This window comes from Manduca sexta, chromosome 18 (genome assembly GCF_014839805.1).
Source record: "Manduca sexta isolate Smith_Timp_Sample1 chromosome 18, JHU_Msex_v1.0, whole genome shotgun sequence".
Lineage (NCBI taxonomy): Eukaryota > Metazoa > Arthropoda > Insecta > Lepidoptera > Sphingidae > Manduca > Manduca sexta.
Window position 1 is genome coordinate 40720 of NC_051132.1, and position 58867 is coordinate 99586.

The window sequence follows — 58867 nt, forward strand, 5'->3', positions numbered from 1 at the left end:
TAAATAGACTAAATAATTGTAATAATTCATGAAATAAAAATCCAAAATTTGTCACAATTTTAAACATTTCTTAAAATTACTTTCATTCAAAAATGGAAAGATAATGAAGTCAAAACTAAAAAAGGAATATAGGTAAGTGCCTAAATTGAAATAATCAACAAACAAATAGAAATTGTTCTTCATTTTATTGCTCTTTCTTTCTCTTTCTAATATATCTTTTGGTTACTGGAAAACCCATTTGTGCCATCATTATAACCCATTCAACTATAAGAGATTCCTCTTTCGGGGTCAGTACAGTTGGAGCTCCTATATGATCTTGCTTTTTGTATTTTCATGCATTGTGTCATATAGCGTTTGTCTAGAAATTGTAAATATTTTGGAAGCTTTGTAAAAAGATATAGTATCATTAATTTCTTTTAAAGCCTTTTGAAGAGTTTCGGGCGTATATTTATTTTATTTATTTATCTATTTATTTATTTCATTTATTTATTTTTTACATCAGACTGTTATTATAATTATTATATTATATTTTCTAGTAATTTCGTAAAATTATTAACTCTGTAAATGATACGCAAAAATAACCAGAAACACCTCCCCTCCCCCATTATCATTATATGTGAAATAAAAAACTCAGAAACTAATGTTTTTCCTTCTCCCCAAATTATACAAATATACTACTCCTGGGTATACTTCAGAATAAAGGACATGAGTGAAAAACTCGTGCACTTTTATTACGGGCGTAAAAAATTGATTTAATTAAATATTTTTAATAAAATTTCTTAATAGTATATAAAGTCACATGACAATTATATGCATACCATCGATATAAATACGTATTTTTTATGATTTTATAAAATAACATTAATTTAAAGTTGATGGCGTACTACGCCAATTCGTTAATTTGACATAAAGAGTAATAATTTCAGACTTAATTATAAAGCAGTAAAACAAAAACAAAAACATATACCGTAATTACCTCACAATAATCTGCCTTCATCATTAAATTTATAAAGAAACTTAACACCAGTTAGAAATAAAAAACAAAACTATTTCGGACTGATTTGCCGGTATTGCGGCATACGTATAATATTGTTCACCGCCTTAATTCTTTTGCATTATGATGATAGTCACAAAATATGACAATTTCGCTAAAAAAATATGCTTTATAATATCTCTCGAATTAGCTATAAAACATTCTGTTGATATCTACCATTCAATCATTTCATAAATTTATATTAAATTAATTTGGGGGTATCATGTGAAATTCTTAAGAAAAATTACATTGTCCTTACGCTCACCGACAATAGAGTCGTACGAAACTAGTGTATTTGCGATTGACGCTTTCAGAGGCTCGATACGGCGTTTAGAATTATTATTTAAATTTGAAAATTGTGTTATTTAGGTTGTATTTAAACTATACTTTATGTGGTTACTATAAAAATCATGATTTTAATGGCTGTTTTCTTATTTTGCGACAAAAATTAAAATGACCCGGCATAATGTACTATACCGGCATAGTGTACGTTTACCTTACCCTCTGGCTTAAACATAACGTATGTACGTGTATACTTACAGTATCACTCATGTTACTTGAAATTCTGATGATTTCGTCTTCTATCTTTTTATATCCTAATAATTGGTACATGAAATCACTGTATAATAATGGATTGTTAAATCTATCAACAAAGTTTTTTAAAATTGTGTCTGTAGCGTTCATGTATTGTTTTATAAAATTTTTATCATCCAGTTCGTCAACTCCAAACACTGTCTCTGAAATGTTATACTTTATACTGTTTGAATTTTGCATTTCTAGTAGGTACCGCAGTCTTCTGCGGCATGTCACACTCGAGGTCGAGACCAAGTATCTACTAATGATAAATTATAGTAATAATAATAATCTGCCCTGTCCTGCTGCCAGGCACAGGACTCCTCTACTATAGAGATGGATTAGGCCTTAGTCCTTCATGCGAATTACTAGACGTATGCTGGTTTCCTCACGGTGTTTTCCTTCACCGTTATAGCAAGCGATAATGTACAAAGAATACACACGTAATTTAAGAAAAGTCAGAGGTGTGTGCTCTAGGAATTTGAACCTGTGGACATTCGTCTCGGTAGTCTGTTCCACACCCAACTCGGCTATCACTGCCGCTATGTTACTATTAGTTTATACTTACTAGAAAGTATTTTAAAAATAACATCTTTAATATATGGTAAAATGTTAAAGGTGGGTTCAGTCTGAGTTGATACTATTTCTACCAATTCTCTTGCTTTAGTATTAAACACTCCAAGGTATCCATGCAATATTGGCAAACTGAATGCTGGTGCAATCATTCTACGTTGATTTTTCCAAATTTCACCTGTAACAAGAGTTAAATGTCCATGAATGTGACCTACTGAGAAAGAATAGCAATGATAATGAATATTACAGCTGGAAGTGACACATCCTAAAGTGCATTCTTATGACGCTGCAAACAAGTAGTGTGTGTATTATGCTAAAATAAATTATTGTAATATAGGTAAAAAATAAGAAACCAAATGACTTATTTTGTTTTTTTAATAAGTATTTTTTTCTTTATCAATACTTTTAAATGTTTCAATTTGAGATTTTTATAATTCATAAGTAAGCATACCTGTAGACATAATCAAAGAGTTTCCCAGCCATCGCTTCCCCCATTTGTAACCAAAATGTTTTTGAAGGCAACTGTTCGCCGCGGTCAATGCGTCTTGAGGATTGGTTATTACTGAAAATATATTTTTTTATTAAAACGGCGCGCTAATTGTATTTTTAATAGCTATTTATTTGACATTTGTGTTAAACATAAAAAAAATCGTCAATATTTTTCTACAATATTAGTTTTATGTTATCTTTACTTTATATGTTAACATTTTTTTTATAATGTGGATTTTGTTGAATTCATTTCATAATGAAAATGTCCTTATCATGGTCAATTGCGTGCATCTCCACAAATAAAAAACTATTTTGGTAGTTTAAAATTTACAAAAAGAGCTAAAATAGATACGATCGCTGTTTTTATCTTTCAGAATCGGATAAATGAGGTCATGAATAACATGACCTCATTTATCCGATTCTGAGCATCGATGAGTTTATCATTATATTTGTGCTGCGTATTTTCGGATCCTATGGAACTGCTACTATGTAATATAATTCCGCAGAATTAGAACATAAATCACTAAAAGAAAACAATTTACGGATTTCATCACGGTTATGTATATTATTATTTTCTCCCGATGTTTCGAAGATTTTGCAGCTTTCTTGGTCACGGGGCGGACCGAGGTGTTCGTCACCTCGCAAGTAAAAGTTACCATATCTACCTTACATTTCACAAAATATACAATAAAATAACATATAGTTTTTAACCCTTGACGGTCCGATCTACGCAGAATGAGCTCGCAGTGTCTTTGAAGTATGGCAGCCGGTCTTTAATTATATATAAAACTGGATCCCAGGCTTGTGCAAGCTTCCAATCACTTTCTCCATTGAAATAAATCGTTAGACTGCTCTGTCATGATAAATATATGCACGAGGTGAGGCAAGGGTGCCATCCTCTATACTGTCGTGCTTGCGTCACCTTGCCTTGTCTCCTCGAGAGTGTGGATCCCAGGAGTAAAAAATTAAGCCAGAACACTCGCCTTTTTGTCTAGTGAAAATGCATATGATCTGTGCATCGAAAAGTTCTAGGTCGGTAGTCTCAACACAAGTTAACGACCGATGACGTATCGTTGTAACTATACTGTTATAAACAGTCAAAACTTATACTCAATTCACAGTTAAATTACATCAGTACAATTTTACGATCGTTAACTTAAGTTGATAGTGTCCCAAGGAATTCGATTCCTAGACTGGGCTAACGTGTGGGGATTGTAATCTAAAATTGCCCAGGCCTATACCCTCCAAAAAGAACTGATGTGCGAGAATTCATAAAACCTTGGACACATGAAGAAAAAGAGTTTTTCTTCATAGATACATGAAGAAAACGGACTTTTATGTTGCGACAGTTTATCGCAAGATATGAAGTGCATCAACTTACTATAATATCTGTGAAATCCCAATGCCCCGCAAATAACTCCGCCTTTCTTTATACAGTCTCTGGATATATTTATCACGTGGCGAAATAATGCTAAAAAAATAAAAATATATTATTCCTAGGGCCTAGCGAATGAGATTGTTACTCTTAATATTCTTATCCGATACGCATAGTTATTTCAGTCAGGAAAAGAAGAATAAAAAGCCATTAAAATTTAAATATGTTATGCAAGCAAACTAAATAGGGGCGTTGTGCCGGTTAGCGTCAACTTAGTTGAGTTGTTAACAGTTAACAAAAATTTTCTCAACATTCTTTGCCACTTAGGTATAGAAAAACTTAGAAGCACAGCCGTTCTAAGTTTCAGTTAGTCACAAGTGACGATAAAATTGCTGTCTTATCTGAAAATTAAAAGGCAACTATCTAACGATAGATATGATTGGTGAGAAAACTAAACTTATGCAAAGTTTTTACCATTACGTCCTTCAAGCAAAAGAAGTGAATTCCCTATGACGGGAAATATTCCGCGAAGGTATGGCGGCCTGTCAGGCGAACTAGAATTCCGAAGATACCACGTCCAGACCGCGTACAACACACACAGGCACGACAACACCGACAACATTGTGTTGCTTAGTTACATGCTTTACGGAAAACGAATGGATGACCTTTATAGTTTTTATACTTACATATATTGGAAAACAATACTTCATGTTGCAATATAATTAATAGAATCGGTAATTTGCAAAAAGTCTCGGCATATCTTATTCTTTATTAATTATGAAACATTTCTTTACATTTTAAAATGACCAGTTATGAACATCCAATTTTAGACAGTATTGTCCATTAAAGGTTATTTAATTTATTAATTTGAAGTAAAGTACATAAAAGATTATTTTATGTACTTTACATAATTATAAAAACTATCAGATACACGAAACTCTAATATTGGACAAATTATCCATTACTGGCAGAAGACATAATATTTAAATATTCTGTCATCTTTAAAATTAGCTAATACGCTATGTTGAATAATGTTTCTTCGATATTAAAGATACAGGAAATAAATCAACAAACGTCCATTACAGTGTTACAAAATCTTTAAAAATTACGTTATTATAAGTCAACAGCGTTACGCTTATATATTTGTTTCATACTCATTCTCTCGAGGCGATAAAATCTTATTTCAATATCCTTATAGTATAAAAAATATATATTTATGAAAGAATTATCCTGCTATTTTAGCAAACTCTTTTAAAAGTGTCTGTCATTGGTGTTATATCCAAGACTGGTGCCGTAACCTTGTTTTGATTGGTTCATTCTAACCAATAATCTGAAGTTAGGTAGGTATTAGATTCGTTTATTAAATCCGGCTAAATATTTGTAGGAACATAGTGCTTTACCAATAAACAAGCTCTGTTGTGTACAACTAACCTAATCCCTTTACATTGGTAGAGTAAGTCCCTTAGCAAAGGGACGTGCAATAATACGGCCCCTATACTTTTTATTAACACATGCTCACTACTTTTATCCTCGTAAGGAAAGGCAACAGGCGCTACTAGTACACTCAATTCTTGCCGTGTAGGTAAGTATATTCCGGTAGTAATATTCCACAGCGTACAGAACATAATTAGTTTTTGTTTTTACTATGTACGTCGCAAAGTTATTTGTCATTTGAATTAGCTTTTGCTCGCGGCGCTGCGCGCGTGAAATAGTTTTCCGGCATAAAAGTCCCGCTGTATATTTTCCCGGGACAAAATGAACCCAACGTCCTTCTCAGGGTCTCAAATTATCTCCATGCTTAATTTCATCAAAGTCCATTGGATTGTTTCTGAGTTTATCCCGTTCAGGCAGCCAGACAGATGGGGAAATTTGTTTTAAAAGTTTTTAAGAGGAACAATTCCGTCATACACGACTGTTGCGTAACTTTAAACGTTTACGCAGCGTCCGCAACGAAAACTTTCAAAAGAAGTAATTCCTCGTTTAACCAACATTTCTCATTAATGCTCTAATCTTATTAGACATGGCGTAATTATGTAGCCTGCCTCTATAAATGAGCTAACCAACACTAAAAGAATTTTTCAATTCGAATCTGTAGTTCTTGAGATTAGCGCGTTCAAAAACAAACAAACAAACTCTTCAGCTTTTGTATAAAAGTATAGACCGATTATTTATGATTGAATTATTTAAATTTATGACAATAAATTTATTTAATTGACATCATTATTTTACAGTTCCTGTTAGCTACTCACAAATAAATAATAAATTATAGCTAACATTGAATTGCCACATAGGTAAGTTAAGGATTAAAAGTTGGCATCAACGCACGGCCCAAACGGCTCAATGTATAGGGTTCAAATTTGGTACGTGTATTCCTCAAATGCCGTAAGAATTCGTTATTGTCGTTAACCGGGTGGCAGTTCGAAATTTAAAGCTCTATTTTCTTAATTTTAAATACTGTAAATGTAACTGTCTTTGTCAGCCATATGCTATGCTGTATACTAAGTGTACACCCAGACTCAGGAGAAACCCACTCAGCTGTTACGTAGGATGAAGGATTTGGGCCGAACAACACAGGTGTCAGACCAGACATTGAATAATCTGTGAATGTCCAGGATACTTTCCGCAGTTAGAGCAGTTATCTCAGCGCCCGCCCTATGGAATGGGGGCGTTTGCAGAATTCCGCCACGGTATCCCGCGCCTGTCGTAAGAGGCGACTAATAGGGGCACGATGGGGGTCGTCGGCGGGCAGCAGGGGGCTGTCCGCCCTAGTGCGTTTTGTGCTTCTTTGCACACCTCGGTTGACCTCCGGGATGGATGGCAGTGTGCAGTACGCCTCATGCTGCCGTTGACGCCAAGAGGGTTCTTCGGTGCGCGGGGGTTTCTGAACCCCTTAAGAAATCCTTGTGTGAAACCAGCCATAAAATTCGATCAGAAATGAGGGATTAATTCAAATTTCAAATATTTCTACGTGCAGGAGTAGGCGTGTAGTGGGGATATCGCTCTATCTCTTTCTTTCTACCCCATCGTTATGCCCACTGAAGTCACATGCAAGTATTTTGTCTCTTATGTTTTTTGATACTCACCCCTGATACTATTGTAAATTTCAATGGCTTATAACTTGTTGATTTTTCATCACATTTCAATGATTTCTTTTGTTTTAGAATTTATACGACGTACATATTTTACAAAAGTTATAAAAAAAAATAAGTCAAATACCTTATTATGTTCATATACAAAAAATAATTGATTAGAAACAAAATATTTACTTTTTAAATCTAGTTCTAAAAATTGTATTTGTAGTCTTAACCGTCGTACCATTACTACACAGTAAATGGGTGAATATTTGAACATAGACATATTCGGTGTTCATAAATTAAATTCAAATATTGCTCCCAATCGCGATCTTTATCGATTTTATGTAAAGTTTATCGTACTTATATACTATATAAATGGCTCAGTCTGTAATATTGTATTCTGTAATATTCAGGTCGAAATTTGGATTTGAAAAATGTTCTCGAATGGCAATGAGAAATGACACATATGGTAATTAGTATTTGAAAAATGGTAATTAATATTTGCTAAATGGCAATTATAGTAGGTAATAAGTAAATAAATAAATACCCATAAAATCATATAATAATTATATTTATGATTATATATATACTGTTGTTACTGTATTGTTACTGAATAAACTTATTATTATTAAAAAAAATATATATAAGTCTCTAATATACAAAGATTGAAAACAAACTTATCTACTCATTGCCACCATTATAATATATAATAATTGTAACGCAACATGATTAACCGATTTTGCTCTTAATAATCAACAAAGTTTGGTCAGCAAAATAAATACATCTAACAAAATAACAGTATTGTTTAATTATTACAATAATATTATATTTTAAAGTCAACAGAAATGAGAAAATCCCTTATAAAAATGTGTTAAACATTATCTTGACTTAATTCTTCAAGGAAATAATGCTAAAATCATAGGTACAATATGTCGAATGTCAACGGACCACCTGATATTCAGAGGGACTAGTTGCTTTGGATGTTTGGAAATGAATTGACATACTAAATGTCGGAAAATTACAATGTGATAGCAAAAATGAATCCACTAATACTATGAATAAAGAAACTATTATTGATGAGTTGGGTTAGTGAAACACTTGTGCTAGACGATCTGTCAGAAGACCCCGGATGTCCTGTTGTTCAAAAATATTATGAATCTGATTCTAATTCAAGTTTAAATATCTTTTAATTTCCTATGTTATAATTTATCAATTTATCTCATAACCTTAATTAAGAAATACATTTACATGCGACTAGTTCAAAATATTATTTTTAGTTGATTTTATTTTTCATATAACAATTCCGATAGATCTAAAATCTTTTCAACATTTCTTTCTTTGCAGTCTTCTAGCTCTTGGTGTTAATTCTTAAGCTGATAATATTTCTTTCTGCGCTCTTCGTTTTTTATCGTTGTTTTTCTTTCTGTTTTTCCTGGGCGTATAATTTTGGATCAGCATTAATTTTTGCGTATCTACTTCTAAGCACAATTCTCAAGGCTTTTGCTTATACTTCTTCATTAGATTTTTTTATTCCAAGGCATCTTTTAACTCAAAAACATTGAGATGGTAAGCGATACGATCACCCATAAACAGTAGCAAGTCTACCTGGAATTTAAATTACAACGTACTGTGTGGTACTTCACTGCGGTTGTCATCCTGAGAAATCATAAGGCGTTAAGTCTCAAGATGCCCTGTAATTACATTGTTTACAATTTTCTTCGAACCGACACACAACAGTGCATGCACACTGTTTCCTGGCAGCAGAAATAGACACTCAAGAGAGCTACCTTCATTTTATCTAAAACTTCTATTGACTGGTGGTAGGTCTCTCATATGTGAGAGTCCGCCTAGTTAGGTACCACTGCAATGTCTATTTCTGCCGCGAAGCAGCAGTGTGTAGTCACTGTTGTGTTTGGGTTTGTAGGACATTGTAGCTAGTGTAACTGCTGGACATACTAAGACTTAACATCTCTTGTCTCAGGATAGCGAGCGCAGTGGAATACCAAACTATACTTTGTAATTGAAGGTGTTGGATGGTGTTTCTGCTGTTTATAGGCTGTCGTATCGCTTACCATCAAGCGAATGGAGGGCTCGTTTCTGCATTCAAAGCTAATAAAATAAAAAAAAAACGATTAGTGAACTCTCCTAATATAAGAATTTATTACACCATTAATTGCATAACTCTTTATACTATTATTTACTTTTTAGGCATCAAATAACGTTTATTGTCTTAAGTTTATATAAACAAAGTATAAAATACGATAATAATACTTTTTTGTTTACTTCAACTTTACGCAATACTAATTACAATTTTACCAAAATTCAAACAGTAAACACGGTACTTATAACGACGCGCGACGGTAAGTAGTTTTTGCTACATTTTATTTTATAAAACATTCTTTATACTACTTTATAATTTATGAAACCATAAAACAGGACAGTTTTTTTATGACGACAATTATAGTTAATCCAAATTGTAAATAAGCGACACAGACTTACCACAGCAAGCTCAAACGGAAATGAGAAAAAATTGTGACAAACGCTTTTTTTCGACGATAAATACGAGCTGCAGCTGCCATATAATCAATACTTGATGTGTAATCTGCTTGAATCGCGAGAGGAAACTCAGCTCTAGCCGCAGAATAAACCAAACAGGCACCGACACGTTCCGTTTAAGTTTTAACACTATGCCTATTTCAACAAATGGCAGGTAGAACAATGTGTTGGGACAAATTTCGAAGTGGTTAAAAATAATATTAAAGTGATCTTTATAGTTTGTAATTTTGGTAGCTTGTAGAGTATGTATTCTATTATCTGAATAGTTAAAAAAAATACGATCTTCAATAGGTTTTTACTACTTTTCACACATAGGTTGCTAAAATTTGGAAATTGTGACAGGGATGGTAATTAGATTTAAGGCATGTTTTTGAGCATAGCTTTTCTATTTATTACAATACGGATATGTTTTCCACATGCACATATAGCCCAGGAACCAAGCTTTAGGAAAAATAAAAAAAAACATTAAATAATATTTGTCTAGGTAGTTATTTACTTAGAGCCGCGTAATATGCACATGTTCAAATATTCACCCAAATATTGATTTACCGTGTAGTAAAAATAAAAATATTTTTTTAAGAAATGTTAATTTCATAAACTGACAACCCAAAGGAAATAGCTAACTCACATTAATTCATTTTAATAAATATTTTAACGGGTCTAATTTGCAGAAAGTGACTAAAAATATCCTTCTTATTGCTGACGATATGAAAATATAAACAAAAATTTTAAATGTAAATGACTGTCTGCTAATATAATTAGACTTTGAACTCTATTGTAAGGCAAATAAATTTGAACTAAATGCTATACTATAACATACACTTTGAATAATGATTTCTTATGTTTACGCGAATGTTAGATATTGAAATTAAACTAATTTTCGGATTCTATCGCGGTTTTTTGTATTTTATTTTTCTCCCGACGTTTCGAAGACTTTGCAGCCTTCATGGTCACAGGGGGGGGGGGGATTGAGGTGTTGTTCATCCGTAAAGTCAAAGTTACAATATCTACCTACATTTTACAATTATACAACTTTTTTAAAATTTTTGCTGTTGGTGGTCCGATCTACGCAGAATGAGCTCACAGTGTCTGGAAGTCTGGCAGCCGGTCTTTTGGGCTCCGATTTAATTAAATGTAGAACTGTATCCCAGGCTTGTGCAAGCTTCCAGCCATCTTCCCTATTGAAATTAGGATTTTTTTAAATTTCAATATCCTCGCGAATTATCCTGGGCAGGAATCGGCGTTCTTTGGCGAGGATTTGTGGCTTATCACCAAGCCTTTACAAACGTTTGGATGCTATTTACATGAGTTTGCGAGTGTGTTAGTGTGTTAGTGTGTTCCGGACAGGCAAACTGGGCCCTTATTCTGTATGATAGTGTAAACGCGTAACGCGGCCGTGTCATGTTATCTTCGAGAAATGTGCGTGGAATGGTATTCTGTAAGCCCAATTTCTATAGTCCTAAACATGATGCGTTGTATTACGTGCTTGTTACGCACTGTCAAAATAACGTGCGGGATAGAGAATAAGGCCCCAGCGCGGTTCTCATTAATAATCTGTATACAAATACAATTTTGTTTTTTTTAACCTTCAGTACAAAATTCTTACGAAATACGAATAGTTTTGTTAATGAGTGTACAATTACCAATAAGTTAACATATTGACCTCGACGAATGGTATGAGTAACATTATTTTAAAAGACTTGCGTTATATTTGGTACCAGATAATGTTAAAAGAAATGTGGTACAGAGGCCTCGAAAATTATTTACCATATATAGAATTACACGCACTCACATACTTTTTTTTAATAGCATTTTAACTAGTGTGTGAATCATACATATAATAAGTTTTATTGAAAAAGTACATAATGTGTTTTACAGTTAAAAAAAAAACAGTGGTATAACAAAACAAATTTCTAAAAACAAAAATAAAGTATTTACCAGAGGTACCCAAACTAGGCCGTGCCTGTACCTTGGGATACCATTAAAAATTTAATATCGTATCATTTGTAATTGCTTGGTGAGCATTCATCAAAATTAATTATTATAATTAATTTTGATGAATGAACATAGATGGTCTTATGAAGAGGAATACAAACGAGTATTGAATACCTCTTAGAAAAATAAATCTAATTATTGATGGAACAACTGATTAAATAGATTTAGTCTAATTGTTTAAAGATAAAATGACTTTTCAGTAATTTTTATCGAAGTATAAAAAGAAGTAGTTAATTAACTGGCATACGGTGCTGGCGGTATAGAGATGGCCCGGCGCGCGTTAGGAATAGCTAGTGTTTTATGGACTTTTATAGCGGCAAAATGTTTTCGCGGGGGCGAAGTCGCGAGCAACAGCCGAAAGCATCAATCCTCTTTTTCAGGGTTTATATATTTTCTGCTTTTTTATTTAGATACTTATGAAAAGAATTTTTTTTCACTGACCCGTTTTATTTTTAAGGACGAAAACCTATTAACAATTACCAAATTATTTATGATCATTAGGAACTGTTTTAAAATCACAACTCTATTTCTAAAGATAAGGTAGGTATCTACTATCTATACCCCATCTACCCTATATTTATAGACTAAGCTACATGAAACTTGAAAAATCTTGTGAAATCTATCAACTAAGCTGCTTAAAATTGTGTCTGTGGCTTTCATGTATTGTTTTATTAATTCTTTATCATCCAGTTCGTCAATTCCGAACACTGTCTCTGAAATTTTATACATTATGTTGTAGGCATTTTGCATTTCTAATACACTTAAGTGCTTACTAAGGATCAAATACAATTAATAGTAATATATAAAGCTGAAGAGTTTGTCTCCGGAGCCACTATGTTGGATAGCCCGTTTATCGAGGAAGGCTATAGGCTATATAACATCATGCTATGGCCATTAGGACCCGGGCATCAATAAAAAAGGTTGCTAAGACGGGGAAACTTTATTTCTTTTGAGAACTTCCGTTGCATGCGTGGCGTAAACGTTTGTTTCGTTTTATATAACGGAATTTTTAAAATATATTTTTTAACAAAATCCCCCGCCGCTTCTGTATACCTGTCTAAACGCGGTAAACTCAAAAATTACAGAACGAATTTCGATGAAATTTGGTATGGCGATAGCTAGGAGTCCCTGGGAAGTGAATAGGCTACTTTCTATTCCAGTTCTACTTTCTATTCATTCAACTTTCACGCGGGTGAAGCCGCGAGCAGAAGTTAGCAACAAAATATTATAAAATTAAAAATAATATGCAATACAATATGCGACATAGTTATTATTAATTTATACTTACTAGAAATTATTTTAAAAATAACATCTTTAATGTACGGTAGAATGCTTAGCGTGGTATCAGTTCGAGTGTACAATATTTGTACCAATTCTCTTGCTTCAGTGTTAAACACTCCAAGGTATCCGTGCAGTATTGGCAAACTGAATGCTGGTGCAATCATTCTGCGTTGACTTTTCTAAGTTGCACCTGAAACACGAATGTGATATATTGAGAAAACTTCAATTAAAAAAATATCTAAATCTATGTATAATGCAATTTAAAATATTAAAAAATAGGCAAAAGGATGAAACCAATTCACTTATATTGTTTTTTTAATATATTTTTTCTTTAGCAATACTCTTACGTCTTTCTATAAGTAAGCATACCTGTAGACATTATTAAAGAGTTTCCCAGCCATCGCTTCCCCCATTCGTAACCGAAATGTTTTTGAAGGCAACTGTTCGCCGCGGTCAATGCGTCTTGAGGATTGGTTATTACTGTAAAATATTTTAAAAAATATATTAAGTAGCTTCCCTCAGCGAAACGGCGCGTTAACATTAATTTTGGAAGCTATCTATTCGAGATGTTTGATACATTTAAAAAAAAATGGACATAAGATTCCTACAACACTTTTAACAAGTTGACTTTAGATGTAAAATTTTTTTTTACAATGTAGATATTGTTTAATTTATTTCATAATGAAAATGTCTTTATAAAACTCATTCCGTGCAATTCCTCTTGAAGTACACATTATATTTGCACCGACACTAAGAGATAATGCGGCGAGCCGTAAAAGTATGGAACTAAAGCTCCAGACCGTATGCTCTGGGGAGGGCTGTAATTTCTTACTCCAGGTCCACACTCGTGAGTGCGGGTCGTGAAGCAGTGTTGCATAAATTAGCATTCAATTTAAACATGGAAAATCTCGCTTAGCACTATACAAATTAAATATAGTTGCGAAATTTCGTGAAAGGAGAATTAATTCATGCACGCTTTCATTGTACGCTTTGCAATAATAGCGCACGTGTCGCGGCAACAGAATTTGCCTGAGATTATACCCGTCAAAAAGATTTGATGTTGAGCGACCGTTCATAAAATACAATGAATAGAGATGGATGAAGAAAAAGACTAAACGTGTTAGCAGTTTACAGCATGATATGAAGTGCATCAACTTACTATAATATCTGTGAAAGCCCAATGATCCGCAAATAATTCCGCCCTTCTTTATACAGTCTCTGGATATATCACGTGGCGAAATAATGCTAAAAAATAAACTTAATTATTTTCAGTGCCTAGCGAATGAGATCATGCCTTTTATTCTTATCCGATACGCAAATTTATTTCAGTCAGGAAAAGAATTTTAATCGTTCTCTATTCTAGATAACGATTAAGTTTTAAATACGTTATGAAAACAACTGAAAAGGGTCATTGTGCCGGTTAGAAAACACTTAAACCTTTGAGTTGTTAACTTTAGTCGCATGTAAATATAATATACTTATCAAGTCGATGGCAAGTTTATTTTTTGGGAGGGGGAATGCGTTATCATTACCACCATTCGATTCAGAAGCCCCCGCGCAACCGAATGGCGCTCTCAGCGTTAACGATAGCATGTGTCCTAGATTCCACGCGCTCGTCCATCCCGGGGGTCACCACAATGAAAAGGCACGTACACTATTATTGGTGGACAGCTCCTTGTCGAAATAGCCCCTATTAGTCGCCTCTTACGACAGGCCGGGGGATAACGTAGTGGAATTCTCTAAACGCCCCCAGTCCACAGGGCGGGAGACGTTGGTCAGTCGCCCACCCGGCGACTCCTTCGTCTCCTCTGGCGATGGGAAAGATCCTCACGCTTATATATATGCTATATGTACGGCCACTTTTCGATTACTCTCTATTATATTCCGTGTTATAATTTCTATAAGAAAATATCTACGTACATTAATATTATAAAAATAGTAATAAATCGGATGTCACAGGATAATGTGCCCTATACGTTCCGAAGGCAGTACAGTCGATCATACGGCTTAATTATGTCGACCAGGGAGTGCTAATTGCGTCCATCGATGCTCTATCTTGACGCCAGTGCATTACAAGCAGATGCAGTGGAGTTCTTTTGCCACGATGGTGTAGAAAACTTAAAGATATGAAGCTTGAGTGGACTAAACTTATGCAATGTGTTTACCATTATGTCCTTCGAGCAAAATTAATGCATTCCCTATGACGGGAAATATACCGCGAAGGTATGGCGGCCTGTCAGGCGAACTAGACTTCCGAAGATACCACGTCCAGACCGCGTACAACACACATAGACACAACACCGACAACATTGTGTTGCTTCGTTACATGCTTTACGGAAAACTAATGATAGGCATTTATACTTACATAATATATTGAAAAACAATACATAATACTTACATTATGTTACAACATAACTAATCAAATCGGAAATTTGCGAAAAGTCGAGGCATATCTTATTCTTTAGTAAGTAATTACAAAACATTTCTTCACCTTTTTGTAAAGCAATATATTTTTGGCGGTGAAGAGGCGGATGCGGTAGGTAATTATAACTATCGGTTTCAATTAACGAATCTTAACCGCCATCTGAATCTTAAGATTGAAAGCAAAAAATTACAATCAGAATAAACTTTTTTGCTGCTGCAAACGGTTTAAGGTAAAGGCACCAATCATGGTTAGTTTAAGAAAGCTCTATTAATTTTTTGTATGGAATAATCGCGTAGGGGTGCAATATTATTTGAGATATTAAAAATACACAATACACTTCACTTTTTAAAATTACCAGTTATTAACACCCAATTTAAAACCCTATTGTCCATTAATGGTTATTAAAATTATTAATTTGAAGTGAATTAGATAACAGTTTCTTTAAAACTTAAATCAACAAACGTTCATTACAATGTTACAAAATCTTATTATGATTGGTTCATTCTAACCAATAATCTAAAGTTAGGTATTAGATTCGTTTATTAAATCCGGCCAAACATTGGGCTTTACCAATAAGCGAGCTCTGTTGTGTACAACTAACCTAACCCCTTTACATTGGTAGAGTAAGTCCTTTAGGAGAGGGTGGTGCAATAATACGGCCGCTATACTTTTTATAGTAACACATGCTCACTACTTTTATCCCCGTAGGTAAAGGCAACAGGCGCTACTAGTGCACTCAGTTCTTGCCCTGTAGGTATATTCCGCTAGTATAGCACACAGCATACAGAACATAATTTGTTTTTGTTTTTACTATGTACGTCGCTAAGCCATGTATTATTTGAATTAGCTTTTGCTCGCGGCGTCGCGCGCATGATTTAGCTGCCGGGATCGCGTTCAGCAGGCAAACGGATGGGGAACTTTGTTTTAAAATATATGTTTTAAAAGTTTTTAAGAGGAACAATTTCGTCATACGTGATTGTTGCGTAACTTTAAACGTTTACGCAGCGTCCGCAACGAAAACTTTCAAAAGAAATAATTCCTCGTGTAACCGACATTTCTCATTAATGCTCTGATCTTATTAGACATGGCGTGATTATGTAGCCTTCCTCTATATATGGGCTACCCAACACTAAAAGAATTTTTCTATTCGAATCAGTAGTTCTTGAGATTAGCGCGTTCAAAAAAGCAAACAAACAAACTCTCCAGCTTGTGTATAAAAGTATACAAGTATATACTGATTATTTATGATTTAAGTATTTAAATTTATGACAATAAATTTATTTAATTTACTCCATTATCTTATAGTTCAGGTTAGCTATTCATAAATAAATAATAAATTATAGCTAACATTTGAATTGCCACCTAGGTAAGTTAAGGATTAAAATTTGGCATCGACGCACGGCCCAAACCGCTGAATTTATAGGATTCAAATTTGGTACGTGTATTCCTCAAAAGACGTAGGAATTCGTTACTATCGATAAAGGGGTGGCAGTTCGAAATTCCAAGCTCTATTTTAATTTTAAATACTGAAAATGTAAGTGTATTTGTAAGCAAGCTGCAAACCTAGAATGGGCTTAAATTCTAGTTACTAACTTAAAAGATGAGGATCTTGTTATACAAAGTTCGTGAAATATTTGAGCCTTTTAGGCTGGGTAATCATTTATAAAATCGAGAAATGCCTGTGTAGGGTGCCTAAAATGTCTAAATTTTCAGAAAAAAACTTGTCTATAATAAAAAAAAATATAGGTAATAAGTGTGGTACACTAGGGCCAATTGCACACGGTTCCGACTCTCTGGGACCACATCTCCGACTTCTGGGTGGCATCCACACACCGATTCATGGAGGCATCTAGACCCTGACTCACGGGGGCAAGTACGCCCCGATTCACTGGGGGCATCTACACCCCAACGCACTGGGGCATCTACTCTCTGGCTCTGACATGCTTATACGCTTAACATCGAAGGACTCGACTGGAAGCCTGATGAAGTTTGACCTTCGGTCTCCGGGGAAGAGTGATGTGGTGGTACAATTAGTATACACCGCCATCTCGTCAACACCAATGGAACTGTGAGACAATCGATATGGTATTATAGTAATAACGCATAGTTCTCGTAATAACGCACAGCAATCACGCTAGATGGCGAGAGACGATACTGACTTACGATAGCAAAAGCTACTTAATTCCCTTTCATGTAAAATAATTTGTATAACTATATTTTAAGCATGTATACAAATATTTTAAGCAAAACCTACACGGTTAAGCATTGTTTCGTTATTGTACTATAGTTTTCCACTAACCTACCATTATTTGTATTTGTTTCTGTTTACTACATAATCATTTAGGTATCCTTATGCGCACAATCACTTGTTGCACGGTTCCCATTACAATGCAAAGAAAATTATGTTCATATACAAAAAATAATTATTTGAATTAATTGAATAATTAATTTACCAAATTAATTTCTAAATCTAATTCTAATAATTAGATTCTAATAGATGAATAATAATAAGATTTGATATAATAAGATTCTATTTCTAATAAGTAGTTTTAAACGTCGTAAAATATTACAACATTTACGGAGTACTAAAAACATTAATTTTGGATCAATTTTGCGCATTTTTTTAGGAAATGCTGATTTCAAAAATTGGAAACCCAAAAGAAATGGCTAACTTTAATTAATTTTTTTAAAGATAATTTCCACAGCCTTATTTTACAGGAAGTGACCATTGATCTCCTTCTCTATGCTGACGACATGAAAATATATTCAAAAATTTAAAATGTAAATAAATGTCGGCGACTATAATTAGACTTAGATACCTTTCTAACTAAATGCTACCTACTTTATAACAATTACTCGGAAATTAATTTGCGTTACTTGTAGGTATTTGATGAAAAAAAAATCACTTCAACTGGTTTAATCGATTCGTGATTTTGGTTTTACACATGACTCCAAGTTAATTTATAAGAAACACGTAGATCATATCTTTGACCTCGGAGCACATTTTGAATAAAAATATGTCAAGTCAAACGTAATAGATGACACTAAATCGATGTGCACGTCTGCCATGTTTATCTGCACAGTTTGTCTGCCCGGAATAGTTTGTAGTTCTGATTCTAATTGGAGTGGAATAAGGGTAGGTAGAAGGTGAAAGACTAAGCATTTCAGATTAATGTTATCAGTCGATTTAAGCGGTAGAAGACGATACATATAAAAAAAAATCCAAAAACTTTTTTATTTTATTAATAAATTTAATAAAAATTCAAACACTCGAATCGAGAACCTTCCCTTTTTTGTGAGTCGGTTCACAATAATTTCTATAATGCTTGCGTAACGACATTATTTCTTCGCTCCAAGACCACATTGCAGTCTGACATTGGAACCGCTAAGAAATCCATTCGAAATTGCAACTTGTGGATGTTTGCTCTGATTCGGTAATGCCGTATTACGTGAGCAACCAGCGTCTTCAAAGAAATTAGAGCAAAATGTTGTCCTGAAATACAAACAATTTATATTTTCTTAAATTTATGTATCTGTCCCTATTACTTTTATATTTGTGTCGATCTTCATAATCTATCTATTGACACATTCAAATGTCTTGGTGGCGAAGTTGTTTGATGGGACGACTGGCGTCTTGGGTTCGTCATTGACTAATGGAAGTAGACCATTACATGAGATCTAATATAGTTGTCGAAATAGGGGTATGATAACACGTCGCTCTACCCTGGATATTATGTTGACACTCATTCACCTGGACATATTCGTTTTCCGATGCTGAAGGATCCGAAGGCGTTACTTTGCTCTGGCTTAAGGTCCAGCCATCGATCCGGTCGGAAATGTTCCACGTCTGGTCCCCACACAGCGTCTCGATTCATACCATACGTGCTGAGAATTAATTGTGTGTTAGCTGGGATTTTGTAATTCTCTGTAAAATAAAACAATGATTTTACAAACGTACAAAATATATCTATATTTTCTATATCATTTGAATTACGGATTTCATCAGTTTTAATTTCCGATTCTATTGAACTGTTTTGTGATAACAATACATACGTCTTGTTCCATATAATGAAACACCTAGTAGGACCTAACCGATGAATGAAAAACCTATTAGATACTTACTTAGTAGAACTTCTTTATCACAGTATCTCAATATAAAAGGAGCGGGTGGATACATTCTCAGAGTCTCTTTTATAACAGCTTCTGTATATAGCAACTGTGACAAGTCCTCCTTCTCAACATCTCTGTCCGTATCTCCAAAGACGGTTTGTATTCTGTCAATGTACAATTTAATTGCGATTTAAATATAGCTTTTAGTACACGACTCTATACGCTCTCACACCACTACAACTGCTGTATACCAGGTTCGGCAGTTACACACTTGATGACACCTAGTTGTGATGCTTGGCGAGTCTTTCGGTCTACTAACCTTGTCTTAGTCACCAAGAAAACAAATTAAATAACAAGGTAGCGAGTTCAAAACATTCAGTCTGTTTCACTTTATGGCAAAGCGGGTAAATCAAAAACTAAGGCGGTTTTTTTTTATATCCAGAATCTGATCAATAAACTTACTCTTTATACACTCGTTCCTGCACTTCTGGATAAGTTCCTAAACACATAAGTGTGTAAGTTAAAACGAGGGAGCACGTGTCGTATGCCGCTACTATGAACGTGTCTACCTCTTCTTTAATCTCCTTATATGTCAACATATTGTTCTCTGAAAGTTCTAGAAACGATTCTAGAAGTGATTTATATTTTGCGTCTGAAAAGAACAATATGAAATAAGTAATTAAATATGATGATATGTGTATTGTCTTTGTATCTAATATGTTATTTACTAAAGCTACACGAACAATTTGAATGATATCTAACGATATTGTCTGCTCTTGCGCTCTATATGCAGCACTTTGTAACTCTAAATTATAGACGGCTTTGTACGATTTTTACTTATTTTACTATTGTGCGCATTAGTAGCACTTACAATCTAGAAAGCGGCAATAGCTGAAGCACCTCAGTAGTCATTGTAACAATTTTAATTTCATGAAGTAAATGTTTCTATTGTAAAATTATAAAGACAACAACTCAAGACATGATAATGTCCATCAGGTTTGTTTCATTATAATAATTATTGAATAGAATACTTACCTTTGTAATTCGTAATGTCATGAATCGTAGACTTAGAGGTCTTCAAAGCAGCGCGTTTCTTATTAATAATCTGTATGTAAAATATAATTTAATTCTATTTTAAAACTTTAATACAGTATTCTTACGAAATATGAATAGTTTTAATAATGAGAGATGATTTCTTATGTTTACGCGAATGTTAGACATTCAAATTAAACTACTTTTCGGATTTTATCGCGGTTTTTTATATTTTAGTTTTCTCCCGACGTTTCGAAGACTTTGCAGCCTTCATGGTCACGGGGGGGACTGAGGAATTGTATCTAAGAAGTTAGCAGAGAATAACATTCCTGTGGAATATGCAGAACTACTCCAACATTGCCTTACATCTGGCTATATGTTGTGGTATAGTCAGTTCTATGTACAAGTAGAGGGAGTTGCGATGGGCTCCCCTGTATCTCCGGTAGTCGCCGATATATTTATGGAGGACTTCGAGGAGACAGGCCTTAGTACAGCCTCGGCTACTCCAAGGTTATATATCTGAAGGATAAATATCTGAACGGTGAATCTCATCACCATTCAAAACAGTTAGCTACCGTGGGCAAATCTTTGTTTCAGAGAGCACAAGGAATCTGTGACGAGAAACACCTGGCCGCTGAGCTGCAATATGTAGAGCAAGTACTGCAAATTCCACGCCGCCGTCACAGAAACCGAGCAAAACCAGCCACAGTTGAACGTATTCCGGTTGTATTACCATATGTAATTGGAATCACCGACAAGATTGGCTACATCCTGAAGCGTGCTTCCATAAAAACATATTTTAAGCCGCTTAAGAAGATTAGTCAATTTTTACCACCTGTCAGGTGCCATATACCTCTACAAGAATCGGGAGTATACAAAATAGATTGCAACTGTGGCCTCCTTATATATGCCAAACAAAAAGAAATATAGGGACCCGCGTAAAAGAACATATAGCTGACGTGAAACACCGACGCTCTACGAAGTCTGCAGTCGCTGAACACTCTGAAGGAGGCGCTAATCATTATCTGCGACTAGACAAGCCACTAATCCTCGCCGAAGAACACCGATTCCTGCCTAGGTTGATTCGCGAGGCTATTGAAATTAAAAAACATCCTAATTTCAATAGGGAAAATGGTTGGAAGCTTCCAGCTGTTTTAAAAAGTTCTATAATTGTAAAATGTAGGTAGGTATTGTAACTTTCACTTTGCGCATGAACAACCCCCATGGCCGTGAAGGCTGCAAAGTTTTCGAAACGTCGGGAGAAAACTAACATATAAAAAACCGCGATAGAATCCGAAAACTAGTTTAATTTCAATAATAATTAGTGTACAAATTACCATAATAAGTTAACATAATATTGACCCCGACGAAACATTATGAGTAACATTATTTAAAAGACTTATATTTGGCACCAGTTAATTTGAAAATAAATGTGGTGTAGTTGCCTCAATCATTATCTAACATATTATTTCAAACTACGTGCTCCCACACATTTTTTTTCGATATCATTTTAACAAGTGTGTGAATCATACATAAGTCTAATTATCATTGATTGAGTAATATTTCAACTTTCATCACAAGCACCATACCTTTTCCTCTCCCTAGCTAATAGTCCCAAGTTTTGAGGAACGATAGACAGAGGTCCTTATGGAGAGGAATACAGATGAGTATGAAATACGTCATCTCGAAAAATAAGTTATTTTTTATTGCTTTGAATGTCGAGACGAGCTTGCCCTTCGCCTACTAGTAAGCGATACAACCGCCCATAAACAGTAGAAACACCATCCAACACCTTGAATTACAAGGTATCGTTAGTATTCCACTCCGCTCGCCATCCTGAGACGTAAGATGTTAAGTCTCATTATGTCCAGCAGTTACACTGGCTACAATTCCTTCAAACGGGAACACAACAGTGACTACACACTGCTACTTCGCCACAGAAATAGATATTGCGGTGGTACCTACCCAAGCGGACTCTCACAAATTAGAGACAGTATCACCGGTCTGATTATTATAATTAATGGAACTGATTAAATACATTTAAGTTTAATTGTTTAATGGTAAAAAGACATTTCATTAACTTATATCGAAGAAATAAAAGAAGTAGTTAATCAACTAGAATACGGTGCCGGCATCATAGAGGTAGCGCCATGAATCGTTACAGTGTTTTATGGACTTTTTTAGCGAGAAAAGTTTTCTCAAGGCGAGGCCGCGAGCAACAGTCAGAAACGTCTATACTCTTTTTCAGAGTAGATATATTTTTTTGCTTTTCTTTTTTCATGTAAATACGTAAGAAAAGTTCGTTTTTCTTTTACCGTTTTCAGGTTCAAGGACGTCTTCGTCCCATTAATAATTATTAAATTATTTTTCATAATAATTAAGTATTGACTGTTTTAAACTTTCATATTTTTAATTCATTTATCTTTAACCAAACATATTTGTATACTCACAGTATCACTCATGTTACTTAAAATTCTGATGACTTCGTCGTCTTTCTTTTTATATCCTAATAATTTGTACATAAAATCACTGTGTAACAATGGATTGTGAAATCTATGAACATAGCTGCCTAAAATTGTGTCTGTAGCTTTCATGTATTGTTTTGTAAATTCTTTATCATCCAGTTCGTCAACTCCAAACACTGTCTCTGAAATTTTATACATTATATTGTACCTGCATTTTGCATTTTTATTCAACATATCACACTCGATAAACGAGACTATTCCTACATCTAAGCAGAGGCGGCTTTAGCTATTGTGCAGGATGAGCGCTGCACACAGGCGCAGTGTATTAGGGAGCCGAGCGCCGCTCGCGACACGTTCAAAGAAAAATGCGTCGCTCGCAACACTGGTGCTCTCAAACATCCTGCGCCCGTGCTAACGCCGGCGAGCGGCTACTTTACTTTACACATTAACTTTTGATTTAATATTAAGTATCTTTATTAAAGATTACATTGTGTCCTAGGGGTCACGAAGGAATTGATTGCACACGGGCGGCGCATGAGTTATAGCCGCCTCTGCATCTAAATACCTACTAAAGATCAATTATCTATACCATTGATTCCCAAGTGGTCCAGGTGGACCCCCAAGGGTTCTCGTGAAACTTGACGGGGGTCTATGTTGGCGTGACCAAAAAAGGAGAGTCCACACTTCATAAGCGGGTCCATGAAAATGAATTTGGTTAGATAGTAAAATACTAAAATGTTAGCTTTGCTTCACCTATCACTGTAGGCAGATAATATTGATAAAAGTCGTAAGAGGCACAGGAATACCAACATAACTTCCCGCGATGGCTGGGCGGTAGTAGAAAAAAAATTTCCACCGGAACCAAAATTTTTAAAGGAGGGGAATTATAAAAAATTCAAAATATCTATTTTAAAAAGAAAGTCTCCCGTTGCATCTGCCTGCCTGTCTAAATGCGATAAACTCAAAAACTACTTAACAGATTTCGATGAAATTTGGTATGGAGATAGTTTGACACACTGGGAAGGACATAGGCTATTTTCTATCCCAGAAAAATATAATACCTAACTTTTATCCTCGGAAAACTTATTCACGCGTGTGAACCCACAACCGAAAGCTATAGATAAAATATAAAATTGTAAATTCTACTAATATTATAAATGCGCAAGTTTCTGAGGATGGATGTATGTATGTATGTATGTTTGTTCCTCTCACGAAAAAACTACTGAACGGATTTAGATGAAACTTTACAATAATATTGTTTGGTTATACATCAGAATAACACATTGGCTACGGTTTAAATTTTATGTGGAAGCCACTATGACCAAAATAATGAGCCACACATATAATAATATCGGATGTTATCTTTTTACAATGCACATTTTAGAATATTTATCAAACTCCTATCAAAATAAATACATTTATTGCTTTTAGTATTTAATGTAGATAAAATTATCTTTTTTTGTAACCTATACATTTTAAAAAACAAAGTCTTCTTTCCTATCTGTAAGTTATCGATTTTCTCAAAATCTACTGAACGATTTTTTATTAAGTTTCGTATGGAGATAGATGACCCTGGGAAGCTTGTAGGCTACTTTCCATTCCGGGAAAATATATACCTAGTGGGACTTTTTCCCGTAAAAATTCCTTCACGCGGGCGAAGCCGCAATCAAAAGCTATTAATATATTATACAAAATGCGAGCGTGTTAGTAATAATTAATACTTACTACAACTTATTTTGAAAATAATATCTTTAATGTACGGTAGAATGTTAAACGTGGGATCAGTCTGAGTGGACAGTATTTCTACCAATTCTCTTGCTTTAGTGTTAAATACTCCAAGGTATCCGTGCAGTATTCGCAAACTGAATGCTGGTGCAATCATTCTGCGTTGATTTTTCCAAATTTCACCTGAAACAAGAATTGTATGTCCATGAATGTGACCTACTGAGAAAGAATAGCAATGATAATAAATATTATAGCTGGAAGTGACACATCCTTAAGTGCACTCTTATGACGCTGGAAGCAACCAGTGTGTATTATGCTAAATCTAAAGATTAAAATATCAGTAAAAAAACAAACCAAAATTACCTATTGTGTTTTTTTTTCTATATTTTCTATGGTAATAATTTACACCTTTCTATTTGCGATATTTATTAGGTAATAATAAGTAAGAATACCTGTAGACATGAATATAGAGTTTCCCAGCCATGGCTTCACCCATTCGAAAGCCAAATGTTTTTGAAGGCAACTGTTTGCCGCTGTCAGAGCGTCTTGAGGATTGGTTATCACTGTGAAATATTTAATTATTTTATTAATTTAGTTCAGCGAAACGGCGTTCTAAAAATATTTTAGACAGCTATCTATACTACCGTGTCACGCTCGAAAGCGAGACCTCCAAAAAAAAAAAACAAAATCTTGGTTTTGTGGTATCAAATAGCTTAAAGAACGGACCATCCAATGATAATTATTTTAACTTCTTTATTCATGACCTCACTCATCCGTTTCCAAGCATCCTTGACTTTATTATTACACTCAGGAACTCGTACTGTTTAATATAATTCTACAGAAATAGAACATAAATTGTTAGACCATTTTGTCATGATAACTATAAAATGCACGAGGCGATAGGAAGGCGCCATCCACATTGTTGTGCCTGGGAGTTTGGGCCCAGAGGTAAAAAATGAAGCCAGAACGTTTGTCTCTTTGTCTAGTGTATGTGATCTGTGCAACGTATTGTAGGGCGGTAGTCTTAATAATAATTAACGATACGCATCGATGCAATTATACGGAAATGAACAGTTAAAGAAAAGTAGGACTCACGATAAATGGCCTAATATGTAAAGTGCCCGCCCAGGACTTCAGTTCCCAGACTGGGCTATTGCGTGGGTTTTTGTAATATGAATTGCCCCGGATTAGACCCTACAAAAACAATTGATAGTAGGTTACCGTTCGTAAAAACTATGAATAGAGATGGACAACGAAAAAAACTAAAGGTTCCGGCAGTTTATTGCAAGATATTAAGTGCATTAACTTACTGTAATATCTTTGAAGCACCAATGCCCCGCAAATAACTCCGCCCTTCTTTATACAGTCTCTGGATATATTTATCACGTGGCGAAATAATGCTAAAAAAAAATAACTTAATTTTATTTATTTTATTTTGATAACTTAATTATTTCAGGTCCTTACGAATAGGAACGTATTCATATGCTCATCGCATCACAGATACGCATATATATATATTTTATTTTTGTTAAAAAGGAATAAATAACGATTAATATATAAATACGTAACAAAAACAAACGAAATAAGACTTTAAAAGTACTAAAAATAGGTATATCATAAACTATATATATATATATATATATATATATATATATACTCTCTCATAAACTCAAAAACTTCACAACAGATTTTGGTGGAATTCTATACAAAAATAGTTAGAGACCCTGGGACGGACCAGAATACTCCACTCTACCACATGATCTCTTTCTATGGTATTAAGTAAGTAATAAAATATGAATTTCAGTACCTGACCACCCACCCTGTGCAATGGGGGCGTTTGGAGAATTCCACCACGGTATATCCTGACTATCGTCCGCGGCACGAGGCGACTAATAGGGGCCATGGGGGGGTTGTCGGTGGGCAGCAGGGAGCTGTCGGCCCTTAGCGTACATCGTGCGCTTTTGCACATTCGGGTGACCCCCGGCATAGACGGCAGCGTGGAAGGTAGGCCTCATGCTGACGTTGACGCCGACATCGTCCTTCGGTGCGCGGGGGCTCCTGAGACCCCTCCCCCCCTCCCCCGGGAGACAGGTCGCATTAGGCGGCACAGCGCAGGGACGGCTGTGGACGAAGACTTAGACACTTCCGTCGGAGGAAGCCCGCAGCCGTCCCGAAGAGTGCCACCGCGCAATCTTAGACGGTAGGACGTGCGTAGGGTGCGTACAGTGTTAGGGATTCGGTCCGGCGGTCGACCGAAGCCCAACATCAAATCCGGGCGCCTCAACGCCGGGCCGTAAGCCACGGTTACCCCAACATAACCGTTCAGTCGCCCCAGTTTTATAAGTATTGCTAAAAAAGATTTTGAGTACATACATTATATACCTAAAGCTGAAATTACGACTTCACTATTAGATATATTTGTTACAAGTTCTAGTTACCTGTATTCGGCACTAAATGTCGAATAATATAAAATAGATACAGTATTTTTTGTGAGCCTTCCACTCAATACAATGTAACAAAACTAAAGTATCGGCAAAACATCACATCGTAGGTACTTGAGACCAAAATGTTTAGATAAATATAAAGGAAAAGTTTACTTAAGGTGGTAGCTCAAGGTCCATTTTCATACATTTTGTTTCGGCTTTAATCTGGGTAACTAAACAAGTATTGGCAAGTAAAGAATTTAAATTCACGTCTAGTTAGTGATTAGTTCTCGCAGTTGAAAGAAAAATGTAAAAATAATTAATAATCATGGATATTTCGGCCTTTAAAATTTAATATGACGAAATTTTAAAGGCAGAAATATCCATGATTATTAATTATTTTTACATTTTTCTTTCAACTGCGAGAACTAATCACTAACTAGACGTGAATTTAAATTCTTTACTTCCCAATACTTGTTTAGTTACCCAGATTAAAGCCGAAACAAAATGTATGAAAATGGACCTTGAGCTACCACCTTAAAAACTAATAAACATTTAATACGTCATAATTAAAATTAGGTAGACTTTATACTTTACTAAGCGAGGTATACCTTTTTTTTAGTTTTGCGGAATAAGTATTATTTCTACAGCCCAGCCTTTGTGGGAGGTGACTGATTTGTTGTCCGGTTATGATAGATCACCATGCCTTACGACCCGGCGTTGAGCCACTCTGACACACGACGGGCCAGGGGATACCGTGGTGGAATTCTCTTACTATCCCCATTCACAGAGCGGACGGAATAACATCCGACTATAAATTTGATATACACCGATGCACCGATATCATCTTGGCAACATTTCAAGCTTAACGTCACGGAAAATAATGTACCAAAAGTGACTATTTCACAGGTATTCATCTGAGGTATTTATAGTAACTTTTAGGTTATCCTCTTCTATGTTTTATGTTATAACTTTTATAGGTAAAATAAGTTTTAAATTGGACGTCACAGGATCATGTGCCCTATAAGTTCCGGGGTCAGTACAGTTTCGTTGACACGGCGTAATTGTTACGGATTATCACTAATTGCGTCCATCGATACTCTATCTTGACGCCGTTGCATTACAAGCAGGTGCAGTGGAGTCCCTTTGCCAGGATGGTATAGAAAAACTGAGAAGCTCAGCCGCACTAAGTTTCACAATGGTTTTTTTTTTCTTTTTTATGTATGGCTATGTCAATAAGAAGCGGCGATAGCCTAGTTGGTTGTGGAACGGACTGCCGAGACGAATGTCCGCAGGTTCCAATCCCAAGGGCACACACCTCTGATTTTTCTAATAAATTATGTGTGTATTCTTTGTGAATTATCGCTTGCTTTAACGGTGAAGGAAACCATCGTGAGGAAACCTGCATACCTGAGAAGTTCTCTATAGGAATTTCGAGGGTGTGTGAAGTCTACCAATCCGCACTAGGCCAGCGTGGTGGACTAAGGCCTAATCCCTCTCAGTAGTAGAGGAGGCCCGTGCTCAGCAGTGGGCAAGTATATAATACAGGGCTGATATTATTATTATTATGTCAATACAGCTAAGAAAACATATTACAGGAAGAAAATAGGTTTCGGAATTTGGATTAAAAGTCAGGAAAGTTGGTCATGCAAAAGAGTTAATAATAATAATATTCGTCAATATAATATATTAGATACTTATATACAAACTATTTATATTTTTATATTATTATGTGCAATAAATGAAGAAATGGCTCTATAAATATTAACGTTAAATAAGAGAATGTTCAGTTCATTCAGTTAGTCACAGTTGACGATAAAAGTAGGTACCTACTCTATTTAAAAATTAGAAGGTGCCTATCTAACGATAGGTCCATGAATGGTGATATGAAAGGTGAGTGGACTAAACTTATGGAATGTTTTTACCATTATGTCCTTCGAGCAAAATAAGTGCATTCCCTATGACGGGAAATATTCCGCGAAGGTATGGAGGCCTGTCAGGCGAACTAGACTTCCGAAGATACCACGTCCAGACCGCGTACAGCACACATAGACACGACAACACCGACAACATTGTGTTGCTTCGTTACATGCTTTACGGAAAACGAATGATAGGCATTTATACTTACATAATATATTGAGAAACAATACATAATGTTGCAACATAACAAATCAAATCGGAAATTTGCAAAAAGTCCAGGCATGTCTAATTGAAACAGTAATGATAGTTACCTAATGCAACTACACTGGCAATTTTCAAGGTTAGTGCAGATGTAAGGTACAATCCGCCCTGTGGAATGGGGGCGTTTGGAGAATTCCGCCACGGTATCCCCTGCCTGTCGTAAGAGGCGACTAATAGGGGCCACGAAGTGGGTCGTCGGCAGGCAGCAGGGGGCTGTCCGCCCTAGTGCATTTTTGTGCATCTTTTGCACATCTTTCGGTTGACCCCCGGGATGGACGGCAGTGTGTTGTTGGCCTCATACTGCCGTAGACGCCGAGGCCGGGCTTCAGAGCCCCTCCCCTTCAACGTCAGAGGAAGCCCACGGCCGTCCCAAATGCGCCGAAGGGGGCCACCGCGGAGTTACAGCTGGTAGGCCGTGCATAGGTTTAAGTTGTATATAGGGTTAGGGACTCGGCTCGGCGGTCGCCCGAAGGTCACCATCAAATCCGGGTGGCTCAACACCGGGCCGTAAGGCACGGTTACACGAAGGCTGGGCGGTAATAATGAGGCACTTTCTCCGCGAAACAAAAAAAAAATGGTGTAAGGTACAATAAGCTGAAATAATTCGTTATTAATTATTATTTACGAAATATTTCTTCGCCATTTTGTTTCTGTCCCTTTTAGGAATAAATATAACCGAAATCTGAAATTGTCTCACATAGGTATTATTAGTAATGTAAAGCTAAATAATTTGGCTTGACTTAAGAAAGTGGATAAACAGTGTCAGGCGGTGAAGAGGGCGGATGCGGTAGGTAACTAGCTCCAGGCTAACCAAAAAAACTGAAGATAGTTATACCTATCGGCCGATTTCAATTTACTATGGAGTTAGAACACAATAAATGTCTGGCCTTCTTAGATGTTTTAATCATCCGTAATCCGGATCAAATCTTAAGTTATACTGGGTATCGAGAACAAACCCATACCGATAAATTTCTGAACGGTGAATCTCATCACCATCCAAAGTAGTTCGTTATTGTGGAAAATTCTTTGTTTCAGAGAGCACAAGGAATCTGTGACGAGAAACACCTGGCCGTTGAGCTGCAACATGTGAAACAAGTACTGCGAGACAACAAGCTCAACTTTACATGCACTGTCACAGAGACCGAGTAAAACCAGCCACAGTTCAACGTATTCCAATTGTTTTTTTTGGGAACTGCCGTGCTTATCTCCGGGGGTACCCTGCTAATGGTGTACAAGCGATTCCCCAGCGTAGCAACCACGGCAGTCCCATGAGTTGGTGAGCCCTACCGCAATCACTGGATGCGCCAGTGGAAGATTCGCTGGCAGCATGCAGCTACTCGGTCTTAGGGCCCGGGAGGAAGAAGGGAGAGGATAGAGGAAAGGAAGAGAAACAGGAAGGAGTAGGAATTATTAAGATGGTTGATGATGTTCACGATCATCAACCATCCTGATGTTTCTGATGGATGTTCACGAACCCTTATAGACCTCACTGTGAATTTAGCAACCATGAGATATACACAACGTGTGCCTAGGGTTGCGGCAAATATGCATGCATGGGTGTGCATTTGGTGTGGAGACCAAGCGCACAAGAATTGCCTCGGGGGATGAACGTATTCCGGTTGTATTATCATATGTAAGAAGAGTCACCGACAAGATTGGTTATATCCTGAAACGTGCTTCAATAAAAACTTATTTGAAACCGCTTAAGAAGATTAGTCAATTTTTACCACCTGTCAAGTGCCATATACCTCTGCAAGAACCGGAAGTATACAAGATAGATTGCAACTATGGCTTGTCTCATATAGGTCAAACAAAAATAAATATGGGGACCCGCGCAAATGATCATATAGCTGATATTTGAACACTCTGAAGGAGGCTCCAATCATTATCTGCGACTAGACAAGCCACAAATCCTTGCCAAAGAACACCGAGCACATCCTGCCTAGGATGATTCGCGAGGCTATTGAAATTAAAAAACATCCAAATTTCAATAGGGAAGATATTTGGAAGCTTGCACAAGCCTGGGGTTGAGTTCTACATTAAATGAAATCGGAACCTAAAAGTCCGGCTGCCAGACAAAGACACTATGAGCTCATTCTGCGCAGATAGGACCACCAACAGATAAAAGATTTTAATTTTAAAAAATTTTATAATTGTAAAATTTAGGTATATATTCTAACTTTGTGTTTGCGGCTGACCAACACCTCAGTCCCCCCCCCCCCCCGACCACGAAGGCTGCAAAGTCTCTGAAACGTCGGGAGAAAATTAAAATATAAAAACCGCGGTAAAATCCAAAAAATAGTTTAATTTTAATGTTTAGCATTCGCGTAAACATAATAAATATTTATTACATACTTAGTGTTACAAAATCTTTAAAAACGATGTTATTGTGACGTTGTTGTTATTGCGTTACGTTTCTATATTTGTTTCCTACTCATTGTCTCAAACAAAACAATATTACTCCGATGTTCTTATTTATAGTATACAGAAAATGTAGTGAAAAAAATATACCCATTACTATTTTAGAAAATTATTTTAAAAGTGTCCGTCATTGTCATTTTGTATAAGACTGGTGCCTTCACCTTATTTTGAATTTGGTTCATTCTGACCAATGGTTTGAAGTCAAGAATTGGGTTCGTTTATTGAATCCGGTATAATGTTTGTGCACAGGGCCTTAACCATATTACTTTTATCAAGATAAGGACACGAGCCAGATAAAGACGGGTGTCTAGATATTTTGGTAAGCTCCGTTGTAGACAACTGACCTAATCCCTTTACATTGGTAGAGTAAGTTCCTTGCCAGTAGAGGGTGGTGCAATAATACAGCCCCTATATTTTTTTAGTAACACATAGTCACCACTTTTATCCCCGTAGGGAAAGGCAACAAGCGCTGCTAGTGCACTCAGTTCTTGCTTTGTATATTCCGCCTGTATAGGACACAACATATAGACCATTTTTTTTTTCTTAATAAGTACGTCGCAAAGCTATATATAATTAAAATTTATGTGAATAAATTTGTTTTATTTATTTCCTTGTCTTTTAGTTTCACTTTGCTTGACATAAATTAATAATTAATTAAGTATAATAAATTATACATTTGATTTATCTAATTAATGACTAAAAGTTGGCAACAACGCACGGCCCAATAATAGATTGGTAGTTTCCATTACTAGTATGTATGTGTGTGGATCTCAAAGTAATAATTTCGATTGTACAATAAAGTCTTTAAACAATAGAGTACATACTTAATGCTTTCCGACTTTGGAGTCAATGACTAATTAAAATTGCTGACTAAGCTGGGTCACAAGAACAAAAATACGAAAACAATGTTTATTTTAATTAGACGCCGAATCCAAAATTGATAAATAGTATACAGGACTGTATATTACGGTAATATTTAATTATTTTTTGGTTGGTATTTAGCGATTTTGAAGCGGTTTAATTTTTTTTAAAACAGAAATATTACCTTAACTTCCTTCAATTCAAAAAATGACTAACTGCCATTTTAATATTCAACGCCCTATTAACTTTTTTAGCGAACGAGTACAGAGTATTACAGACAGATCATATGCCTGAAGATACAGAAATAATTGAGAAAAATGCAAACATGTCTTGACTTTATAATTCAAGAAAATTAAGGAAATGGCTCCGGCCCCTAAATTTTGATAGAATGCTAACTCTCTATGTTAAACAAACAAACATACCTCACGCATTTATCCCTAAAAGGGTATGCAGAGGCGCAACCAGGGCACCCACTTTTCACCAGGTGTGTTTCGTCCCACCATGTAATAGGGGCGAGCCTATCGCCATATCGGGCACAAATGCCAGACTCCAGGCTGATACTGAACAGAAAACCCTAATATAACTTGGTGCGTCCCGGGATTCGAACCCAGCACGTCAGAGCGCTGCCATTTCGCGCATGCAGTACAAGTACGCCACCGAGGCAGTCTGTATGTTAAGGTTTAAAAATACTTTTCGTAATTCATAATTATGTGACTCGCTTTGCTATGGAAGGAAATGATAAAATATATTTCCAACTCCTCTCTATCCTTATATTTGATTAAATTTGTTGCGGGTTAGTGCGCCATGAGACTCGCCGAAATACTTTCTCAAAGAAAAAATGTGACATAGTGAACTTGCTTTGTTTATTTCATTTTGACTATGGTTATCTTTTTTTTTTGTTTTCGCGGAGAAAGTGCCTTATGACTACCGCCCAGCCTTGGGGGGGGGGGCTGAGCGGTTATTTTATGGGGTCACCGTGGCTTATGACCCAGCGTTGAGCCTCCCGAATTTGATCTTGACCTTCGACCGCCGCCGGGAAGAGTCCTTAACCTATATAGGTACTACGCACGGCATACCAAATAAAACTCCGCGGTGGCCCTCTTCGGCGCATTAGGGACGACTCTACGCTTCCTCTGACGGAAATGTCTAAGTTTTCGTCCGCAGTCGTCCCTGCGCGGTGTCGCCTATTGCGGCCCGTCTGCTATTGGGGCTCAGGAGCCCCCGCGTAACCGAAGGACGCCCTCGGCGTCCACAGCAGCATGAGGCCTACCTTCCACGCTGCCGTCTATCCCGGAGTCATCACAAGGTGCGAAATGTGCACAACGTACAATAAGGGCGGACGGCCCACAGCCACCCGCCAACGACCCCCCGATGGCCAGCCAGGAGATACCGTGGTGGAATTTTCCAGACGCCCCCATTCTACAGGGCGGGGACTCTGGTTATCTACGTTTAAAAACTACTAAATACATACTAGTACTACTACGACTACATACTACTTCTATAGTACCTAACATAATGAAGGCTAAAATAACTTATGCTAAAATGGGGTTAATAGGGCGTTGAATATTTATTTGGAAGTTAATCATTATTGAAGTGCATAACGATGAAGTAAAGTTTAAATGTTCATGAAATATTCACAAGAAAGCGTCGTGAGTGTTTTTGGAACATTATCCCTAAGAGTAGGGTTACATCATATGAAAGGCGTGCGGAGAGCACTCGTCTGAGAAACGCAGTCTTAAAAAAATAAGTCTTCTTAGAAATAATCACAAAAAAATGTGCCATAAAAACTTGCTTTTTTAATGCCTTGAATGACGAGACAAGCTTGCCATTCGCCTAATGGTAAGCAATTGGCAAGATGGCAAGCAAAGCAAACAGCAGAATCAGCATCTAACACCTTGAATTACAAAGTATTGTCTGATATTCCACTGTGCTCGGCATTCTGAGACATGAGATGTTAAGTTTTATTATTTCCAGAAGTTCCACTGGCTACAATGGCCTTCAAACCGGAACCCAACAGTGACTATACATTGCTGCTTGGCAGCAGAAATAGACATTGCGGTGGCACCAAGACGGATTCTCATATGAGAGACCTACCATCAATAAATACTTGTCATCATTATTATCTATTACCTATTGTTTTACCTATTAGCTACAGTTATTTTTTTTATATTAGACATGCATTTTTTGGAACATACATTTAAGACACGCTTGACAGGCATTCTTCCATTTATAAATGGTAAACCTGTCTAAAGTGATAAAATAAGTTAGGAACTTTGCATATGAAATTCGACATTTTTAAAGTTAGCGACGTGAATGTTATTGTTATCCTTTTTTTAAGATAAATATCAGCTATATAAGTGTTTTGGTACTAAATAAAACCATTGCGTAAATATGAAACGCTTAGATTGGGATATGTGATGTCTAGGTACTACTTATATCTCCGGTACAGATTTCGATTCCTCGATTGAAATTAATTTTACAGTCATTACAACTTAGGATAACACAGTGATTTTACTTTCAAAAATGTTTAAGTTTGATATTATTTTAATGATTTCAAGCTCCACTCACAATTTTGCCACTATTAGTTGGTTGGAATTTGTTCGAAATAAAGAACCAGCGCCCATACAAAAAGCGGACATGTATGTACTTTAAGGCAATGAATTTGTTCGATTTCCATCATTGTCTCAAATAAATTATGAAATATATTAAATTATTGAGAACATTTGAATTGTAATTTTTTTATTCATTTCGGCCACGGCAGCCAACCTCATCAGAAATCAGACAAGTACGCAGAAGATATTATAGTACAGAAGTGAGTGCGCAATACATATGTGATTGTGCAACCTCTGTTCCTTTACTCTCATAGTCTTGTGAGACCGCAATCCAAGAGTATAGGACCAATGACTGCGTGTTTTCCGAGTCATGGGACTATCACACTCCATCAACTTGCCGACTCCGGGTTGCGACTGAGTAATTTTTAAGATGAAAAATCCAGTCGCAATCAGTTTTGGCCCGACTCGGAATCCGAACCCAGGAGTTCAAGGCGATAGTCGTATTCGTACCGCGTACTCATTACAACTACGCCATCGAAGCAGGCAGGGACAAACCATACTATCCATGCTATTGCATTTGGGGATTTATTTATGTAAAGATGAAAGTCGCAATACTCGGGAAGAAAACTCGCAAAATCCATTTTCGTCCACACATGACAAGAGAGAGTGGCAAATGAAAATTTATAAGCAAAATACCAATATTACTATTACAGGCTAGAAATCCACTGTTACCGATGTGGCGGACAGTGTCTGAAAAGGCGAGAATGCAATTTTTAGTTCAATGATTGTTTCCAATAAATTTAAAAGTAATTTAACTCTCTTGGACTATGGCTGGAAAAAGTAAACATAAGATTTTCGCAATTGTCATTTAAATTATTTAGTTTATTTAATACCAGAACATACAATATATAAAGTGCATATATAAATCGTAAGTTTTTTTGTTATATTATATAAAGAGAAAAACACATTAAGTACAATATTCTGTAATGTACATCAATACCTAAGGATAGGATATAGGTATAATACAATAAGTTTTCACGGAATAATAGCTCTTAGATATTAAAAGATTTATATTGTATTTCGCCGGCATGTAGCCTACGTGGTCTATGCATATAATAGACAATATAGGTACACCAATATGACAATATCCTAGTAATCCATTATGCAACCCAAATAATTAATATTTATTTATTAATGAGAAAGATTTGAAACAATAAAGCACCAAACATTTTGAATGATAATTTATGAATACAATAGTTTTACATACAATTGGTTTTTGCTAATAAATCGTTAATAAACTTGAACTTTTTTTATTGTGTTACTCGCTGCTTCGCCCGCGTGAAAAGTCTTCCTCACTACAAAAGTCCTTAAACATTGTAAGACGCCAGCGCAATCTAATTAAAGAAATCAGATTCAAAATATCATTTTTTTCCCATGGGCGCAAATTGCTGGGATACAAAGTAGCCTATCTTTTTCCATACGTCATGGTTTACCTATGTGCTAAATTTCATCCAAATTCATTCAGTGGTTACTGTGTTAACTTTTTAACAAACATCCCAACATTTTCACAATCTCTTGGTTGTATAAAAAGATAAAACTATAGTGGTAGCTATAATTTCCATACAATTTGATTTAAAAATATTTTATTCACGGTCCAATCAGGAACTAAGAATTTACATAATAGAGCATTGTTACTGCTTGCAATACGACTGAGATATCTTACTAGAAATCATTTATGTAGACTTGAAGGATATTATATAAATAGCATAATATAAAGTTATGTATGACTATGAAACTAATTATTTCATTTATATCATATTCCAATATCAATCAATGAAACTTTGATCTTATGTATATTATAGATATTTAGTCGAAATATTTCCATATTAATTAGCTATATTCAACATACTACATTCATAAAAGTAATCTACACATAAGTACATAACTCCAGGGTAATTATTTATTTAAAAAACCAGTATATATAATAATTAAAATGATTATTATGTAATACAACAATGGCACTGTATTATAAACTTATTGTGCCTCTGTGGGCCCTGGGCTAACGTTACTACTAGGAGGGATTAGGTCTTAGTCCACCATACTGACCTAGTGCAGATTGGCGATAAGTGGCGACAGCTTAGTTGGGTGTGGAACGGACTGCTGAGACAAATCTCTGCAGGTTCAAATCCTAAGGGCACACACCTCTTATTTTTCCGAAATTATGTGTGTATTCTTTGTATCTGAAGCAAAACAACCTAAGGAAACCTACACACCTGAGTTTTCTATAGGAATTTTTAGGGTGTGTTAAATCTACCAATCCATACTAGGTCAGCATGGTGAACTAAGGCTTAATCCCTACTAACTACTACTACCTCCTGAGAACAGTAGTAGAAGAGGCCCAAGCACAACAATGGAACAGTATATAATAAAGGGCTGATATTGTATTATTTATCATATATATACATTCCCTCAAAATTCTTATACAGAACTATTCAAGTATGCCAGTTTTCATAATGATTTCCTTCACTGTCAAAGCAAGCTATAACTTACAATGAATATACACATAACTTTAGAAAAGCCAGATGTTTGGGTTTCAAACCTACAGAACTTTATCTCCGCAGTCTGTTCCACTTCCAACTATTAACTGATAAAAAATATTGCTAAGGTGTTAATGTTTAACCAGAGTTTAAACTTGTCTTAGTTAAATTAACCGCTAACTGTACACAAGGCTGAATTCACCACTTATTGGATAAATGTGAAAACATAAAAGTGGTGCAGTATAAAATGGATTCACTAATACATACATGTTTATAACTAACAATACATCACAATAACATCTTTAGTAACATGTAAACTATTCAGTCTTCACAACATTCAAGCTCGGGAATAATTTGTATACTGGGCTGAACATAGTTATTGTTTTCTGACTGAGCATTCAATGTTACAGATCAATAAGTATGTTGAATAAAATCTTTAGCAACTTATTTTGCTTAGATTTGGAGCAATAACATAACAGTGAAGTTAACATATTTTTGTTGATTTATTCAATGTATTACACAATGCTTTGACAAGCATGAAGTAACTATTAAATAATTATGAAAGCTATAACTTTGAACAATCCAGTATATATTTGGTACATAATGAGCTGTATCCTTCAATTGTTTCTACCAATGCCCATCATATTCAACATTGTCAATTTTTCACCAACATCCCACTTTACCTACATATCGTAGTCTTACACACTGGGATACAATAACCTTAAAGGTTCGAACTTTCATGGATCATCATCAGAATCCAGTTCGTCCGAAGACTCCTCGGAAGATGTATCACTTGAATCTGATGATGTATCACTCTCATCATCACTTTCATCTATATATCTAGCATTATTCCTATTCAAATCGGGCAGGAGCGACATGGATGCCATACGCACTGCCACTTCATTTTCCATAATTTCTGTCTCTTCATGTTTCACCAATTGAGCTGCATGTTCATACTGTTCTAATTCCAAATCTAAATCTGCTTTCGATAGTTCAATATTAGCTATATTGTTACATAGTTCGTCCAGTTCCTCGCTTCGGCATTTTTGTAGGAACACTAAATAATCTTTAATGTAAAGTTGGTTCAATATGTATCTGGCATCATGACTTGTGTTAAACAGTTGGTGTATGTCAATTACACACTGGACTATGAATTTCTTGCCTCTGCGGAAGAGTGCTACAACATCATTTTTAACCTTCTTACACAGTTCAAAGTTTCTGAATATGGGGTATACTAACGCTCTTCTGTAACATGCTGTCAGAACTTGTTTTATATCATTAAACACACAGAACCAGCTGAGCGTAGATGAGAGCTTATTTACAGTCCAGCTTGACTCTATAGAGTCGTCATTGAGGGTTGTTCTTTTTTCATAGCAATATCCATATAGAATGTCAACAAGCCCTAATAACACCTGACGGTATTCCTTCTTAGTCAACAAATAATGCTTGTTCGGTAGCTCTTTCAGTAAGGACACCTCTTCCTCAGTAAATTCAACAGCCTTTTTCACTTCAGGCAGGTTCCAGAATGGGACCGCTGTTAAATACGGAGCCAGTAATTCCTCATCAAATAGATCAGCCAAATAATGATCAGAGGAGAACTTATCATTCTCATATTTTATTCTAAGGTCATGCCGATCAATTATTGAGACGCTTTCGGGCACTCTCAATTCAAATATCTGCGGAAATTCTGAGCCAATGTTGCTAAATTCAGTGGTGACTTTATTAGCAAAACCAAATGCGAAAGAATTGGAGTTATCGCATTCAACATCGTTTTCCAAAGTTATTCCGTCCTCTTCTAACATTTCTACTAAACCAGGGTTGATATCTGGTATATCTCGCGGTGCTAACAAACTCGTGATCATATCCAAATTCTCAAAGTGTTCCCCTGGTGTTTCTTTATCGAATGTAAGATTGAAATCACCCGAGTCACATGTATATGAACCTTTTGAGAAATCATTATCCACTATCCTTCCAGGCAAACGTAATCTTAAGAAATATGGACTTGAAACAAAAAGAAAATTTTCTCCTTCAACGTCGATCTCTGTATCTCCAAGGTTTGTGTATGGTGCATTTATATTAATAAAAATATGATTGTTGTCTTGGGATAATTTGAAACGTGGAGTTAACATCTTGGTTAGATTATGTGTTTACACCTGTCTCATTGAATTAATTAAAACACAAGCTAAATCTTATCTAAAGCACACCGTAACACGCGCTCATGCGTTTTTTTGGAGAAAAACTTAACCTGTGTTTCCACTTACGATTTGGATTTTACCCTAGATTTTATAAGAAAAGTCCTTGCACATCCCTCAAAGATTTAAAAAAAAAATCTAATCGGGAGAGTCATAATATATTAAGGTTATTACTAAACATCATCTTTTTATGAATTTAATAACGTAAAATAGGTATCTGAGTACAACTAGACCTTTTTTTATCTAACTACGGCGAAGCAAAGAAAGGTATTGATTTATACGATTTACTGTTTATGTCATTTATAAGCGATCCTTGCTATGGATAATAGAACAAAATATCGTAAAGAAAATTGAATACATTACATTTATAAGAAATGAACTGAATTTCATTTAAAACATTAGAGTGGTGAAATATTTAGCAATAAAATTAGAGGTATTTCCAAATAAAAGTTTTATTAAAACATTAAGTTTCATTTAATTCCAAATTCCAATAAATCCTTAACTACAGCAAATAAATCTTTTGATCTGTACAATATTAGGCTATTTCATCCTGAAGAAGAGTAAATTCCTCTTAGTGGTAACACTGCTGGAAATGTCAAAAACATTAGTGAAGTGGTGACTTCCGAATCAATGATTTAGTCGATTAGGTATAAGTAAGAAATTAATCATCGAGTCTCACTTAAAATAAAATATATAGGTACTACAAAATATCTCAAACAGAATACAGATCATTTATGACATGTTATATACATCCAAATGTCAGCACAATCATTGATTACACAAGTCGACAAAAAAAATTTTTTTTTTTGTGTTTCCGTTCTAATGCTTGAATTCTGATTCCAAACATCGAAAAACACTCGGATATCCATTTTTAACCCTTAAAGTTTGCTTTTGTCTGATTTATGTTGATAAGTACGTTTTGAAGATTTTAAATGATTCTTATGAGGAATAGGCGGTAGCATTTTGATCATTTTAATTGCAAATTGTGAATTATGTCTGAACGGCAGTAGTGAGTGTTTACTAGTCTATTACTATTTAAAAAAAGTATATTTGAATTGTAACAACCGACTTTTATGTGGTACTTGGTTAGAAAATGGCACCAAGAAAGTGTAAACAGAATGTTGATTAATTCTGTTTTATTTGCGGTGAATTTATTAAAGTAAGAAGTAAGAAATTTGCTTCGGCAACGATTTTGAAGCATTGCGAAGCCTATGACGCTTATTATAATCTTAAAATACGGAATCAAGATAAGAAATGGGTGCCTCACGGTGCTTGTGTTAATTTCAAATTGGAAAATATAATGTGAAAGTGAAACCAATATTAGAGCCTAAATAAATATTGATGCTCCCGTTACATATCAAGTTAGGGCTAATGAAGCAATTTCTGTAAGCTCTAGATCATAATTCTGAAGCTATTGAATATTTAAAGAGATTATTTCCCAAATTATCTGAAGCTAAAGTTAAAACTGGTATTTTCGTTGGACCACAAATAAAATAAATAGTGAGCAGCGATGATTTCACAAAATTCCTTATTGCTCACGAAAAATAATCCTGGAAGCGTCTGAAAGCAGTAGTCAATTGTTTTTTTTGGAAATCACAGAGTCGACAATTATGAAAAGTTCATTTAAACTATGCTTGAAAGTTTTAAATTGATGGGATGCAGAATGTCCCATAAACTCCATATGCTACATGCTCACCTGGACAAATTTAAAGATAATATGGGTGCCTATTCAGAGGAGCAGGGAGAACGTTTTTACCAAGATGTAATGGACTTTGAACGATATTACCAAGAGCAGTACAACGAGAGTATGATGGGAGATTACATTTGGGGATTAATACGCACACGAACATAAAAGATCCATTAAAAAAAAAACATTTTTGAACATGATTTTTGTTATTTTCTATTTGTTTGCTATTATTAGTCATAATTCTTGTATAAAAAGACTTTGATGTTCAATAAAAACTTTTTTTATCGTAATTTTAAATAAAATTACAGAGGAAGTATAAAAATTTGTATGTATTTTTTGAAACTTAGTAAAATTGCGCTAGTTTCTACAAAAGCAAACTTTGATCGGAACAGTTATTTTTTTATTTATTTGTAACATAGGAGAAACCAAAATTTCACATTCAGGAGCCAGACTCAAAAATCGTGTTGACCGGTGTTATTATAAAAATTATAAAAGAATGTCTGTATAGAATTTATGTTTTATTATATTTTTTAGTTGATTACCACTAAGAAAATATAAATTTTAAATTATTCGAGTGTTACGTTGATTAGAAAATATATACTGGCCTTACTATTGAGATTCCAGAACATCTACATTGATATAAACTCAGATTGGTATGTACAATTTAAATTTTTTATCCATTTATATATCTATTTTTATACTTACTAGCTTAAATAAGAATCGACGACATACAATAGTCGATGATATCGATATCTCAACGTGTTTTGTTATTGCATTGAAAGATGCCTGTTTAAATAATATACGGTGTATTTATAGATCCACGAACCATTTCAAAGAGGGTAACAACGCAAAAGAAAAAGGGATGTTATACGAACTAACGTAATTCCTAAAATAGATGCAAACGCAGGAAACACATTGTATAAAAATATTCTATTTTGGATCGAAAGATAACTTCGTGGGTGGGTTTTTACGTAGGAGTAAAGTTATTAGTCGGCCTTTCGCTTTCATTTGTGCAACTAGTTTGTTCGATTTCCTGTATGCAAGTGCGATGTTTAATTAATATGAAATAAATTATTATATTTTGATGTGTAAAACCTGAAATTACAATACATTGCGTTTTGTACTTTTTCGTAATGTTCGGGTGTCAAAATTGTTGACATTGACACATTGATCGAGAGAAAAAAACTGCAAACCGACGGGACGTTCAATCAAAACAAATAAACATTTATTTCTAATTCTTTCGTGAAAAGTATAACTCAACCGAATGTGACTATTTTTACAAATATATATTGTGTAATTACCATTTTTATTTTATTTTTGAAATGCCCATCGGCAGAAAACGCTGGAATCTTCATGGTAAGTAAACACAATTATTATGGTGTCAACTGTTCTTGCTTTAATGATTTTTTTACAACAAAGCTTATATATTAAGTGTGCGAATGCCATTTCTAATATAACACGTCCTAAATATAAATACTTGTGGCTGCAGACTTTATTTGACCTTGACCGCAACATAAGTATTACACACTTCTAAGGTGTTTATGTCCATAAGGTTATGGTTCTTCAAATGATACGCTCTCGTTCCAAACATTGATTTCTTCTCGGATTCAAAATATATTTGTTACTTACAAAAAATGCGATTTTTACTGTAAGTGATGGCTACATGACCTTATAAGGAAATGCATAAAACAGAAAATATGTATGACACTCTTGGAATAGGTTGATTTGTATATTACAATGTACAAACCAACCTATTTGGTAATAAATATTGAAATTATTTATTGGCAGGAGCAACAAAGCATAACAATTATTTACTTGGTTTGCTTTTAAGAAAATTATTAAGCACACCTATAATTACTTAAAATTTGATGTAATGGGAACAAAAAAAAACATATTTTACAAGGCTAGTTTACTATAATATTTCATTTTGAGCTCAAGAAATTGCAATAATGTTATCTTTGTTATCTTAAAATTCATTTATATATGAAACAAGTAAACCACCCCATTTTGATTAACAGCTTCACAATATTATAGGAACTTGACCATATTTTACTAGCCATATTCAATATACTCTATAATCAAATTTAATACAAACTTCAGTACTTATGATCTTTATTTTCATAAAAGTTGAGCAGGTTACCCAGCTTAGCAGTCCCCCTGCATTCATTTGTTACCAGTGTGGTGTCAAGGCAAAACATGGTTTATGCATCCTGATATCAACCATTTAAGGTATCTAATTATAGTAAAAAACACTCACAAAATGTTGCTGAGGTTGGAGTCAAACCTAAGAAATGCCTTGCAACAGTTTTTTTGACGCCTCTACATCAGAAAAACAACAAGTTGCAACCTAATAGTATACTTTTTAAATGTATCTTTGCTTCAGATGGACCACAAGGCTCTCTGCGACGCCTGCGTAATCAACTTGCAGAGGATGGTTGCGCTGAGTCCCAAGTGGTACTCGCTGAGCAACTCCTGGAAGAGAAATGTGGTTTGTAAAATATGATTACTATTTATTGTAGCTACCAACAGTAGGTAACAGTGGCAAGAGACAAAACCAGATTCCAACTGGCTTCCCTTTTGTAATTTATGTAAAATCATATAACATTAGAACAATTTCCAGACTTTATTTATTAATACTATTAAAAGCTTTATGCTGTGTCGGGTTCCCTTATGGAAAATTGCATCCTTTGCCATTTGTAAGTAATATGGATTTAAGTGAACACCGCTGCTCACAAATGCCTGCACACACAAATTGTGGCTGTTTGGGCTGAATTAAAGATAATGTAATGGAGATTTTATTTTGATAGAAAACTAGTTGACTAGAAAATTAATGCTTTAGTCTTTTGTAAATGTGTGCGAGACAATATGTGTATAACAATTAATGATTACAACATAACTTATACTAGGTTTATTTATAGAGTTAATTTCAAACTATTTCATTTCTTTTCACCATGTTTTACTAAGTATCATTCCTTATCACATACAATTTGTTTAACTTGTGTGGCTTTACTGGATAAGTAGTAAAGCCACATAAGTTGATAGTATAATAAGGCCATTTTAATATCCAGATTCGGAGATAATTAAACATAAGTAAATTTATCATGCAAATTTGTCTATTATTCATGTATGTGTAATTTGTAACGGAACAAATAATCTATGGGTGTAGAAATGGTACTAACAATATGCAGTGTTCTGTTGCATGTAATAAAGTCAATAAGAACTGATAAAATGTAGACACAGCTGAATTACTGTTCGTTACGAAACTAGGTTTTATAAATTTTCAAACCAGGATGTTTACTTGTCTTGTTCTGAATTTCTTTATTAATTCAGACAGAGATGTTATGCACTAATGAGTGTTTGAAGATTAATATTATAAAGAGGAATAGTTTAAAGGTTTGATAGGGTCTAATCTCTGGATCTATTGAAACGATTTTGAAAATTCTTTCACTACTAATAAACTACATTATACCTGAATGCTATAGGCTACTTTTTATGCCGGGAAAATATTTCAACTCGGAAAAAAAACACGGGGGCGAATGAGCAGGCAGAAGCTAGTATAGATGAATAACTGGGTAATTGCAGTTATACAGCCAGCTTAGCCTGTGGTTCCGTCTGCGTAAATATTTCTTTATGTAATGCATGGTGGTCGGGTAAAAGCGTGTAAATTTGTTTTGCGTCGATTCTACTATTGAGTCGTATAACGGTAGGTAGGAGTATAATATTGAAACAACAAAAATAATGTGCGCAAAACTGCAGATATCCGCAGATTAAAATCTAAGGCACACACATCAAACTTTTCGAAGTTGTTTGTGTATTGTTTATCAGTTATGTTCGCTTTAGAAGTAAATGAAAACTCGGTGAGGAAGTCTATATGCCTGGGAAAAAAAGCATTTTGATTGTATGTGAAGTCTGCCAACCCACACTAAGCTAGTATGGTGGATTAAGACCCTGTCTGTAGTACAGGAGGCCCATGTTTGTATAAATATTAACAAAAACAATAAAAAAAAACTTGCTGAATTACTTTCAGTACTATCTAAATCTATTGTTTGCGAGAGATGGCAATATTATATTTGTGGACATAATACAACGAAAAGACGGATTCTGTGCAGCTGTCGTCGGATACAAGGACCATAAAAAATAATTGGAAACCTTTGATAACGTTTGTAGGAAGTAATAAAAACGCTATGGATGTACTAAAATATCTAAAACGAATAAACTGATTGTGACGGCATTCTCATCGACGAATAGACTTTTTAAAGATTAAACTATGCTGGCTTTTATCCTGGAATAATACAACAAATCATTAAAAATGCCTAAATACTTCAAATTATAATGAACTAGCTTTTGCTCGCGGTTTCGCCCGCGTGAATGAGTTTTCCGGGATATATATTTTTTCGCCTTACTTGATAGGTACCGTTATATTATGACCCAAATTACACAAAATCATTATAAATTGTAGCATTTGTGTTATTCTGATGTATAACCAATATTACTGTAAAGTTTCATCCAAATCCGTTCAGTAGTTTTTTTTCGTGAAAGAGGATCAAACATACATCCATCCTCACAAACTTTCGCATTTATAATATTAGTAGGATACTTTCATTAAAGGCAAAGAGATGTGAAACTTATATTTCTACACGGTTATTTCAGAAATGGTATACATTCTCAGTGTAATTATATTTTTAATGACTACACCAAAATACGAAATCAAATTAATATTGAATTGTAGGCAATGACATTTTTCTTTTGTAGAATTAGAAGCAGACAAGATATCAAATTTCAAACAAGCACTAGAATGGTTGATATGTGCAACGGAACAAGCGCACCCTAAAGCCAGAAGAATGTTGAGAAGGTAAGTTTATACTTTATTTTTTATTTTTGCGCAGTTAAAAGTTAGTTGTTCTGCGCATTAAGAATTCCTCAAGAACACCTTCAAGTGCGTCCGTTTTATGTGTTTGGAAATTTCTTGGTCGTAGTCTTTGTGATGGCTATGGTAATCATACGTTCGTTCTTCAAAGTCAATTCTTCAAATAACAGTAATAGTCTTGATGGTTTAGGAAATCAGATCCATCCAAAAGAATGAAAAATTATGAATGGTACTTCTAATTAAAATTTGCGCTAGTTTTAGCATTCATCTTACAATTAGGGGATTAACGATTTTTGAAATAGCGTGGCATGAAACTTATTTAAAATTGAAATTAGGCTTTCGTTTATTGATCCTAACGATTAGATTAGCAACATTCTATTATGAATCGAGTCTAGCCTATCTAAATACGTAATTTTATCGCTAGCTATGTTGCAATACTGTAGCATTGCCCTCGAATTCGCGTAGGTTTGAGCATATTTTATTTCAGCATTTACATCATTGTTTAGTAATAGGATCTATTTTCAAGGTGAGACCTGCTTTTATGTCGTAGCGTATGTCCATGTCATTTGATATTTTAGAAAAATAAAACACTCGTCAAATAAAGAGTTCATTTTTGTCCCGTTTATACTTTGCAAATCAATAACTTCATTATTCTAATAGAATTCAGTGAATCGAAGCGTCACAACAACGGCACAATGAAATGAGGTAACTGTGTTGAATAATTCTCATACCGGGCGCAATGTAAACATAAATATGGTCTCGGCTCTCGTGCGAACACCGCTGTTCAGTTAACGAATATTCTAGAAATATTCATAAATGAATGGGAACGCAAACGACTTTGTGGCCTGGAGGATAAGATGGGATAAAGTGCGCGATGAGTTGCTAAGGGTGAAGTAAGGATTTCATTATATTAGTCAGTGACTTCACTTTTTACTTTAAACTATTCTGTTCGTAGTGCAACAATTTGGATTGTTTGAGGATCTTTTTTTCCACAATCATTCTAAAATCGGAATTAATCAGGAAATATAAAGTTTTTTGAACTCTTCGGATGTTTTATGTGTTTAGGTATCCGTGATCAATAATCCCAGACTTTAAAGGACGACTAGAAATGTTTTAGTTACATTTAAGTGAGTAAAAAAATGACTTGCAGGTGCATTAGAAGTGGTGTTATTGACGAGGATAGCGCGGCGATAGTTCGTGCCAAGTCGTGCCTTGCAGCCAGTCGACAGGAGATCGTCGCCAGGAAAGCGGCCAGAGATCTATTTGCCAGGTATTTGTTTTATACAGGGTCATTTTGACATCGCGTTACTAAATGAAACCACACACTTATCTACTTGGAAATAACACTTTACATTATGATACTTGAGCCGTACATGTAAAATAAAAAAAGGGGAGGTTTCGAAAAAAAATATATATTAATAAAAAGTAATTTTAATTTTACGCGCCCTAATGTCACTACTACTACTTTAAGGGAATTCGTCGCAGCGACAACATCATACTTTCTGTCTGAAATACATTCACGCAGACGCCATATTCGCATTAAACAATAAAATGATCAAAAAATCAGAAAACTAAAACCATGAGTTTTGGTGAAAATATTCGTTATTAATGGATGATTTTTGGCACAATGTCAGCAACGGTGAAGACGAGTATGTGGTTTCGTTTAGTAACGCAATGTCAAAATGACCCTGTATAATATATTTTTTTTATATGACCCAGTGATAATTCGGTGTGTTTTCATAAAAACATCCTATTAACCGCTCTGGTTATTGCTTCGTTGATACCAATTGAATTTTACCTTTAGCACTAATGATGATGTTTAGTTTTTTGAAGTAGTGTCATAAAAAGACGGCCATTTTGTAACAAATATTTAATTTACATCGATTACTACAAATGTCATAAGAATCATCCTATCCCATTAATAAGCAATTAAGATTAAATATTTATTTATATTATGTTTACAGTTAAATTATGTATGAAGTGATGTGTAAAAATATTATGTTTGAACTTTATGAATATTCCACCTTTAAGTCCTATAATTATAGTGGATTTCTCTTGCTACATTTATATCCAAGGTTTTAAATTAATGAAGAGATTCTGTAATGGCTATATTTTTTTTTATTTGTCACCATACAATAGTAAGTTGATCTTTTATAAACACAAACCACTCCAACCCGCTTAGGCTCCGTACACGTCACTATGCCGTTTGTGTTCGTTTCAATTCCGTACTCATGACCCGGATGCAACATATATTATTTTCATAATTTCGAACACCGAAAGGCTATATAATAATATGAGCCCTGTATTATATACCGTCCCATTGCTGGGCACCGGCCTCCGCTTCTATGGAGGGATTAGGCCTTAGTCCACCACGCTGGCCTAGTGCGGATTGGTAGACTTCACACACCCTCGAAATTCCTATAGAGAACTTCTCAGGTATGCAGATTTCCTCACGATGTTTGCCTTCGTCGTTAAAGCAAGCGATAATTCACAAAGAATATAAACATAATTACTTTAGAAAAATCAGAGGTGTGTGCCCTTGGGATTTGAACCTGCGGACATTCGTCTCGGCAGTCCGTTCCACACCGAACTAGGCTATCGCAGCTTTTTTTTAAAAGGCTTAATTAAAATAATTTGTTAGTTTATCGAACGGCGAGGAATACATAACGACGGCGCAACTGGAGCGACGCATCCGTGAGATTTGCAGCACCACGCTACGGAAGGAGCCCGACGATACCGATTCGCCGGATGATGATTCACCAGGTATAAGTCAATAATGATGCCCGATATTTAGACTAGACTAAGAAGTTGACAGTAAAAGGATGTGGTAAAATATATTTTGTATTCGTCCGGATGCCAACCATCGTACAAAAGATTTAACCCACAATAATGGCTCGCTTAAATGTGTCGCGTTCCGGGATCAGTCTTTGTATATCCGGTTCAAATAGGCCGGCATATTTGTGTCGACTGACGAGGGTTAACATTTTCCGACAGTCAAAATTCTGCCTGGTGCAGTTCGGTCAATAAGCAATGACCATATTAAAAAAAGAATAGCTTAATAAGGTAGTTAGACGAAGTTTTGAGTCTTATCCTCAAGCTTAAAACCTTAAATAATAACTGTCTCCTTGTGTTTAACTTAACTCGACGAACAGAATATTGCTAGAGTTTATTTTTCTTTTAATCAGTTTACAAAGTTTGGTATATGATTTCACAAACAATTAAAAAATCATTATCTTACCAGTGGTCATCAATTGGAGTGACAAAGAGGGCAAGTTTCCGCTTTTCCAATTCAATAGAAAGGTTTATAAATCATCTATAAAATATATAAGTATACATAGGCATAATGAACATAGGCGTAGTTAGGAATAATTTATACATAGTGATATACAATATCTTTAATATGTTGTATGAATTTGTTTGTAGAAGAGCATGCGTTAGACGGTGCCCAGGCGTTGGAGCCGTCGCATCTCCAGGCCGGCGATCAAATCCATAGCAATGGCACAATACGAGCGTCCCCCTCGCCGGAGGAAGGTAATCTTCTCTTACTAATAGTACTAACTTTCGCCTTACTTCTTATTTATACTATTATAATGTTTGTTAGAAGTAAACGTTGTAAATGTTGAACTACTAATATAATTTAGGCCGGTAATTTGCACGCGTGGAATATTTAAATTTTTTGTCTGATTTATTAAGTAGATCGCGCTGGTGTTGACAGATAACGTTATGGATCTAAATTCTACAGTGATTTAGGATTTTTTGTAGCGGGAAAAGGTTTTCACACGGGCGGAGCCGTGGGCAACACCTAGTTCATACTTTACTACATTAATAGTGAAAAAAATAAAAAATAAATATTTTTCTTTTCAGAATATCCGGACACGTGCTCTCCAAGCGATGATATTCGTAACTTAACGGTCGATAATTTAGTGTCGGCCGCAGTCGACTACTGCCAAGGCGAGCTGCCGCTGGTCAGCTACGAGCTAACGCTCACAGACCCGAGCGTGAAGGCGTTAGACCACATTCCATTACTCCAGCGGGCCTTCCTACACCCCCTAGTTTTCATACAAATATTATATTTCAAATTATTGTATTATTTCGGATCGTTTTCGTTTCGATTGTCCCATATCGAACTTTCCTTGCTCCTCATCGCTTACTTATTCGTCAGCGCGGATAGCTTGTATCACCTAGTACCTTTAGTTTTATACTACGTCAGTTTTGTCGTGATGGTTGTGTGCACTTTCAAAATGTTGCACGCGAAGCGACAGTTTATCGACTTCAGAAAATGGTCTGGACTGTTCCTAAGGTATAGTGATGGCAATTTGCAACCTGACGAATCGGAAAATTTGTTTGTGAGGAACAATTTGGCGCCATTTTTCCAGTTCTTTCTGGCTTTGTTCATCAATTTGTTTTTGTATCCGTTTATTGCCACTCAATGGGTTCCGTTCTCGGAATTTTGTGTTCTATCGTTCTTTTTGATGTTTTTGACTCTTTTCTCCTTCGGTACTAATGGCGCCCATTACCCAGATATGTTGGCTCTGGCGTCGTTTGGAATTAATGTTCTGGCAAAATATCCTTACGAGAAAGACACTGTGGTTCATCAAGGTTGGAGGTTCCTCGACCTTCACATATCGAATTATCCGTCTTATATACTTGGTAATAGTATCGAATTTTGTTTGAACGCTCGCGCACTATTCACTCTACTGATTCCTGTTACTCTGTTCCCAATGGCGCGTCGTAGTGAATGGCAAGGTTTCTTCAAACATGTTCTGCCGCATTGCGTTACTTTGAGTTGGTTGCAAATGTTCATTCTGTGTTCTCATGGATGTACTACATATGGGCTTATAAGAGGGACATTGGCGTTAGTCTGTTCATTCCTATTTCTTCCCCTGATCGGTGTGGCTACGATAACTTTGCCTATATTTGCGTTCCTGCAGTATATTACTTTGCCTAAAATAATGTATGCAGCGTCGGTCGTCACGTGGTTGGGTGCTAGTTTGACCGTAACGTGTTTGCTGTCTAAATCGGAGACTACCAAGAAGTTTGTCACGCCATTTCAAGTAAGTAGATTTTTTATAATTTAGATGTGAATGAATAACATTCAACACAATTTAAATAGAATAGTCAGCATTTATAAAAAATAAATACTATCACATGAAAGTATTATGTTAAAAAGTTTAAACTTGCATTTATACCAGTCCAAATTACTTCAGGGCATGTTTCACAATATTTAAATAAATTTTGTCAGCCAATCAACCTATTACACAACAAATGTAGGTAGTACTTGTGTACGTTTTGGGAGCACATATTTTAACACCGTATCTTTTGTATTTGGATGTATTATATTTTAATTTGAAGTGTAGCATTAACTTAGATTACGTGCAACGGGCTCTTAATAAAAAAAAATATCTTTATTATTTGCAGCTAGCGGTGGGACTCCTAACACTCATCTTCTTCGGAAACCAATTCATTGTGAAAATCCAAGATGACGGCCTCCCATCGGGACTTATCGAACTGATCGGCGAAGAGAAGTCCAGCATCAAAAACCTTCTCAAAAACGAATTCATAACAGACTACGAAGACAACACTTACCACATCAACTGGGACGATTATTATGCTCATTGCAACAACCCATCTTGGACGGATTATAATATCGCAGCGACACAGATCAAATGCTCGGTACTCGAAGGTGCCAACGTAAACTGGGAGGGTTATATCAAGGAGGTAAACTTAATCAATGTGAAGAATAAGTGGAACGATTTCGCGTCATGGTTACCGGGCTTCTTGCAAGAATACTTCAAATGTTATTACGGCGAGGAATATTCGAGTTTGTGTAGCAGTGCAGAGAGTTTACAATCCGGTGACGAGTGCGAGTTTGCGAGGAGCGTTGCCAGACAGAGCGGCAAGACGTGCCATTTGGATAATTTGAACGAGTAAGTGTTTTTGATTTATTTTTATAAACAAACGAAATATAACGCCTTTATGCCAGAAGGGGTAGGCAGAGGTGCAACCAAGACACCCTTTTTCATCTTTGTGTCCCATGACATGATAGGGGCGAGCCTATTGCCATGTCGGGCACAAGTTCCAGCCTCATCCAAAGAAGAACCGGCCGACCTGGGATTCGAACCCTGGACCTCAAAGGGGTGTCATTAGTACGCAATTCAACTATAACACTGAGGCATGATTTATCTTTATATAGTTGTAATAAATAGGATTTTAAAGGTCGGTACAACATAATTTTCAAGTATGTTGGAACAATTTGTCAGTTAAAAAGTCTGACATATATTTTACGATCAAAAAGTAGATTTTTGATAAACTTTTTATGGTGTGACAAATTTAATTGATATTTTTTCTCCATTATTTTCAGATACACATATGAAGTAAAACTAATGATGGAGGCGAGCGGCGGTTTACTGAAACGTCATGCAGAAATTTCAATAATATTCAACGATTTTTTTACAAATTTCACCCGTTTATTAAGAGCGAACGACAAAGTTCGATTCAAAGGAATACTAACAAACGAAAATCGTCCTTATAATATTGGCGCTAAGGACCTGAATATAAAGGGATATGAGATTAATTGTTTAGAATGTAAGGAAGCCAGAGGTACGGTGACAACAAAGACCCCGGTTCTGTCGAAGTTCTCAGAGTTGTGCAAGACCGTCGTTAACGACTGTGTGGTGTCTACGAAGAATGTTTTAAATTTCCTGTTAAATCCAGTGATTGTTTTTAAATAAATGGTTGTGGATTGTGTTGTTGATTTGGAATTTTAGATTTTTGCACTAAATAGTAAATTGCAAAGGATATGAGTTTTTGGTATGTAACAATCTTTCGAAAAACCAAAAGTATGTTTATTTCGTAGTCATAGAGAATGAGGAAGTTGTAGGTACTCTCGGAATGTTTACGACTCTGAAGAGAGAGATGGAGATTGTTCGGTTATACCTGTCTGTCTTTGTCGTTTCTGCAAGTCTGGGCCCTACGTTAGTCTTATACTGTGATTTTATTTATCTAAGCGCTAATTTATCAAAGTCAAAATCGTTCATCAAATAAAATATAACCCGACAATATAAAAGTGACAAATACTGTCATTTGTAATTCGTTTGTTTTGAAGTTTATTCTGCGAATCAATTTTATTTGATAATTAAAGAACCAGTTTTAATTTTGTCCGTATTCACTGCACAGCTGGCATTGGAGCTATCAGTTCAATCTCTATCGACCGATTTCAATAAAATAAAAAATTGACAAAAAGTCTTTATTCTGATTGGTCAAATTTAGCGATCGATTGAAAAAAAAATTGAAATCGCCGTAAAATGGTTTATTCTTCATTAATAATATAGAAAAAAGACGTTATTCACTAAGGGCTTGTTTTGGATAAAGACAAATCAGTGAGTGCAGGAAAAGTCTCTAAGAGCCTCTTTTACAATATTCAAAATGCTACGACATATCTCGGAATCTTCGGAATTTTGAATCATAACCGGGTTTCAGGCTTAATAAACTAACTAACGTACTAAGAAATAGAGTTGAGATTATCTCAGAGAAAAATATATTGTATACTGTCGATACTATTTGATCTCCATACAGTTTTATGTATGTAACCTTGTTAGTATTATATTTTACATTTCATTAATATTCTAAGTACTTGCCATTAATTTCCGTAATTACGAGTATAGAATAATTATTAGTATAAGTCATATAGAATATGTATGTGTGTATATTTTATAGAATCATTTGAATTGAGAAAAAATAAATGTATAGTTTATATATTGAGTGTATTTTCACATTGAAATATGTGGCCTAATTATAAATAAACAGTTGTTAGTTAAAATACTAAATTGGTTTTTATTGGTTTTGTCTAACCTGTAGTTCTTCAGTAAAATGAATCCATGTTTATTGTCGAGCGATAGTTTCATGTAAGTATGTTAAGGGCCGGCAAACAAGTAAGTTACTATGGCAATAAAATATTTTGACCGAATATTTTATTACTGTAGGTTTTTTATTGCTTTGAATGACGAGACGAGCTTACTGTTCGCCTGATGGTACGCCATTCGACCGCCCATAAACAGTAGATACACCATCTAACATCTTGAATTACAAAGTAGGTATTGTTTGGTATGCCACTGCGCTCGCTATCCTGAGACATGAGATGTTAAGTCTTATTATGTCCAGTAGTTACATTGGCTTCATACTAGTATTACCTACATACTGCTATTGGACTGGGTGACGTAGTTCTAATTGTGTACACAATATGAGTACGACTACTGCGCTGAGGTCCTGGGTTTGAATCCCGGGTCAGGCCAAATCGTCACTGGGGTTTTTCATGGTAAAAAAATTACTCAGTCACAGCTCGGAGTCAGGAAGTTGGCGGTGTAATACCCCTGTGTTTCGGAAATCACGTAAAGCCCTTGATCCTCCGTCTGATCTGACCTAATTGCTGTCTCAACGAACTATTAGAGTGAAGGAACAGAGACTGCACCTATGTATTGCGCTCACACTTGTGCACTATAATGTCTCTAACTTATCTTGTTGATCTCCGTTGAGATTGACCGCCGTGGCAGAAAATTTGGGTAGAAGGATTTTATTTTCACATTGTAATTATCACTATTTACTTTAATTTTAGATACTAAAATATGGAAGCGTCATCGTAAATTACTAAGCCCGGCATTTAGCCAAAAAGTGTTGGATGGATTCTTGGTAATCTTCAACAATCAGTCAAGAAAACTGGTTCTTGAATTCGCCGATAAAGTAGAAAAAGGTCCGTTTGACCACTCTTATTATGTCAACGAAGAGGCTTTGGAAAATATATGTAGTGAGTATAAATTACCAAAATAACTTAGACCCAGTAAATGTTAGGGCTTATTTATTATTTTAATTCAATTAAGATACGAAGGCATGTAAATGTTCACCTATTTGTTAAGATTAAATATAGATTTGTTTTTACTATATGGTAAACGTCTCAGATAGAAAATATAATAAGTTATATCCATCTAATTTATTGCAAAATATTCCAAATAATTACTAACCAAAATTATCACTTTCATGATAAAACGAAAGCTGTTATGGTAGTTTATGCAGTGTTTTGATTGCACTCCATTTTTCCATTTTTCGGAATAGGTTTATAATGTTGATATTTCAATATAGATTTTGAATTTTAGAAACGTCTTTCAGAATAACGGAAAATGAAATGGTATTCGATGAGGCGTTGTACATGAAGTCGGTTTAAAGGATGCTTGGTATTATCACAAAGAGATTCCAAAAATTCTGGATGCATTTAGATTATGTTTATAGTTTCTCAAGGTAATATTATATATATTACCTTGAGAATATATAATATATATATATATATATATATATATTAGATATAGCAAGACCAAGATAATATAGTCAAGTACTTGAAAGATACATTCGATGCGGTAATTACGCTTTATAAGTTTTAGAAAAAACTCACTAAATTTTAAAATGAGAACGAAATAAATTTACGGACTATTTACATATAAGACAATATTAGATATTTTGAATAATTATTTATACCTATTATGCATTCAATTTGAAAAAGACAACGAAAATTGACGATTCAGTTGTACCAAAACTATTTTTTAACAATCATAGTAAAAGCGGCGATAGCCTAGTTTGATATGGAACGGGCTTCTGAGATGAATGCTCGCAGGTTCAGAATTCAAGAGCACACCCCTCTGACTTTTCTAAAGTAATGTGTGTATTTTTTGTGAATGGTCACTTGCTTCTGCGACGAAGGAAAACATCGTGAAAAACCTGCACACCTAAGATGTTCTCTATAGAAATTTTAAGAGTATATGATCTAACTACCCGCACTAGGTCAGTGGGGTGGACTAAGGCCTAATACTTCTGATTATTAGCGGAGGCCCGTGTCCAGCAGTGGGACAGCACACAATACAGCCTAGCTGATATTATATATATAAAGAGTATTGTTTATAACAATTATCGGATATAGCGTCCAGATTAGATGATTTCTTCAATTTCATTATACTGTATGGACGGTTTATACTGTACGCACATTATTTTTAAAAAGTATTCAGTATGTCAAATTCTTACAACAGAAAAAGAAACTCAGTAACCCCATTTATATATTTTTACGATACTAAATGTGTTTGGTAAAACAGACAGAGATGTTCAGAAAGGCGACTTGTCGAAGTTAGTGTATTTAGAGGCTGTAATCAGACTTTACGCATGTATACTATCACTCCGGCGATACTAAGACATGTAGAAGAAGACGTGAAATTAAGTGAGTATTTTTTAAAACTTGCTTTAGCTCACCGGTTCATTTGTGTTAACGACAGTTATGATACGTCAAAATAATTTGTAAGATAAATAATTGTTATTATTACTAAATTACATTTACGTCACTTTCTAACTACGATCATTTTAATATAAGGATAAAATTAAATAAATTCGTTTATAAACTTTTTTATATTTTTTTTTATTTAACAGAAAATTACATAATGCCGGCCGGCAGTAGTTGTATATTATTTGTGTCTGGACCTCATAGGCATTCAATATGGGGCCCAGATGTAAACGAATTCAGGCCAGAAAGGTGGTTAGACGCGAATGCTTTTGGTGATCCGAAGTCTGCTATTTACAGGGCTTTCGCCGCCTTTGGTATTGGAAGGAGATTGTGTCTGGGTAAGTTTTTTTTTACTCGGGTATTTAAAAAGTCAGAAATAACTCATTATCTACTCTGAAGTATAATCGGAAAGCCATTGCATATTTGCCTTATAGGTTATTTTTTTTATGTGCGTTGCTCGCCCCCTATCAGATCATGGGACGGAATACATACGGAGAAAAGTGGGTGCACTCTGCCTTCGGAGATAAAAGCCAGCTGTGTGCTGTCAGTATCTCCACTGCATATCTGATAGTAAACAGAGTAGAGTAAAGGTAGTGTGAACTGACTGGAGATGTTTATCCCTCGCCAGTCAATACAAGTATGCCGATAATTTGTTCCACATTGGCTATTTCTAATTCCAAATAACGTCATTGTGATGTGCTCTTTGCATCAAACCCGCCACGCCGAGCTAACGGCATAAGTCAGAGTTAGTCGCCGTCACACTTCTTTGCAAGTTGAAAAACTTAATTGGCTCGAAATAAGCAAGGTTACTTTGACAATTAGCGATTGGAAAGTCAGTGGGTAGTCGGCGGAGCGAGTCTTCGACATAATTCTGCCAAATAAGGACACCAGCTGTCGCCGAACTGCGTCAGCGTGGGTTTAGGGTGTAGAGCAGTTATAAAAAATATTATAAAGTATAATTTACTGACCGCCTTAATTGCGTAGTTGTGTTGCGTGCACGAATCGACAGATCTCTGAGGTGAGTTTAAAACCCGGGTCCAGCAGTGATATTTAGTTTTTCTGCTCAGTATCGACCTGTAGTCTCGAATATGTGTCGGATATGGCGATAGGCTCGCCTCCTATTAGCCGCCTCCTCCTCCTAGACGAAGCACATAATAAAAAGAGAGTGCCCTCGTTGGTCCCCTACCTAGCCTTTGGATACTGAAGTTTTGATGAGAGTTTTATATATGTATTTTAGTATAATTTGCGTATTGCTCATAGGAGTCTTTGAAGAATATAAATATTTGTTTTTAATTGCAGGTAAAACCTACTCTGTGATGTCATTGAAGATTGCTATCTGCCATTTACTACGACGATATGTAATTATGTCAGACATTTCCAAACTTGAATTGAAGGTAGATCCTCTACTGAAAGCTATATCTGGACATGAGATTACACTAGAATATAGAAAATAATATTTTTTATAAGGTCGGATCAAGAAGCCTTTCTTTTTTAATTTTGTGAATAACAACTTACATTAATGCATGAATAATGTGGAACGGAATATAAAAATCTAATGAAATCAAAAAAATAAATGCGTTGAGCGATCCTTTTCATTTTGTTGTATTTTTTCGAACGTTATTCTAATTCTTTTACGTCTAACATTTTTAAAAAAATGTTTGATTAAAAATTTGTGCCAAAAAAAGAATACTAGGTAAATATGTGTTGGAAAACTGATCAGTTTGCAAGAATTTCCATGTAGGTACCAATGAATATATATTATGTACATTCAATCATGAAATAGTCGAAATAATAAAAAATAAAACCATTCGATTATTTAAACCCAAAATCTCACGGTTTCAACCCAAATCCACGTTCACTAGATCAACGAGGCAATTCAATCCAATATTTTAAATCCATGAAGGAATTAAATATTAATGCCACAGCCGCTCTATTTAACAAAATGGCGGCCGTTCTGTTAGCGAGCCTAGTTAAATTTTAATCTTTATTAAAAACGAGTTAGTAATTAATTCCAACTACCGAGCGACACTACTTTAGTGATGCCCATTTGAAATGTCGATGATTTAGTTCTAACCCCTATAATCCTAGAGAAATTGAACACCGAACTTCACGTTCAAAGATCACATGC

The 58867-nt window shown here is 35.2% G+C and overlaps 5 protein-coding genes across 9 annotated transcripts; 2 read left to right on the plus strand and 3 right to left on the minus strand.

The window, feature by feature from the left end:
- Positions 1-1525: 1525 nt before the first annotated feature.
- LOC119189629 (cytochrome P450 4g15-like) lies at positions 1526-4686 on the minus strand. Its single transcript, XM_037439887.1, has 5 exons — positions 4518-4686; positions 4050-4139; positions 2631-2741; positions 2175-2357; positions 1526-1770 (listed from the first exon to the last, which is right to left on the minus strand). Exons 1-5 carry the CDS (start codon positions 4663-4665, stop codon positions 1526-1528), a joined length of 777 nt encoding a protein of 258 aa, XP_037295784.1. The 5' UTR covers positions 4666-4686.
- Positions 4687-18691: 14005 nt separating this feature from the next.
- Positions 18692-20131, minus strand: LOC115443375 (probable cytochrome P450 4d20). The gene is made up of 4 exons (XM_037439888.1): positions 19947-20131; positions 19497-19648; positions 19126-19299; positions 18692-18867 (listed from the first exon to the last, which is right to left on the minus strand). Exons 1-4 carry the CDS (start codon positions 20081-20083, stop codon positions 18692-18694), a joined length of 639 nt encoding a protein of 212 aa, XP_037295785.1. The 5' UTR covers positions 20084-20131.
- Positions 20132-36111: 15980 nt separating this feature from the next.
- On the minus strand, positions 36112-39943 carry LOC119189692 (protein SHQ1 homolog). Its single transcript, XM_037440065.1, has one exon. It carries the CDS (start codon positions 39808-39810, stop codon positions 38419-38421), a length of 1392 nt encoding a protein of 463 aa, XP_037295962.1. The 5' UTR covers positions 39811-39943; the 3' UTR covers positions 36112-38418.
- A 2536-nt stretch (positions 39944-42479) lies between these two features.
- Positions 42480-53188, plus strand: LOC115443358 (wolframin). Of its 5 annotated transcripts, none has more exons than XM_037440015.1 (9): positions 42480-42916; positions 43947-44048; positions 46313-46412; positions 47578-47697; positions 49069-49190; positions 49848-49958; positions 50292-51481; positions 51846-52354; positions 52789-53188. In XM_037440015.1, the coding sequence occupies exons 1-9, from the start codon at positions 42883-42885 to the stop codon at positions 53156-53158; spliced, it is 2658 nt and encodes an 885-aa protein (XP_037295912.1). In that variant the 5' UTR covers positions 42480-42882; the 3' UTR covers positions 53159-53188. The 5 variants fall into 5 exon arrangements, with proteins under 5 accessions (XP_037295912.1, XP_037295911.1, XP_030024586.2 ...); XM_037440014.1 differs by having other exon boundaries at positions 42481-42916; positions 43944-44048; XM_030168726.2 differs by having other exon boundaries at positions 42481-42916; positions 43944-44048; positions 49851-49958.
- A 3703-nt stretch (positions 53189-56891) lies between these two features.
- On the plus strand, positions 56892-58316 carry LOC115443374 (cytochrome P450 94C1-like). Its single transcript, XM_037440271.1, has 2 exons — positions 56892-57077; positions 58039-58316. Exons 1-2 carry the CDS (start codon positions 56897-56899, stop codon positions 58191-58193), a joined length of 336 nt encoding a protein of 111 aa, XP_037296168.1. The 5' UTR covers positions 56892-56896; the 3' UTR covers positions 58194-58316.
- Positions 58317-58867: the final 551 nt, after the last annotated feature.

Bases quoted from the DNA above. Each gene is read 5' to 3' on its own strand.
- LOC115443375 (XM_037439888.1), bottom strand. From the start codon at position 20,083: ATGTTGACATATAAGGAGATTAAAGAAGAGGTAGACACGTTCATAGTA. The intron at 19,649-19,946 runs GTAAGTTTATTG...GTACATTGACAG, and splicing joins CAGGAACGAGTGTATAAAGA to AATACAAACCGTCTTTGGAG. The intron at 19,300-19,496 runs GTAAGTATCTAA...TTTATTTTACAG, and splicing joins TGATAAAGAAGTTCTACTAA to AGAATTACAAAATCCCAGCT.
- LOC119189692 (XM_037440065.1), bottom strand. From the start codon at position 39,810: ATGTTAACTCCACGTTTCAAATTATCCCAAGACAACAATCATATTTTT.
- LOC115443358 (XM_037440014.1), top strand. From the start codon at position 42,883: ATGCCCATCGGCAGAAAACGCTGGAATCTTCATG. The intron at 49,191-49,847 runs GTATAAGTCAAT...TGAATTTGTTTG, and splicing joins GCCGGATGATGATTCACCAG to TAGAAGAGCATGCGTTAGAC. The intron at 49,959-50,291 runs GTAATCTTCTCT...TTTTCTTTTCAG, and splicing joins GTCCCCCTCGCCGGAGGAAG to AATATCCGGACACGTGCTCT.
- LOC119189629 (XM_037439887.1), bottom strand. From the start codon at position 4,665: ATGTTGTCGGTGTTGTCGTGCCTGTGTGTGTTGTACGCGGTCTGGACG. The intron at 4,140-4,517 runs GTAAAAACTTTG...TTATTTTTTTAG, and splicing joins TTTGCTTGAAGGACGTAATG to CATTATTTCGCCACGTGATA. The intron at 1,771-2,174 runs GTAAGTATAAAC...ATAACATTTCAG, and splicing joins TATTTTTAAAATACTTTCTA to AGACAGTGTTTGGAGTTGAC.
- LOC115443374 (XM_037440271.1), top strand. From the start codon at position 56,897: ATGCCGGCCGGCAGTAGTTGTATATTATTTGTGTCTGGACCTCATAGG. The intron at 57,078-58,038 runs GTAAGTTTTTTT...TTTTAATTGCAG, and splicing joins TGGAAGGAGATTGTGTCTGG to GTAAAACCTACTCTGTGATG.